We start from the raw sequence: 72,089 nt of genomic DNA, 5'->3' as shown, positions 1-72,089 counted from the left end.
TCCCATTACTCCTTCTTCAAACCCAAAGGAAGCACAGTGCTTCTATTGCCAAGATAAGGGACACTTCAAGCGAAGCTGCCCTAAATATCTGCAAGATGTAAAGGATGGGAAGGTTAAACCCACCCATGCAGGTATTTACACAATATTGTCTAAAGCGGTTGCTACTTCTACTCCTTCAACAGCCCCTGTTCTGGCTATTGGGCAGGGAAAGGGTAAGAAGAAGAAAAACCCTTCAAAGGGTACCAAGGGTAAGACTCTTGATGGTTCCTCTTCAAGTGGGACAAAGAAAGGTCCCATTACTCCTTCTTCAAACCCAAAGGAAGCACAGTGCTTCTATTGCCAAGATAAGGGACACTTCAAGCGAAGCTGCCCTAAATATCTGCAAGATGTAAAGGATGGGAAGGTTAAACCCACCCATGCAGGTATTTACACAATATTGTCTAATAACTCATCTAATGCTAATTCTTGGGTGCTTGATACAGGTTGTGGTATTCACATTTGTACTGATTTGCAGGCACTAAGAAAAAGTGAGCAAGTGGAGCACGGGAAGATAAACTTAGTCATGGGCAACAGGAAAGCATCACATGTTACCAAGATAGGAGTTTATTATTTATTGCTTAATAATGGGTTAATGTTAGATTTGAATAAGTGTTGTTACTCGCCCGAAATGGCGAGAAATATTATTTCTTTTCATGGCTTGTACAAACAAGGTTTTTCATTTTCATTTGATAATAAAAATGGTGCTATTAATGTTTATTACAATGATGTATTTTACTTTAAAGCATTACCTTGTGATGGTGTATATGAAGCCGTGAATGTTGTAGACAATCTAGGAAATAATGTGTTGTATATTGATTCTTCAGATAGCTTGGATAAAGCATCATTGTGGCATTGTCGTCTTGGACATGTTAACAAGAAGCGCATAGGCCAACTCCAAAAGGCTGGAGTCTTGGAATCATTTGACCTCAAGTCAGGTGATAGTTGCGAGTCTTGTTTACTTGGAAAAATGACGAAGTCACCCTTCACATGTACTTGCGATAGGGGTGAAGGTTTGTTGGACCTTGTACACACGGATGTGTGTGGGCCCTTCAGAGTTGCTACAAGGGATGCTAATCGCTATTATGTGACTTTCACTGATGATTTCAGTAGATATGGATATATTTACTTAATCAAGCATAAGTCAGAAACCTTTGAAAAGTTCAAAGAGTTTAAGCAGGAAGTGGAGAATCAATTGGGCAGGAACATCAAGATGCTCCGATCCGATCGGGGAGGAGAGTATCTTATCATTGAGTTCCTTGGCTATCTTAAGGAATGTGGGATTGTCTCACAATTGACACCTCCCAGAACACCACAGTTGAATGGTGTAGCTGAGAGGCGCAATCGAACCTTGTTGGATATGGTTCGTTCCATGATGAGTCGAGCTTCGTTACCAATCTCTTTCTGGGGGTATGCCTTAGAGACTGCCGCCCATATCCTTAATCTAGTCCCTACTAAAAAGGTTGCCAAAACACCTCACGAGATGTGGACTGGGAAAGTTCCCAATTTGGACCACATCAAAATTTGGGGTTGTGAAGCTTTCGTGAGGCGTGAGACTCATGATAAGCTTGAACCTCGAAGTGAGAGGTGTATTTTCATCGGCTACCCACAGAGATCCTTTGGTTACCTCTTCTACAGACCCAGTGATAATGTGGTCTTTGTAGCAAGAAGAGGAGTCTTTCGTGAGAGAGAATTCATAAGCCAAGGGGACAGTAGGAGGCAAATTGACCTTGAAGAGCTTCAAGAGTCAAGTGGTGAAGGAACCTCAAATGCTATCGACCAACCTGTGGAGGAAACTCCTGTTGATCCGATAGATGAGTCTGTACCTCCAAGACGTTCCACTAGGGTGAGGAACACACCTGATTTTTATTATGGTTATCACATCACCACTGAAGGTGATACATTTATTAGTGATAGTACACTAATAGATTTGGATGAACCTAATAATTACAGGGAAGCCATGGCAGGCCCTGAGTCTGCTAAATGGAAGGAGGCTATGGACAGCGAGATTCAGTCCATGTATGACAATCAAGTTTGGAACTTGGTTGACAATGTATCAGGTCGTAAGACAGTTGGGTGCAAATGGATCTTCAAGAAGAAGACCGACATGGATGGGAAGGTACATACTTACAAAGCGCGACTGGTTGCGAAGGGCTTTACTCAAACTCCGGGAGTTGACTATGATGAGACCTTCTCACCAGTAGCTAAGATTAAGTCTATTAGAGTATTGTTAGCCATAGCTGCATTTCATGATTATGAAATATGGCAAATGGATGTCAAAACCGCTTTCCTTAATGGAAAGTTGGCTGAGGATGTTTACATGGCTCAACCAGAGGGTTTTGTCGATACAAGATACCCTAATAGAGTGTGTAAGCTTGATAAATCCATTTATGGATTGAAACAAGCATCTCGCAGATGGAATCTTTGCTTTGATGAGAAAGTCAAAGAGTTTGGCTTTTCTAGGAGTGAGGATGAGTCTTGTATGTATGTCAGGGCTAGTGGGAGCATAGTTAGCTTCTTGGTGTTGTATGTGGATGACATACTTCTCATAGGAAACGACGTCCCAACCTTGCAGGAGGTTAAGTCCTGGCTTGGGAAGTGTTTCGCTATGAAGGACCTTGGGGAAGCTGCCTATATCCTAGGGATAAGGATATTGAGAGATAGGAGTAAGAGACTAATTGGACTTAGTCAAAGTACTTACTTGGATAAGGTGCTGAAGAGGTTCAGCATGCAAGAATCCAAGAAAGGAGAATTACCAATCCAGAGTAATGCCAAGCTGAGTAAGACTCAGAGTCCGAGTACAGAGGCTGAGATAGCTGAAATGAGTCATATACCATATGCTTCCGCTGTGGGCTCGATCATGTATGCTATGACTTGTACTCGCCCTGATGTGGCCTTTGCTTTGAGCATGGTCAGTAGATATCAAGGGAACACTGGCAAGGCACACTGGACAGCGGTAAAGAACATTCTCAAGTATCTGCGGAGGACTAAGGATTGGGTCCTTACCCTCGGAGGCAGTGATGACTTGAGAGTGGAAGGATATAGTGATGCTAGCTTCCAGACTGATATGGATAATTTCCGCTCTCAGTCAGGCTGGGTCTTTATCCTAAATGGAGGGGCAATTACTTGGAAAAGTTCCAAGCAGGAGACAGTAGCTGATTCTACTTGTGAATCAGAGTACATAGCAACAAGTGAAGCAGCTAAGGAGGCGATATGGCTAAAGAACTTCATCGGAGACCTTGGAGTTGTACCAGCTATAAAAGAGCCAATGGAAATTTTCTGTGACAGCGAAAGTGCGGTTGCTTTGGCTAAGGAACCGAGAGATCAAGGGAGATCTAGGCACATTGACAGAAAATAACATTTCATCAGACATCGAATAGAAGAAGGACTCCTCGTGGCTAAGAGGGTATCATCAGATGAGAACCCGGCAGATCCCCTCACGAAGGGACTGAGCAGGGTTAAGCATTTACAGCATGCGAGGCGCATTGGGCTGAAGGATGATATTAGTTTCAATAATTAGATTCCTGAAACTTGTAAAATGTAATTGACATTTGATGATAAATAAAAGTTGTTATTTATTTATGAGTAAGGTGTTACTATCTTGTGTTGATTGTTTACTATGTTTCAATTTTGCATGTTTTTACTTCCAGAATAATTATGTTATTATTCAAACCATCCACAGTCAGTCAAACTTTGGAAGTAAGTATTGATTTAAGACTGTCATGAATTTGGCTTGTATGATTTGTCTAAAAGTGCTTTGGACAATGCAATGGTTGCTACAACATTCATGAGTACTCATAAGGGCTGAGTATTGGATCCAACCCATGCTCACTTGCATCACTTCATGGAATTTATCTCGAGTGATCGTGAGACGGTAATATCATATAAATCTTCAAACCTAGAGATATGAGTTGTTGACTATGAGTTGGTTATTCATTGATTGTACGAAAACGCATTGGTAACTCGATGTTATAAAACGTGCCTTTGTGAATAATTCAACAAGTAGTTAGTACAAGCATATCAGTCGAAGTTTATCTGTTCCTTCTAGAAATAGAAGCGATATCTGGGCCCCTCGATGATTTGGTTTTGACCTATGTACCGGGCCCGGTCAGAACCTAATTGATGTGTTCAATTTAGTTCTATGTCGAAACAAATCATAGATCGAGAAACAAATGTTGGACAATAAGTAAGACCATGATCCATGTTTTTGTCCGGCTGATATCATGAGAACAGAGGATTATATGATCACTTATCTTAAATGGCGTATCATCATCATCTCAGTTCCGAGAGACTTTGAAAGAGCTACGATTGCTAGTCGGATTTTGAAGTCATATTTGCAAATATAGTTATTAGACTTATCCAAGTGGGAGACTGTTGGATATAGTGTCTAAGTCCATAACTTTATTTGGTATGTACTTGACCCGACCCGGCATGGTCCATTTGGGTTGCATGGCATTGCAATACTTGGATAGACTAAATGAGAGAATAAGGCACTTATGATTATTAATATATTATAAGTTCTAATATATTGATAATAGTATTATTTAATTAGTATTAATCTAGTATTAATCTAGTGATCAAAGTGAGACTAATTAAATATATAGGGTTGATTATGACAATCATCAATTCTTTTATGGTGGATTAATGATCCATGGTTTATGGGTTTGGTTATAACCATATGGAGCTCCATGGATAGTCCATGGGAGTTACAAACCCATGGGTCATGGGAAATCAAGAGTCATGACAATTAAGGGCATTCATGTGTAAACCCTAATTGTGACAACACTATAAAAGAAACCCTATGGCTAGCAAAATCATGACCTAGTGTTACTAGAGAGGGCATAACCGATTTTGAGTGCTAGAAGTATTCTCTCAAGTTATTCCAAGTCTTGTGGTGTTGTGTGAAGCAGTTGAGGCACAACATTTGGGGTGCTAGGCTCACAAAGTCTTGAAGGAATCCAAGCAACAACAAGGTATGTATTTCTACTAGTTTTTACGTTTATGTAATCCCCATGCCATGCTAGTTAGGAAATAACCTTGAAAAAGAAATTTGCATGTATATAGAGAAAACATAGATTCAAGGTTATTAGGGTTGCATGTACACTTAGGAAGTGTTAGAATGCTCAAAACCCATCAAGTTATTCTATGTAATCTTTTACAGATATGTATAGTATAGATAGCAGATCTGATATCTTTTTGATAAGGATCGATTCTTAGTATAGATTAGATACAATCCCTTCAATCAAGGGATATACGTGCAAAGATTAGTATATAATCAACATTAGGGTAAACCCTAATGCTAAGCTCCTCTTGGTGGCCGTCTTTGTGACAACTCGTTTTCTTGTTGAAAACAACCCCTTTCTTGGTGAAAGACAATTTGGTGAATCCTCTGTGTTATTTACTTTTCTGTTCTTTAATTGCTTAGTAATTTTGTTCTTGTTTGTTATACTTGAAGTGTATCCGATCGACACAAACCTTCAAGTAATTTTCCAATCAATATGTAAGGGTTAAAAGGTTGTAATTAGTCGAAGTGTATTTTGCCTCTTCGAATGTTTTGTAATGTATTTTACTAAGGCGCTTTTATTCGAAACTTAAGTGTCTATGCCTTAGTATATTTTTTGTATGCTTTTTGTTCCCTATAAATAGGGATATTTACTAGAGTTAGATAAGAGTTTTTATAGACCTGTCTTTGTACTCTGTAAACATTCGAAAGCGTAATAGAGCTGAAACAAGATCATATTTACATCCGGTGTTCAATTTCGCATTCTTACTTGATTCAATACTCTGATTCATTTTATACTCGATTCTTTGATTCATCACAATACCGCCATGATCCGAGTCAGTGTATCCTACCAGCTTGAACTCATAGTCACGAGGATACCATAACCCAATATTGGGTGAATGCTTCAAGTAACTAAAGATCCTTTTTACACTGAGAATACGAGATTCATTAGGATAGGCTTGATATCGAGCACACTATATTGTGGCAAAAATAATGTCATGGCGCCTGTCAGTAAGATAAAGCAGTGAACCTATCATTCCTCGGTACAGGGTTGCATTCACATCAGCGTCGGGTTAATCAGTGGAGATAGACATTGATGAAGACATTGGAGTCTTTGCAATATATGCAATATATTTAGCTTGACAAACAAAGATTCCATCAGTTATTTGATTAACCAACAAACCTAAAAAGAATGCTCATCTCAAATTTCTTGTCCATAACCTCAGCTGAACTCAGAACTTAGTTTATCACCAGTGGATCCGAAAATGATGTCATCAGCATACACTTGAGCAAGAATGATGTGAGATCATGAGTGCTTGATAAACAAAGTATTGTTAATTTTTCCTTGTTTGTATCCACTCTCCAAAAGATAACTCACCAATGTTTCATACCATTCCTTGGGTGTCTGATTCAAACCATAGACAACTTTATCAAGACGATATACATGATTGGGAAATTCTTCACTTTCAAACCCTGGAGGTTTCTTTAGAAAGACTTCTTCTTGAAGATCCCCATGTAAGAAGGTAGTCTTTACGTCCATTTAATAAACTTTGAAGTTCCTGAATGAAACAAAAACAAGAAACATAAGAATTGCTTCAAGTCGACCAACAAGGGCAAAGGTTTCGTCATAGTCTAATCCTTCCAGTTGACAAAATCCTTGGGCCACAAGTCGTGATTTGTTTCTAATGACGATTCCAATTTCATCCATCTTGTTTCTGAACACCCAGCGAGTACCAATGATGTTTTGTCTTTGATGTCTGGGAACTAGAGTCCACACACGATGACGTTCAAGCTCATTCACCTCATCTTGCATAGCTTTGATCCAGCCAACTTCCTTGAGAGCATCAGCAACATTCTTTGGTTCGATCATTGAGACAAAATGCACAAACATGTAAAAGTTGATGCTGACTCAGCTACAAGTGAGAATCCCAGAATTTACATCTCTAATGATTTGAGATTCAGGATGACATCTAAGAATTCTAGGATTAGTACCCTCATTCATTTTATTTGGAACTGAATCTTCTTGATTTAAGAAGTTAGATGGCTCAGCTTCTCCAGAGACGACAGGCTGATCTTCAGAGTTAGAATAGGAGCTGACAATTCAATCAACATAACACATTGTGTTGAAAGCTTCAGCCCAAAATGACAGAGGAAGACCAGCTTCAACAACCATAGTTCTTCCAGCATCAATGAGAGTTCTATTTCATCTTTCAGCAATGCCATTTTGGTGAGTAGTTCTAACAGTAGAGAAGTTTTGAGAGATTCCTAAATTTGAGCAAAAGTCTTCTAGAAAGGAGTTTCGGAATTCAGTGTTATGATCACTACGTAATTGTACAACTTTATGATCATAAAGAACTTCCTATTGCTCAATGAGTGATATGATTTCATCAGCAACATGACTTTTCTTCTTTAAAAAGATTACCCAAGTAAATCTTGAAAATTCATCTACAATAATGAGAGTAAACTTTTTCCCAACTCTTGACTTAATTGGGACCGGTCCAAAAAGGTCCATATGGAGAAGGTGAAAGGGTTTGTTGATGGAAGAATAGGACTTTGTCTTGAAGGAGGGCTTGGTTTTCTTTCATTTTTCACATGTTGAACATAATTTATCTTTAACAAACTACATCTTAGGAATTCCTCTTATAAGCTGATTCCCATAAATATGTGATATGTTCTTGAAGTTCAAGTGAGATAGTCTCTTGTGCCACAACTAATTTAGATGAGACTGAGAATGAGAGAAGAAGCAGCAACGAAGAGAGTTGTCAGTAGAGAACATATCCAAAACATAAATTTCATTATGTCAATTTGCAGTCAGTACAGAGACATTATTTTACAACCTTTCCTTCTTTTTTTAAAGTGAACTTCATAGTCAGCGTCACACAGTTGGCTGATTGAGATGAGATTGTGCTGAAGACCTTTTACGTTTGAAAAATTCTTGAATACAACATACTTGTAGTTGATGGTTCCATATCCTTTTGCAGTTCCCTTTCTATTGTCTCCATATGTAACAGTTGGACCAACATTCCTTACAAAGTCATCTAGAAGTGACTTGAAACCTGTCATGTTTCTTGAACAACCACTATCTAAATACAAAATATGTTTTTTTTCCCTAAAAACAAAAAAAAAGTAAAATGTACAATTAGTATACACTGACCCATCTTGCAATGGGTCACTTAAGAGAAAATATGATAACAAGCATCAGGGAGACAATTCAAGGAGTTTCCCTTTTGATCCATTTATCATTTCGAGTTATGATATTGTCAGCATTAACGGAGCTCTTTTCAAATATACACTCGCTGATTTTGTGAGAGGCATCACCACACCGATAACAAACTCTGGTTCTAGGATTCTTTCTTTTAACATTTGAACTTTGTTTTTTTTATCAATGGAACCTGAAGAATCTTGATCATTTTACTTAAAGACTCTTGCTTTAGTTATGGACCAAGTAATGACATCGATGGTATGCTCAGATGATTCTTCGTCATGAGATACAAAAGAGATTATAGAATCATCTGAAATATAAGTCTTTTATTGATCTCCAAATTCAGTGTTATTAACAGAGCTAAGGAAACATGTTGAGAATTTCGTTTACAGAATGAACTTCATAATTGGAGATAGGAAATTTTAGCAGGATCGTAGTGGAGGGCATGACATACTCACGATGAGGAGGTTGACGTGAAGGATCAAGAGCAGATAAATGAGATACACATTTGGTATTACCATTAGAGTCAGTAGTACAATGTGTATTAATAAGAGTTTTATTTATGAAATAGGTACTTATAAATCTGTTTTTAAAATCTTTCTCAAGACTGTCAGCATTATAAAAGGTTTGTTTAGTCTCAATTTTTTTATTAAAGAAACAACGCTTTCAATATCACCCCAAGGATTTTCTCACACTGATCAGGAATTTAATCATTAATAACTCTCATGATATTACAGTGTGAAGAAGCCTAGTTATTCAAAATAAGTTGAATACTTCTTGCATTATCAACAACTTTTTCTTTTTCAGTGTGAAGAAAATGGTTAGTCAGTGAGATACAAATATTTTCCTTTTTTAAACAAGAAAGTGAGTCTTCAAAAGAGGTGAGTTTTTCTTGAAGATTTTTTAACTCAATTTTGAGAGAAGATTTTTCTTTGTTTGAAATAGATAAATTGAAACGTAAATGATCAAACATGTCAGCTTTTTCAATGGAAGAATAATTAACAAAGTTCTTCACCTGATACGTTGAGGCTGAGTCCCAGCCCTGAGACTTAGAGTCTATAGCGGCTTGAGAGAGGTCAGCGTCATATGTACTAATGTCGTCCCTTGGTACATCAGTGTGAGACTCAACGGTCTGGGCCATGAGACACTTACCTTTTGAAACTTTGTCATGTGAGAGATCTTCTCTATCAAAGGTGGATGATACGGTGATCATCATCTCTTGTGCATTTGAACAATCTTGAACCAAACGATAGACAAAAAACGGAAGAGAATTTTCAATAGCTTTTCTCTCCTTTACATCAAGATTTAGGACCATTTTTTCTTCCTTGTTGTATCCCCGCATAGATTTATGTTTTAGCTTACCATCGCATGCATTGCCATTGGATAACTGGTGTACAGAGACGAACGGACCCTTGTTGATGATATCAAACATATCATAGTCCATGATCTCGAGAACATCCATGGCCTTTAATTTCCAAGCAGTAAAATTGTGTTCATCAAAAGGATGGATCTTGTTGGGAACTGATGACTTGGGATTATAGGAGGTCGACATGACAGCTTGAGTGTATCAAAAACTTGGTCTGATACCAATTGAAGGTATGTATAGATCGGATATACTCAAGTTTGAATAACAATGAATAAAACAACTTAGCAAAAGACTAAACGAAAAACGAAAGAACACAAGTAATCACAAAGATGTTTTCACTAAGAAATATTGTTCTCACAAAGAGAACGAAGGTCACAAAGACTTACATTAGGGTTTCACCCTAATGTTGGTTATATAGAATTAAAATAACTAAAATCCCACTAATTAAGGGATGTATACCTATCTAAGTAAAGGTCTGGTCCTAATCATAAAGATTACGGATCATATATATATATTATATATATATATATATATATATATATATATATATATATTTATATATATATATATATATATATATAAATATAACTACCTAATATACAAAAGATCACCAAGATCATTGGTTAACGCTAATGCTGATAAGACTGTGGGTTGGCGCTGGCACTGGTGGTCAGCGTGTAATGTGTTTGACTCATCAGATCATAAGGTGTGACCTTACATTTTCATGTAGAAGTTGAACTTAGTGCTTAGAATCACTTTTCATATCATAAGTTTTGGAATGCTTCGGCTTAAATATTCACTATTACAATATTCTGAAATCTGAAGTTATAGCTTGAAGTCAAAGATTAAAAGTCAATATTTCGGATTTACTGTACATATCCTAAGATTTAAAGTTCTTCATATTTTCTATTCGCACATGAAGATTTGGTGTTCTTCAAATCGAAGATCCAAAGTGAAGTTATTTATTGGGTATGAAGTTGACATGGGATATCGTTATTGGGACAATCAAAGTAGAGGATTTTATGAGGGAAGGATGTAAATGTGACATTCATTGAATGTGCTCTTTATAAAGACAACCTTACGAATATCGAAGAGAACATAAAATATGATGTCCAAAAACAGAATTCAGAAGACCAGCGTAAAATGGTGTTCGATGGGATCTCAGATGAAGACCTTGTGAAGACTTCCAGTAATGTCAAAACAAATGAAGGTCATGAAAGCATTGAGAGAAAAGATACATTTAGAAGTACCATATTGGATGGGAACGAATCTGAAGGTTACGAATCCTCATATAGTTATTCCGAAGATGGCAGTATCAAATCCGGTAATAACGAAGCACCGCTTTCTATTCTTCGAAGATCCACTAGAGTTAGTTACCCTCCACTGTGATAAGTTCCTTTAAAAATAATTACCATTTGTTGACTGAGAATGGTGAACTATTGATATGTCATAAATTATACATATATTAGGGGATATATTTTATACTTTGTTGTAGATTTTTATAGATATTTGGTACTTAATTCTTATAAAAATATGTTTTGCAGATTAAAAGGACAATATGTTTAAATAAAATATTTAAGGGAGAGATATTTTGGAACAATCTTCGTAGCTTAAAGATTAAGCAAGATTTTTGAAGAGTTAATGAAGGATAATTCCAGAAACATAGAAGATTTCAAAGATAATTGTTGATATTCACAATTTGCACCGCGGCAATTAAACTGCACTGCAAATTAATCGGTTCCAAAATCCTATAAATAGAGCCTTATTTTCGTCCAAGAAAAAGAGATTGGAGATAGAAGGAAGAGGAGCAGCAAAATCGAACCCAAAGGCTTTTTGGTTTGCATTATTTTTAATTTTCTAGTTCTTATTAGTTATTTAGTTTTGATTATGGGTTACATCTCAATACTTTTGATTAGATGTAGATGATCTATTATGCTTATGGTTTAATTCATTGAAAGGATTTTTTTGAAGTTGTTTAATTTATTTTGTTACTGTTCAATTAAAGATCCATATGTATTCATATTGATTTTGTTAGAGTAAATTACACAAATCATCCCTCGTGCAGGTGTCAAATGGCACGTTGAGTCCATATTTTCAAAAATTAACTCAGACCATCCCTCGTTTAATTTAACCTTACACACTTCATCCCTTCAGGCATAAAAAGACTATTTTGCCCTTTATAATTTCTTTTTATACTTTTCTTTTATTTCTTTATCAATTTTAAATTAAAAAATAAATAAATAAATAAATATCTCCACTTCATCCCTTGGACCTCCCCCTCCCTTTTTCCCTTGTGATAGAGCTGATAACAAGGAAGTTGCCATCAACGATTACCTTGTCGTCTGAATCTACTGATCTCTCCTCTAAACTCAACCTTAAAGCCATTGATCTGCACCTCAAGCCCTCGTTGGATTCTTCACAATCGCCGAAAAACTGCAACTCTAAACCTCCGATATTAGTTGATTTTACGAAAGATACGAGGGGTTATGTTTTGATTTACGGTATGGGATTCGTTTTCTCTTTTCTCCGTTAGAAATAAGCCACCATAGTAAACCTAGATTCAAACTTTGATTGAGGGGTTGTGTTTTTTCTTATTAGATTTGAGCAAACTAATTTTGGGTTTGGGATTTAACCAAACTTATTTTACCCTAATTATAAGATTTAGGTTTGTGGTTTTTCCAAGATTGTTTGAAGCGAGGGTGGGGTGAGGTGTGGGTAGATTTCCCTATGCGTGCGTTTTCAGCAGATGTCGTTTTAGTGGCAGTGGTAAGTGGTCGGAGATGGTGGCCAGTGATTAATTGAAGTTGTGTGTGTATGTATGTATGTATGTATGTATGTATGTATATATATATATATATATATATATATATATATATATATATATATATATATTAGCTTTGTAGTTAGATGGACCCACAATTTTAATTAAAATATTTTTAATAATTAAAAATAATCACAAATGCTAAAAATAAATGAAAAATAAAATTAATAAGGGCATTGTAGTCATTTCATGTATTGCAAGGGATTAAGCGTGTAAATTTAAACTAATGAGCGATGTAACGTGCAACTTTTAACCAAACGAGGAACGGTCCGAGTTAAATTTTGAAAATAGGGACTAAACGTGTATTTTGGCACCTGCATGAGGGACGAATCGTGTAATTTACTCATTTTGTTATGTTTATATAATTGAATGCATGATTTATGATTAGGTTCAGATTATGTATCTTGAATTAACTATTTAGTTAACAACTGGGAGATTAGAACTTGACCAGTTGAGACACGTAGACATATCTGACTAGTAGAGACGTCCCTAGGTTAAACATAATAAAGTTAAGTTAATTTATGTGATTGATCTAATAACTTGGATAATTTGAGAAGTTGTCGCTAACCTTGAGACTGATCATACTTATTGAGTTATTACATAATAGGAAGGAATAAACTGAGTCTAGGAAAGCTATCATTGCTAGTAGATAACTTAAAACATAAGATTAATGAAATTAGTCTGGAGTTAATTAACTTATGAATCAGTGAACATCTATCAAACTTCAATTCCACTTCATATGAATTAACCATATTTATATAGTGATTCGAAAATCTAATCAAATGTATATTTAATTAAGAGTATATGACTTTATTTCATAATTAATTTTCTTTATTTTACTTTATTTTATTTAGTACACCTCAACTCCCCTTGAGTTAGACACCCTTACTTATCCCAACTAATATTATTGTTGATCAAGTAAATTTTATTGTGCTAGTAATCAATTCATTTTATTAGGTTCATAAATTTTAAACTAGATGTGACGTTTAAATTAGGCTTATTTTGTTAGACTATCTAGAATACATCAACCATATTCCTATATATAAGCCTTAAAATTAAAAGAATTTGTACAGCGGAAGAACACGATAGAGGATGAGATACACTAACTTGACTAGAACGAGACATGGACTCTTGTCAACCTACCAACAAAGAAAAAGGCATTACAGAACAAGTGGGTGTTTAGGATCAAAGAAAAAGTTGTTATAAGCAAGAGCATAGTCATAAATCTTCTCCCTAATTGTAAAGATGACCTCAATGAGAATGGTTCTTAGTATTATGGCTTCGTAAGATTTGCATCTTCAAAAACTTGATGTAAGAACTACATTTTTGCATGGCGACCTTGAAAAAGACATCTACATGACACAACTTGAAGGTCATCAGATTGCTGCAACATTCAGGAAATCAACAAGTTAAAGAAGTGGTTACCCAGAGATTTCAAAATGAAGGACTTAGGAGTTGCAAAATAGATTTTAGGCATGAGTATGACAGGTGAAACTTTGGCAATAAAAGTACATTTAGAAAATTTTGGAGAATGACAGGTGAAAAGCCATAAGTATGCCTCTTACGAGTCACTTGAAACTCTCTAAGAGTCAGTCCCCAAAACTGAAAGGGACAAAGCAGAAATGAACAAGGTTCCTTATACATAAGTAGTTGGTAAGTTAATGTACGAATGGTGTGCACTAGACCAGACACTGCTCATGCAGTGGAAGTTATCAACAAGTTTATATCCAATCCTGGAAAAGAGCATCGGGAATGAGTCAAATGGTTGCATCCCTACTTGAAACGAACTTCGAATGTTGCCTTATGTTATCAAAGGTAGAAGGTGATTCTAAAAGGTTTTATTAATGTTGATCTGAGGGTTGTGTGGATTCGGGTAAAATAATCACATGCCATTTTTTCGCAATCGAAGGAACCACAATTACTTGGATGTGAAAACTGTAGAAGATTGTTTCTCTTTTAACCAATGGATCATAATATATGGCAATATTAAAAGCTAGGAAGGACCTTATTTGGTTGAGGAACTTCCTTTCAAAGTTAGGCTTGTATCAAGGAGATTGTGTGTTACATTGTGATAACCATAGTGCAATTTACCTTGCGAAGAATTCAATGTTTCATTCAAGAACGAAACACATCAAGATGATATACCATTTTATTATAAAACTGATTTGGTAATGTATTCTCAATTTGAAAAATATCGTTGGTCGGAGAATCCAATATATTTGTTCACTAAGGTAGTAACAATGGAGAAGTTGAAGCTTTGTATGGCTTTAACTGGTCTTCCTCGGAACTAGTATCGAAGATGCAACGTAGAGATGATTAGGTTAAATCTTGGATGACAAAAGAAGTTGTTTCGCCAAAATTAACTTCAAAGTGGAATATTGTTGAGATGTGGGGTCTAATAAAGAAGAAGGTTAGATTGACGAAGACTAAATTTTATTGTAGCATATCAAAGTGTAACAAATTTTGACACGCTTCGGTACAGACAATAGACAATGCGAGTTTTAGAAGGAGTTCTTAGTATAGATAGAAGTCATGAATTCAATATCAAGGCAAAAGCGAAGTTTGGATTTACCGGAGCATATAGAAACTTTGATAAGCTTCGGAATTATCTATTTCCATATTGGGGAACAAGTTGACTTTGTGTCTTGCCTTTTGTAGGAGGGTTCATGGGCTCATGTTGATTCTTAAGTCAACTCATCTATAAATACATTTCATTTATTGTAAACCTAGATGGATGAGAAAAAGAGAGGTGTGTGTGCAATCATACATAAAAACGAGAGTTCTAAGTTTTTCACGTGAGTCGTCATCAAGTGTGCAGAGATACGAGTTTTCTATAAGCATTTATTCATCAATAAATAATCTCTTGTTTGTCTATGGACATAACTTGATAAAATTGATCAATAGACAACATTAAATATCCTTGTGTTTTTGTTTTCTTATTTTGCATAATCGTCCATTTCATTGTATTTTAAGTTTTTCAAATTTGCACTTAATCGTTGCTGAACCCTAACAGTACGATGCTAAATTTTTTGAGAGAAACCAAAAAAACGATGACACTATGTTTAATGTTTTATATATATGACACTGTCAACCAACTTAATCATTTCAACGTCAATTCCATATAAGAGAATGATCATGTTATACACAAAATAAATGGTTAAAATAATGATATCAAATTTAAATAAAAGGACTAGTTTATAATGTTTACACCACTAATTAGATTTTATAGATTTCCGCAGATAAGATATAACGTGACTCCTTACTTTGAATCTTTCACAACCTCAGTTAGCCATTTGGCAGTTGGCATCCATATCCCTAATTGGTTGTACTCCACTATTATGGTCGAAAAGTTGAAAGTTGAAAGTATATATATATATATATATATATATATATATATATATATATATATATATATATATATATATATATATATATATATATATATATATATATATATAGGAGGGTTCAATTGAGAAAAAAAAAAAAGGTTAATCATTCTCAGCCACTCATTTATTTTTGCCGCAAAAGCCTCCGTCGTACCAGCGGAAATGAATAGACATGTGTTTTCCAACAAAACATATTTCCTTAAACTATACTAATCATTACCTTAATATATACAAAAAACATAGTTTTTTTCGTTTTTTTAATTTTTAAGAAGCTATTTTTATCGAAAAATGATTTTAAATATACCAAAATTCATTATTTTTTATTCTCTACAAATAGACATCCATATTGATATAGTTTTAAGATAAAATAAAAAATTTATTTTCTTTATATTTTCAGCTATCGTTATTCATAAGTGAATAAAAATGCATCAGGTTTTATTACAGTACATTCGTTATTCACTTATGAATAAAAAGTATGATTAATTTTTTTTACAATTTAAGTATCATTCATATATGAATATAGCATATAATAAACATAGTATATTCATATTTAAATATTAGACGATGCATTCATTTGTGAATATTAACATAGTATATTTCACTTGTGAATATTAGATGGTATATTCACTTATGAATATTAAATGATATTTTCATATATGAATATTACATAGTATTACATGGTATATCACATATGAATATTACATAGTATATTCACTTGTGAATATTAGATGATATATTCACTTATGAATATTACACAGTATATTCACATATGAATATTACAATGTATATTCACTTGTGAATATATTCACTTATGAATATTAGAAGGTATTTTCACAAATATATATAATTTTTATATGTTATTCACATATGAATAACATACATACTTTCATATTTGTTTTGTGTTTTTAATAATCATAGACTGATTCAGGTGAGAAAACATATTCATATGTGAATATAACGTGGTAATTTAGTTTATGCATTTCATCAAACAGTTGGAGTGCATACAAGTTAACTATTTTAAAAATGTTAAAAACATGATACTTCCAATTCAAGTTATCAATTCCAAATCATCATATACTTCCGATTTCGACTTGAGATGCGACATCCGATGTCTGATCGATTTCTCATTTTGATTTTGATTTCCGAAAATCCGATTGGGAACCTGTGAGTACCGATTCCGAGTCCTTCAATGTCGACTGTGACTGCGAGTCTAGAACTCCGATTCCAATTTCATGAACAGCGAAGAAATTTCGATTCCAACTGAGTTCGTTTGCGAATCTGGGAAATTCCAGTTCCAAATCCGTTATGAACTTTAACAAATGCTTACAAGCTACGAACATTCGGAGTATTCAACAAAAAAAATCGATGAAATTGATGAATTTGGTTTGCGAATCTGTCTTGAACGACGAACCTCCCAGCCACGAATATCGATGATTGATTAATACTGGATGACATTGATGATGGTTTAGTTGAAGAAATTTGGATGATTGTTGAAGGTTGGAGGAGAATTTTGATGATGAACGAACTGTTATCGAATTCTATATAGTTACGTATTTGAGATTGAAGGTTATTAACATATTTACAAGTTTGCCACCGTGTCTTTTTATGCTTAGATTAAATGAGTAGCTGAGAATGATTCCCCCATTCTCAACCTTTTTTATTTTCTCAATTGAACTTACCTCTCTCTCTCTCTCTCTCTCTCTATATATATATATATATATATATATATATATATATATATATATATATATATATATATATATATATATATATATAGGAGCGTTCAATCGATAACATTTCTTATCGCGAGAACATTTGAGAACAAATTTGGACCACACAATTTTTTAATTAAAATTATAAAACAATATTCATATAAATCAAAAATAGTTATAAACAATTAAAAAAACTCACTAACTAACACCACTCACCACCCAACCAACACCACCCACCACCACCACCCGTCACCACCACCCATCACTAACAACCACCACCACCAACCACCCGTCACTACCCACCACCCACCACCACCCACCACCACCTACCACCAACCACCACCCGCCACCACCATCACCACCCAACCACCACCACCTGCCACCACCACCCACCTCCACCACCCATCACCACCGCCTGCCACCACCACCCACAACCACTACCTACCACCCACCACCACCACCCATCACCACCACCACCCATGACCACCACCCATCACTACCCACCACCACCAACCACCACCCACCACCACCACCCGTCACTATCACCATTCACTAACCACCACCATCAACCACCACCCACCACCCACCACCACCCACCACCACCCGCCACTACCATCACCACCCACCTCCACCACCAATAACCACCGCCTGCCACCACCACCAACAACCACTACCTATCACCCATCACCACCACCCGCCACCACCACCTACCATCACTACCCACCACCCATCACTACCCACCACCCACCACCACCACCACCATCCACCTACCACAATCACTACCCACCACCACCAACCACCACCCGCCACCACCACCCAGCACCACCAACCACCACCCGCCACCCATCACTACCCACCACCTGCCACCACCACCACCCATCACTACCCACCACCCGCCACCACCACCACCCACCCACCACAACCACCAACCACCACCCGCCACCCGCCACCACCATCACCACCCACCATCATCACCACCCAACCAGCACCACCCGCCACCACCACCCACCTCCACCACCCACACCCACCCACCACCCACGAAAACCACCACCCATCACTATCACCACCACTTGCAACCACCCACCCACCCACCACCACCCATCACCACACACCACCACCACCCCGCCTCCACCACCCGCCGCCACCACCCCCACCCCCACCTACAAAGATTTGTTATTATGTTTTTGATTCATTAGTTTTTCTCGTGTATATAATCACATGTGATTATATGTATCGAGTCACATGTGATTATATGTATCAAATCATATATGATTTATATGTTATTAAATATATATAATCACATGTGATTAAATACACGTGAAAAACTAGTGAATCGAGAATGTAAAAATGAATATTGTCCACGTAAAACATATGTTATTAGATAAATATAATTACACGTGATTATATGTATTTAATAAAATATTATTTACGTGGGCAATATTTATTTTCGTGTTTTTTAATTAATAATTGGCACCGTGTATTAAATCACATGTGATTATATGTATTTAATCACATATGATTTACATGGACAATATTTGTTTTCACGTGTTGATTCAATAGTTGTTCTTGTGTATTTAATCACATGTGATTATATTTATTTAATCACATATGATTCGTATGGAAAATATTTATTCTTGCGTCGATTCAATAATTGTTCTAATATATTTAATCACATGTGATTATATGTATTTAATCACATATGATTTATGTGGACAATATTCATTATTTCTTTCTCAATTCAATAGTCGTACTCGTGTACTTAATCATATGTGATTATATGTATCAAATCACATATGATTTATATTGATAATATTCATGATTCAATATTTTTTATTATGTATTTAATCACATGTGATTGTATGTATTAATCACATATGATTAATGTGGAAAAAGAAAAACTATTTAATCAAAAACGCGAAAATGAATCTTGTATACAGAAATCATATGTGACTAAATGTACAAGAACAACTATTGAACAAGAATGTGAAAATGAATATTGTCCATATAAATCATATCTAATTAGATACATATAATCTCATGTAATTAAGCACATAATAACAACAATTGAATCAAGAACGCAAAAATAAATATTTTCCACATAAATTCTATGTGATTAGATACATATAATCACATGTGATTATATGCATTTAATCACATATGATATATATGGACAATATTTATCTTTGTGTTCTCGATTCAATAGTTGTTCTTGTGTATATAATCATATGTGATTATATGTATCTAATTACATATGATTTATATAGACATCATTATTTTTTGTCCGTATAAATCATATGTGATTAGATACATATAATCACATATGATTATATGTATTTAATCGCATATGATTACAGTGGACAAAGAAAAATAATTGAATCGAGAATGTGACAATAAATATCATCCACATAAATCATATATGACTGGATACGTATAATCACATGTGATTATATGTATTTAATCAGATATGATTTATGTAGACAATATTTATTTTTTCGGTTTCGACTGAATAATTGCTTTTGTGTAATTAATCACATGTGATTATATGTATATAATCACTTATGATTTGAGGTGAACAAGATTCATTTTTTCTTCTCGATTCAATAGTTGTGCTCATGTACTTAATTACATACGATTATACATATAATCACATGTGAGAAAATACATGAGAACAACTATTGTCCACGATTATACATATAATCATATGTATCCAATCACATATGATTTATATAAACAATATTCATTTTTTGAGTTTTCGTTTCAATAATTTTTCTCATATATTTAATCACATGTGATTATAAGTATTTAATCACATATGAATAATGTGGACATAATTTTTTTTAATGTTCTTGATTCAATAGTTGTTCTCGTTTATATAATTACATGTGATTATATATATTTCATCACATATGAAAACAATTATTTTTCACATAAATCGTATGTGATTAAATACACGAGACCAACTATTGAATTAAAACCGCAAAAATGAATAATGTCTAGATAAATCATATGTGATTAAATACATATAATCACATGTGATTATATGTACCTAATCACATATGCTTTATGTGGATAAGATTCATTTATTTCTTTCTCAATTCAATAGTTGTACTCATGTACTTAATCACATGTGATTATATGTATCAAATCACATATGATTTATATTGATAATATTCGTTTTCTCATTTTTTATTCAATATTTTTTCTTATGTATTTAATCATATGTGATTGTATGTATTTTAATCAAATATGATTAATGTGGAAAAAGAAAAACTATTGAATTGAAAATGCGAAAATGAATCTTATGTACAGAAATCATATGTGACTAAATGTACAAAAACAACTATTGAACGAGAATGCGAAAACAAATATTGTCCATATAAATCATATTTGATTAGATACATATAATCTCATGTAGTTAAATACACAAGAACAACAACTGAATCGAGAACGCAAAAATGAATATTTCCCACATAAATTCTATATGATTATATATATATATATATATATATATATATATATATATATATATATATATATATATATATATATATATATATATAATCACATATGATTATATGAATTTAATCACATATGATATATGTGGACAATATTTATCTTTGTGTTTTCGATTTAATAATTGTTCTCGTGTATATAATCATATGTGATTATATAAATCTAATCACATATGATTTATATAGACATCATTATTTTTTGTCCATATAAATCATATGTGATTAGATACATATAGTCATATGTGATTATATGTATTTAATCACATATGATTACAGTTGACAAAGAACAATTACTGAATCGAGAATGTGACAATGAATCTTATCCACATAAATCATATATGATTGGATACATATAATCACATGTGATTATATGTATTTAATCCTATATGTTTATGTAGACAATATTTATTTTTGCGGTTTCGATTGAATAATTGCTTTTATGTATTTAATCACATATGATTTATATAGACAAGATTCGTTTTTTCCAAATAAAACCATATGTGATTAGAAACAATAATCACATCTGATTAAATGTATTTAATCACATATGATTAAAGTGGAAAGAAATAATTATCGAATTGAGAACGCGAAAATGTATCTTAGCCACATAAATCATATGTGATTAGATACACATAATCACATGTCATTATATGTATCTAATCGCATATGATTTATGTGGTCAATATTCTTAAAACAAGTAATGCCTACATAATAGGAGAGTTAGTGTAACTCACCTCCTTGAACTTGAAAATTAGCTAGAATGAGAAACATGGATCCTTTCCTTTTCGAAAACCTACACACCAATTTATAACATTATTTAGCTTATTCTTTGTTGTATTACCCTTATAATACTTATGTATATATTTTCTTAGTTTCTCTTTGATTGTAGTGCTCTTTTTGGGATCTGTTTTCTTACCGTTAAACCCATTCTTAAATTCTGATAAAATAATATTGGTAAAGTTCCCCATTTTATCTTTTCATAAATATAAAGATCTTGTTCTAATGATTTTTGGTTGCTTTTATATTAAATTTACAAGTTAGTAACTTTAAGTTGTCACTTTATGGACCACTCAAAACTCTTGGAATAAAGTGTACCAATCTACTAAGAATTACATCATTCCCTTTATATGTGGGAAACTATACATCCATATATAACTATAGGATTTGTAATTTTGGCATTTGGAGTTCTAATGAATTTATTATGATTTTTTGAAGACAATGCATGAAATCTGTGACAGCATGGACCAGCCTGAGAAGATTGCTAATTTTACCCCTCAAGGAGTTGGAATTTAGAAATGTGATTCGAAGTTTGAAGAAACTAGGTACACTAAGATTTCCAGAAAAATAAGTCTCATGATTTTTAGGTGTTCTTATTGACTTGCACGAATTTTAGAAGTTGGAGGACAGATTTGGGAAAATTGATCATAATAGCTTTTAAATCACTTTTGGTGTTCTATTAAGGACTTAATAGTTAAGCCTTAAGTTTATCACTTTTTATATGATTGTTGGTTAACTATTAGGCTATTGAGATGTGAAATTCAACTTAACCTAAGGGCCTTAATGTTTGGCTTAATGATCACTGTAGGATTTCATGCACACAAGGTGTTTGTCATATTGCCTGAAAGAACCTAAAAGTGTAAAAGTGGCATTTTATGTGAAAATCCTTAACTTTGAACCCTCATAATAGCTTTTAAATCACTTTGGGAAAATTGATCATAATAGCTTTTAAATCACTTTTGGTGTTCTATTAAGGACTTAATAGTTAAGCCTTAAGTTTATCACTTTTTATATGATTGTTGGTTAACTATTAGGCTATTGAGATGTGAAATTCAACTTAACCTAAGTGCCTTAATGTTTGGCTTAATGAGGGTTCAAAGTTAAGGATTTTCACATAAAATGCCACTTTTACACTTTTAGGTTCTTTCAGGCAATATGACAAACACCTTGTGTGCATGAAATCCTACAGTGATCATCAACTCTCTAATAGAATCCAATCCAACCCCTAAAACTTACTATTTTCATTTATCATAAGAAACAAATTAATCAAGAAGCAACCTAAGAGATTCCACCAACATGAACAAATAGAAGATAATAGTTTCCAAAATATAAACTTACATAGCTATAGAAAACAACTAAGTTACCATGGCAGATGGAAAGGGCAACGAAATTGGTTATTGGCCTCCAGAAAATTCCTATCTACAAATACAAATTCAAATAGATGTACCAAATTGGTCAAACTAAATTATAAAATAAAATGTTTCTTAACGAATTTAGTATAAAATTGTGTTTCAAAACCATTAATCTGATAACAAATATAAAAAATTGTAAATGGAATTACATAGGATAAGGATAAGGAAGCATACCAATCAATCATGGCAAAATGCCTCTATTGGCTCCTTTCATCAGCGTTTTCCAGGTGAACGAAAAAACGAAGCAACGAATCCGACTCCATCTCCAACAAGCTCGATACAAAGAGATTTTGGGCAGTATGTTCACAAAATCGGAGACTTGAATGGTAGCGGATGAATATATGTACCGGAGTTTCGTGAAATCCAAGTAGCATCGGAAATCGTAGAGAGGTCGGCGATCGGAGAAGTGGTGAAGATCGACATCTTCAAGTTGATGCATAGTTGCTTCAGTGTGTTATCTTCTTATCTCCTTTGTGTGGCTTGTTACGGGAATGTAATAACTTTAAGAAAATTACATATACACCCTTGCTTCATTAAAATTAATGTGTTTGTTGTCCTATTGCTGATTTTTGTTCTCAAATGTTCTCAAACCCATAAATGTTCTCATTTGAACATATATCTCTCTCTCGCTCTTTCTCTCTCTCTCACTCTCTCTCTCTCTGTCTCTCTCTCTCTCTCTCTCTCTCTCTATATATATATATATATATATATATATATATATATATATATATATATAGATATATATATATATATATATATATATATATATATATATATATATAGAGAGAGAGAGAGGAAGGATCATTTGAGAACTCATAGTTTTCCGAGAACCCGAGAACTAAAAGTGGAACGTTAGATCAAAAGTGATTAAATTTTTAATGGCCCAGATTAAAGATGGCACATGTGTAATTTTCAACAAATTAAATGGTAATCTATACTTTTTAAAATAAATGAGAAGGGTAGTTTTGGTATAAGAAATTAAAATACCAATTAATTAATTAAATTAATTTAGCAACATAATTTTCTCTCTCTCTCTCTTTTTTCCTCAACGTCAATCTCTCTCACATATTCATCACACACATTGTCTCTCTCGTGTTCATCCAGATCTGGAAGAACAACCATCAAATCAAGAAAATCAGTCAACGGATCTGTAATCAACACTCCTCTGCCGATGGCGCCGATCTCCTCGACGATCACACCTACTTGATCTGCATCGCTTTCCTCCAGCCTTCAAGCTTCATCCAAGCAATCGTTCAATTGATGTCGATGATTAAATGCAACCACTTATTAAATCATGGATGACGATTGAGAAGGAGATTGTCGATATTCATTACTTTGTGATCCTTTATTGATCGTCGCGACACCTTCTCCGATCGATTTAATGAAGGCTCCAACCGATCGTTTTTTTATGCATCCTGACAATTTTCTAATTTTCAATCGACGCCTTCTGAGATACGTCTCCTTCTGATATACGTCTCCTTCTTCAATAAATTTTATGATTTGTAGATTTAACTTGAAAATCTTTTGAAGATGACGTTGATTTTCCGTGGGAATTGTGAGACTTGTCAATCTGATTTGGAGAGGTTGTTCGGAAAATATGGAAGGCTCGATTGCATTTATATGAAATCTGGTATGCTCTTAACTTTATATAATCCTTTCCTCATTGATTAAGGATTACTTCATGTAAATGGAGAATTACAAATTAATTCGGTAAAATCAATATCACCATTTGATTACATCAAACAGATTGTTGATATATACTATAGAAGAACTCGAATTAATCATCATAAGGCATCGATCTATTGATGATATACTGCTATTCATGCTATTTTTTATATGATTAAATATTGCAGCTCAATCTGCATAACATGCTCTTGTTATGCCATAACTAATCATAAAAGTGACATAGATTGGATCGATTGAAGATATTTCTCTTTACAGGTAAACAATATTCTATAGTCAAATCACTCTATGCTCTGTATCGGACGCTTGGATTCCAGCTCCAATTTGGATGAGGAAGAGTACGGCTTCAATTTCTCGCTCTCACTCTCTTTGTCTCTCTTCATAAACTCTCGAACGGTTCCCCCAAAAAGTGACTGTTAGATCATCAAAATATTTTCGTAAGTGTCTATTGGATTCAAATTCCACTAGTAAAAAAATTAACCACCTAATTCATATGGAAAATATTTGATTATATGTAGTCTTGACAACTGATCTGGTGCAACATTATAGAAGCTTGAATTGTAATATTATGATGATGGCAATAGCTAAACATTTCTCATGCAAACTCAGCGTATTGGCAAAATATAAAGGTTAGTTGATAATACTTCCATTTATTAATTAGATCTAGACCTTTTTCGATGCTTACTTCCTCAAATAAATAAAATCCTTACAATGATGCTTAAAGAAAGTGTTTGGTAGGAAATATTGCTTTATGTGTATGAAAATCAATCAGATTGCTTCTATTTCAACACCTATATTGGTTTAATGCATTAATTTTCTCTTTGATTATCATATTTAATCCCTTAGGTGCTGATTTTGAAGCAAATCTAACTCATTATTAAAATGCATTAGACACTTGTATTGTACAATCGATGGGTGATGCATTGTTATAGTTTTGGTTGTTTCTTTGTAAAAAAATAAAAAATCACATAATTCAGCAATGGCCAGAATATCCAAAAAATCATTTTGTAATCCAAAGGCTGCATACATAGAACAGGACAAAGCTTTATGGAAGTGTATATTTACAATAAAGTTTTTCATATTTTATCCAAAGAAAGAGAGAGGCATATCAAAAATGGCCATTCAGTTTAACTTTTCTAAATAGTACATGTAAATCACATGTAATTCACACATGAATCACATGTAATTCATATGTGAATCACATATAATTCACATATAAATCACATGTAAATCATATGTAATTCATATATGAATTACATGTGATTTACATATAAATCACATGTGATACACATGTAATTCACATATGAATCACATGTAATTCATATATGAATGACATGTAATTCATATATGAATAACATGTGATTCACATGTAATTCACATATGAATTAAATGTGATTCACATGTAATTCACATATGAATTACATGTAATTCACATATGAATTACATGTAATTCACATGTAATTCACATATGAATTACATGTCATTCACATGTAAATCACATGTGATTCACATGTAATTCACATATGAATTACATGTGATTCACACGTAAATCACATGCAATTCACATATGAATTACATGTGATTCACATGTAAATCACATGTCACATGTAAATCACATGTTTTCACATATGAATTACATGTGATTCACATGTAAATCACATATGCATTACATCTGATTCACATGTAAATCGCATGTAATTCACATATAAATTAAATGTGATTCACATATGAATTACATGTGATTCACATTTAAATCACATATGTATTTTTGTGAGTGTTTTTGCATTAATCAATTTCTTTTTAATTTTCTTGTAGATTTGGAAGAAATTGTGGTGAATATTGAAGAAGTGAAAATGATAAATTAAAGAAAATATGAAAATACTGACATGGAGACACGAAAACGCTTTGAAATTTTGTAGTATTTTTTGTTTTTTTACATTTTATTTTGTATCGAATAAAATGTTTATTGTATTGTATTTATAGATTAGTAAATAAAATGAGTTTTCTTATGATATCTTTACAAATATTATAGTATATGAAATATGCATATATGTATTTGTAAAAATGTGCATAAATGTACGTAAAATGTTGATTTTTTTTTTGTTAAAAAATTATAGTATTTTTTAAATATTCCAGTTTTTTTTAATTTTCTTGATTTTTAAATGTTTTTAAAAAAATTGCAGTTTTAAAAAAAAATTTCAATTTTTTTTCAAAAATTAATGTTTTCTATAAAAAATAAAAAATCTGCACTTCTTTAAAAAAATTGAAAAATACCATTTTTAAAAAAATCCGAAAATTTGATTTATTATGTAATTTTTTAGACAATTCTCTTAATATTTATAATAACACACAAAATTAAACATTAAATGAGATTGATAAGATTACGATCATGTCCTTAATAAATTAGTTTTGATCTAACGTTCCACTTTTAGTTCTCAGGTTCTCAGAAAACTATGAGTTCTCAACCGATCTCACCCCTATATATATATATATATATATATATATATATATATATATATATATATATATATATATATATATATATATATATATATATATGGGAAAACCTTATAAAAACCCAACATATTTTCATCAAAGTCTTAAAAAAACCACTATATTATTTTTTTGTATGTTAAAACCCTTATATTTTTTAAAATGTATTATTTAAGGCATTGAGCTCGGTAAATCCAAGATAGCTGAAAATGCTAGGTAATCGATTCTCAACATTTTTTATTGTTACAATTCATTAGATTAAAAAATTTCAAAAATATATGAGGGTTTAAATGTACTAAAAAAATAATATAATTGTTTTTTTAATCCTTTCATGAAAATAGATTAGGTTTTCCTAAGGTTAGAAAACCTTAAATAAGAACTTCAGAAAATATAAGGGTTTTAAGGTACTAAAAAATTATTATAGTGGTTTTTTTAAGCATTTGATGAAAATACGTTGGGTTTTTCCGAGGTTTTCCATATATATATATATATATATGGAAAACCTCGGAAAAACCCAACGTATTATATATATATATATATATATATATATATATATATATATATATATATATATATATATATATATATATATATATATATATCTTATACTATATTATAAAGCATATTAGTCATATCTTGAATTTTAAGAGGTATAAGTTACAAAGCTTTTTGTACAAATCAATTTTGCATAAATATTACTAATACTTACCAAAAATTTGAAGACTTCAATTAAGGAAGGTTACTAAGAAAACTAATTTGGAGCAAAATGATGATTTTAAAGTATTAAATTCATGTATATATAAATTAATTTAAATTTGTTAAACTGGAAACCGATACTAATTTTGTGTTGTTTACAAAAAAGACACTGATATTAAATATAAGGTCTAAACACAATCATTTTATTTAAAAGTTGTAATTATTTTTACATAATAATGAATAATAAAATCTAATAAATATTTACCCGTTTGAAAACTATTCTCCAAATGAGCTATTTATCATCGTCGCTTTGCGCGGGTACACATCTACTATATATATATATATATATATATATATATATATATATATATATATATATATATATATATATATATATATATATATATATATATATATATATATATATATATATATATATATATATATATATATATATGGAGTGCTTCAAATGAAAAATCAAAAAGGTTAAGAACCTAAGAACCCGTTTTTTAAATGTTTTTATTAAGTGTATTTTGGACAAATCAAACATTAATATTATATTAAGCAGATTTTTTCATTCGCTAGTTTTCAACTAGTTGCAACTTGTCATTAGACCACCGTCGGACCTCCGCCATATTTATACAAAAACTAATACATTCTTACATATTTATACAACACAAAAAATAAATATATTCACAAGAAAATCAATATAAACATACCTACATAAATCATTCATATTTTAACATAAAATTTATAAAAAAATTCACAGCCAAATACAGTGAATTTACATTTCAATACACAAGATTCACAGCTTAATATACTAAATTTATCATTTAATGTACAAAAATTATACATTCAAAACCATATTTTCAACTTAAAAGTTACATGTATACATTTAGATCTATAGGCAAGTGCTTCTTTCAAAGTTTATTTACACAAATATTCACAATTTAAATTTTACATACTTTATTCAAAGTTAGATACAATCATATGTGTATAATGCTTCTTTCATCTTATATTACGGAAGCAACTAAAAATTTATAAAAAAAAATCATAGCTTAATACTAGTCAATTCACAATTTAATACACAAAATTCACAATTTAATATAGTAAATTCACATTTTAAACATTAAATTCACGGCTTAATACAGTCAATTTACAGTTTAAAACACAAAAATCACAGATTAATGCAATAAATTCACGGTTTAATACATAAAAAGTATGCATTCACTGCCATATTATCAATTTATATTCTAGAAGCAAAAAAATTATTAAAAAAAATCACAGCTTAATCCTAGTCAATTTACAATTTAATACAGTCTATTCACAATTTAATACATAAAATTCACAACTTAATATAGTCAATTCATATTTTTAAATAGAAAATTTATAGCTTAATACAGTCAATTCACAGTTTAAAACACCAAAATCACAGCTTAATGCAATAAATTCAGAGTTTAGTACATAAAAAGGATGCATTCACTGCTATATTATCAATTTAAAATTCTTAATACAGTAAATTCACAACTTAAAACAGAAAAATGCACAGTTTAATACACAAAATTCACAACTTAATATGATCAATTCACAATTTAAATAGAAAAGTCACAGCTTAATATAATCAATTCACAGTTTAAAACACAAATATCACAACTTAATACATCATTTTAATATAATGATTTGTTTATAATTCACAATTTAATATACCAGTTTTAGACTCTCATTCACACTTAATACACCAGCTTAGACATGTATTCACATCTTAAAGACTCACTAATTCCTTGAGGCATTTCATCAAACACCTTGTATGCCATATTTTAAGGCTAGATAATATTTATTATTTAAGTTCCATATAATCAATCTCATAATAAAAGTTTACTATATTATATGTATTTTATCATTAAATTAAAGGTTATATAATTTAAGAACTAATGCCTATATAATTATTAATTAGTGATCATCTTTATATGATTCTTAATAACTAATCACCTAGATGCGTCAAACGAAAAGTAAAAAGTGGAAAACAATACATACCATTTTTTATTATGCTCAGCTCCATGGGAATGATAAATTCTCGATCCAATCAAAGTAAAAAATTAATATTATTGCACATTGTTAGAGCATCTGCAAAACATCATGAAAGAACAATAACTTCAAATTCACCTCTTCAAAATCTCAAATTTTATTTCTATACGTAATCTCTTGAAAAATACTCACCAAAACAAATCTCAAGCATTTCATGTCGATCTTTCGATAGAGCACTTCCTTCTGCCGGAAATCATGACCAAATAAAACACATGTTCGTGTTGAACTCACCGGTAAGTCTAAATCATCGTCAGAGCATCTCGTCGTAACACATCATCGTAAGACGTCACCGGAAAAGCATCGTATACTCCTACTCAAATCTGATTTGAAATCTATTGTGATTATTGATAGTTTAAACGAAAATGTGATCGAAAAAATCTTAGGGATCTTGATCTATGTTAGCTGACACAGAAGTCACCAACGAAGAGGAAGAGATCTAATGTAAAAAATGGTGTATTTGTGACATCTCCAAATTCACGGTCATTTTAAAAATTTTATTTATGCTTATTTGAAAACCAGAGTATCCTTTTTGAAAAGTAGTATTACGGAATTTGTTCCCAGAAAAACATGATAATAGTATTATCAAAGCATTTCTGAAGAAATGTATTTTATTTATATTAAAACATTGGGATGTCATCGTCAATACAGAAACATAAGCATAAACAGACCATACATTCATTTACACTAATGATTTACATCTCCATTAATCTCTCAGTATAATGTGTCTTCGTATCGATACATGTGATACAAATAAAATGAGTGGGTTAGGTTGGGAAACCTGGTGAGTGCATAGGGTTTTCAACCCACAATAATAAAGTTATTATGTTTCATCATCAAACAATTAACCCAATTACCCATCCCCATTATCTTCTTTATTTCTTAAAGATTTATCCTAAGAATCATCTATCATTCACTCATTCATTCCTAAGGAATAGGCACGAAGTGCATCGCTGCCAGAGTTTATTTAACAGGCACTAAGTCCATAGCTGTCAATGTTATTTGTTAGACACTAAGTCCATAGTTGCTAGGGTTTATCTCTCTTATTGATAGTATTATTTTAGGGAGTCCACCCACAATACATGTCAATGGGTTTTTTAGAGTACATCTGATGAAAAAATCGTTCACAACACCTACAGGTTGCGAGCCTGATAGTCTTCCACTGGACCGTCTAGAATAGTCCGTGGTTGTCATCTATACTCTGCTAGATGACTGGGTCGTCGCTTGGATCATCGCTTGGGTCATCGCTTCTCATCATCTTTCACCTCTCATCATCTATATCATATTTAATCTCTCATCATTCATCTCATCTTTCATCTCTCATCTCATATCATCTTTCATCTACACATCTTTACCCATCATAATTATAGGTATAAAATATGTATACAGTTTAAATCGAATAAAACATGTATATTTTGTTCATTCAGCATAGATATCAAGAACACAGATAATATGCACACATAATACATAATTTATATTAAATACTTCATATCTATGTGTAAGATGAAAGTAACTATGCACTCACTTGTTAAAGAGATGATTCCAAACTCGGTGCGCGTTTCGCTTCTAACAATTTTGTTTTCCTTCGGCGGAACCTAGTATCATTACTGCTAGATTTTAGTCTTGTTTACTCATATCATTGTCCAGTTTGACAACTTGGTGTGAATTTTTTTTCCTTCACAATCATCTTTAGGGTATTGTTTCCTTGTATCAACCATTGGGCTTTCGAGATTCGTTGGCCTTTGATCATGTATGTCTCATCCGATGTTCTATATATGACCTCATACAGGCACCTCGAGCATGGTTGCATCAGTTTTCTTAATTTCGATCTATCCTTGGATTTACTAACAACATATGTGATTATTCTCTTTGTATTTAAAAATGGTGTATGTATATCGTATATTTTCCTTTGTACTTTGACGATATTGTATTGAGTGTTTCATTAGTTAGCTTAATGATATAGATCTACTACTCTCAAATTTGAGTTTTCCATTACTGTAATGCTCGCAGATCCCGCTAGACATTTACATATAATACTTAAATATGTAATAGTCGTAATGACTATATCGTGGATATAAGGAGCGATTAAATCCGACTTCATATGAAGAAATTATACTTCTTCCAAGTTTCGCGATTTAAACAGCATAGACTATACGTGTCATAAAAAAGTTGAACCGGAAATAGGTTGCTTATTTGCCTAACCAATCTAAACGAAATTCGAAGTAATCATAAAAGTGAACTCGTGCATATAGAGAACGTCCAAATCGGACTGCGTACGAAGAAGTTATGCTTTTTCTAATATTTTAACGTAATTGTATTAGCACAAAAATCGAATTTTAGATTGATTGATTGTTAGTCAAAACAATCTAAATGAGAGTTGAAGATCTCGTGAATAGGAATCCGTTAATATAAAGACACTCGAGAATGGATGTCGTATGAGAGAGTTAAGATATTTATACGGACTTTAACAATGTAAGCGTGTTAAAAATATAACTTTAAAAATAAAGTGAGAATTAGTCAACGGAGTCTAAATGAAAGTTGTAGACCTTGTCGATAGCTATGCTTGGATTTAAACAATGTAGAAAATGGAGTATGTATGCAGAAGATACGATTTTTTTTAAAGTTTTTAAAATTCAAGTGTGTTTGAGCACGCGTGGCGCGCACTAACAATGTAACACCCCATTTTTGCCTTATAGTATAAACGACAAGTTACGTAAATAGAAAATTTTAATAGAGGACTATTTAGTATAAATAGTCTTGATCAAAGTCGTGATAATCGCGAAACCGAGAGCGTGCATATTAAGAACGTCCAAATCTGACTTCATAAGCGGAAGTTATGATTTTTAGAAGTTTTAAGCGCAACAATGTACGACACGGAAACCGAAATAGGAATTAGTCGGTTGTTAGAAAAAACAATCTAAAAAAGATTTGAAAATCTTGTCCGTATGATTTCTTCGATAGAAAGTCAGTCGAAACAGAATTCATATGAGAGAGATATGATTTATATACGAGCTTTAACAGTCTAAACCTGTTAAAAATATAACTTTAAAAATAAAATGAGAATTAGTCGATGGAGTCTAAACAAAATTTGTAGATCTCGTCGATAGCTACGTGTAGAGATAAAGAACGCCGAAAACGGAGCTCGTACGAAGAGGATATGGGCTTTACAAAATCCACGTTTTCACGGCACGCACAAAGCACGCGGTGCGCAACTTCTAGAAGGTGCAACGTGGACCACAAAGGTTTTGACACGTGGCAGGCAGCGAATGGATCGACCTTACCCTGTGCATGACACACACCTATAGTGCACAACGTGCATCCTTACTATAAATAGAGTGCTCTGGCTTCATTTTTTTCTCACTCCTCTCTTCTCATCAACTCTCTCTAGAAACCCTCACCCCTCGAGGTCGATCTTTTTGGATTTTTGGAGTACTTTAGCGAGGCCCTGTGACATTAGAGAGGTGGCCATAAAGAAGTGATTGGGTTGAAGTTCTTCCAGTACAAATTCCAATTTTCGCTAGGATCCTTGTAAGTTAAGCTACACTTTTAGTGTAACTTATATCTATATTCATAATCATTGTTATGAATATATTGTTGGGTTTTATGTACTCAAACATTCCTATGGTGCACATACAACCCTAATGCTTTGGATATAAGTTTTCTCTAATTATACATGCAATATTGGTTTCCAAAGCATGAAGCCTAAACTAGCATACAAAATTTCATATATGAGTCATAAAACTAGTTAGAAGATTACCTTTTGGTGTAGCTAGTAGAACTTTGGCCTTAATAGAGCTTAGCACCCCAAGTGTTGTGCCTCAAACAAGTCACAAACACCAATAAACAACTAGATGAATATGAGAGAGGTTATGGAGACTCAAAATCGGTTTCTTCTTCTTGGAATGCAAGTGGTAACCAATTTTAGGCTTAGAGTTACATATATATAGTGTAGAATTCCAAGAGTCATGTGTAACCTTAATTCTTACACTTAAGCTTATGATCCAACAATTGATTTGGACTAACCCATAAGCTTAGCCCATCACAAATCAATCATGGATCATTAGCCCAATCCATATGTACCAATTTAATTAGTCTCTTTTGATCACTAAATTAATTCAAAATTAATTTTTGATCAATACGAATTAAATAATATGATTTCTCAATTAATATATTATACTTATAATATATCAATAAATCACAAATAACCTCTTTCTCAAATATTCATTTATCAAATTGTTCTGGTGAAGGCAACCCGAAACGGACCATGCTACTATCGGGTCAAGTACATACCAATTATAGTTATGGGCTTAGACATCTAATCCAACAGTCACCCACTTGGATAAGTCTAATAACTATAATTTCCAATGCAACTTAAAATCCGATTAGCAATCATAGCTCTCAAAAAGCCACTGTCGAACTCTGACGCGTCCATTAGAGAAGTGATCATATAATCCTCTGTTCTTCAAGATATCGTGTGGACAAAGCCATGGAATAAATTCATACTCTTTGTCCAACAGTTTGTTTCCCGATTTCTGATTTGTTTGACATAGAACTTAATTGAACACATCAATTAAGTCCTGACCGGGCCCGACACATAAGTCAAAACAAAATCGTCGAGGGGCCCAAGATATCGCTTTTAATTCTCTTAGGATAAAAGGAACATATAAACTTCGACTTATATGCTTGTACTAACTACTCGTTTAAATCATACACAACAGCGCGTTTTATAACATCAAGTTACTGATGCGTTTTCGCACTGTAAGTGCACAACCAACTCATAATCAATAACTCATATATCTTGGTTGAAAACTATATGATATTATCATCTCACAATCACTCGTGATAAATTCCATAAAGTGATTCACGTGAGTGTGGGTTTAGTCCATGTTTGGCTGTCAAACCAACAAATAATGGGATAAAATAATAACAATAAAACTCAAATCACTGCTACTTCTTACACTAAAGATAGTATAGAATAAGCAGGGTCGATCAACAGGAATACGGGACTTCTTATTTAGCCATATTCTCACACATCATACAAATAATATTAAAGTGGGGGTGGGGTTATGTTTGAACTAGAATTAAACGTCATAAGTAAACAAGATTAATACTAAAAATCAATAAAAGAAATACATTTCCGATTCGGATTCCTATACATGCATTATGTTGTAGGATGTAATATGACGGTGATTCATGTTCAATCTAGGTTGGTAATTTAGATATTAACAAGCTCTAATACCCAAGTTGACAAAAATGTTTTATTCAAAACATGTTCTTTAAATAAAACTTCATTTAATTGATTCAATTCAAACAAGCTCTTGCATCAAATCATTAAATGACATTAAGATCTTGCAACAATTACCAACAATATCCAACATTCCTCATAAGTTCGGGAATATGAACATCTAATCTTTGATTACACTAATTTTTGATCTAATTACAACCAATTAAGTGCATGTTACTAACATCAAATCATAAAACATATACGAATTTCATAATTTGATTAACTAGATTGATAAGAACCCTAATTCATTGATCAAGTGAAAAGAGAACCAATCAAACATATAATTAAGATCAAATCAAAGATTACTAGATGATAAACATAAAATCAAATGCAAATTACAACTTAACAACAAACACTTAGGAATCCAGAATCAGAAATGATAAAGAAATCAGCCACACATGTCTAAGTGAAACTACAAATTCAACTAGTTTGATCTTCAAATTAACTTACAAAATGTAAAATAATGTGTTTCCAAGATGCTAGATGATGATATGATACACCAAAATCGCCCCCCTACAGTTCCAAGTCGAAGTTCTGTTTTAACATGCCAGAAGAACATGATAAATCGGAAGTTAAGAATTCAAATTTTGATCAGATCACGTTACACGGCCCGTGTAACGTATGCCTTGCCATTACACGGCCGTGTAATGACTCTGATATGCTGAAATACTTCCAAAGCGCGGCCGCGTAACGTATGCCTTGCCAAAGCGCGGGCCGTGTAATGCAGTTCATAAAAGTCAATTCCTGATTTTCTTCATTTCTTCAATTTAGCTCCGAAAGTTCCGAAATTTCACCGAGAGCTTCCCTTGACCATCCTAAGCATGCTCCAATCTTCAAATCACCCTGAAACATCCACAAAAAATGGTGAAATATCGATAGATCCTCGATAATGTCCTTTAATGCAAAATGAATGAATATTACACTAAAAATGCAATGCAATGCTATAAATAAACATGAAATTAGCTTATGAAAAGATGCAATTTATGCACCTAACAAATCTCCCCAAGCTTGAACCTTTTCTTGTCCTCAAGAAAACAAAATAAAAATTAACCTTGGAAGAGATGAATGCAAATGCAAATGAAGAAATGCAAACATAGAAATAAAAAGAAAGAATGCCTCAAGTTATTTATCCCGACAACATAATCATGATTAAAGAGTTGTCAACCTATACCCCAAACACATACGAATGTACTGCATTCCAAATCAAGACAGTAGAAGACTTGGAACACAAAGATTTGCCAAGCACTTGGTTTAATTGCATAGAACCATAGTATAAGGCATCTCCTAGTATCTTTTACTGTCAAGGCAGGTGCATCTCAATCTATAGGGCGTGCCCACTGAAGCACTCAACTCGTGTATGCATTCATTTCACAAGATGTGTGAACTCACTCCTATCAAAGAATCTACACTCGTTATTTAAGGTGGAGGGCACTCGGTGTCGGTAAGGCATATCTCATTCTTCTTAGTTTTCTCTCCATGCTCTTAAATAGCTTGCGGTTGCACAATCTTCATATTTTCTTCCAAAATCCGTGTCAACTCTCGGTAATCCATAATAGGAAATAAATCCATAACCATATCAGGAGCACAAAAGAAATATACAACAACAAATATACAAAATAGAACCATATAATCATAATTGTTGGCTTCAAAATAAACTTCTAATGTTAAACAAGCCAACAAAATCAAACACAAACGAATTTCCTGTGAAAATATCATCATGAAAAATCTGGAAAGGCTTGGTTCGGTTCTCTTTTTTTTTTTATAACTAGAAAGCAGCATGGATATGTACAAAGACTCAACTTAAATATTACAAAAGAAATGAAAAACAAACATAAACTAAAACTCCCTTCTCTCTCTCTTTTTTTTTTAGTAACTTGATAAATTGACTTTTGAAGAACTCTTTTATAAATGAAAAATACTTGTAGAGATTTGACTTTGAAATCCGTCATTTTGATGATCTCGCAGGTTTTGACTTTGGAAAACAAATTGGTTTAAATTAACGATAAACTTCTAATATTTACAACTAGAAAACTAGAATGAAAATAATAACAACTTTAACAACTATTCTTTGGACACATTGATTTGACTTTAAAATGCATAAAGACTAATGTTGAAAAAGCTGCATAAATCTTTTTTTTTTTTTTTTTTGAACCAATCTTTTTGAACCAAGCGAAGATCATGTATAATCCAACAAAAAGTCAATTTGTCTAAACTAAATATTACAAAACAAAATAAAACAAGCATATATACAAACGATTAACAAAAAAAACTAAAAACGAAACTAGACAACCAAATGAACTTTTACGCCTCCTTATGCCTTACCGATTCACACAATAACGTACTCACGGGTATTTAAAAAAAAACGCCCTACATTTGATTATCACCTGCTGTGACCCGAATTATTTAAGAAGAGCTGCTTGTCATAATATACCTCAATGCACCGCCACTAAGTGAATAGCAAATAAGTGTGTTCTCAATAGTTCTAAAGTTTCACATATTTTTTAAGCAGACAAAACTTTGAACTTGACTATGTATTGTGACAAAAACTTAAAGGCATTCTAAAGATGAGAAGAAAGATGAGAGAAAAATTCATGAAATGATCCTAAAAACCTAAATGAAAAAGAAAAATATTTTTGTATTATTATTATTATTATTATTATTATTATTATTATTATTATTATTATTATTTATTTATTTATTTATTTATTTTTTACTCATGCAATGAATGAATATGCAGTTTTATATATATATATATATATATATATATATATATATATATATATATATATATATATATATATATTATTTATGATACACCCCTCCCCAAGCTTAAGAAATATGCATCGTCCTCGATGCTTGGGAAGAGAGCGGGACAAATTATTGAGGAGGATCTTGAGGTGGAAATGGAGGAGGATATTGATGTGGAAATTGTGGATTGTACGGTGGGGGGTAATGTGGATATTGAGGGTAATAAGGTGGTCGTGTAGGTTGACCACCTAAACAAAGTACCCTATGCATGTCGGTCACAAGGGAATCCACATGTTGGTTGCATGCTTGTTGATTGTCTCTAAAGGTATAAAACTCTTCTCTAAACTCCACCATCTCAGTATTTATCTCACAAACACTATCATAAAGTTCAGAATAGTCACGATGCAAACGCCGATTGTCTTCATGCAACCTACGAAATTCTTGCATATACATGTCATGATGGGGATGCATGACAAGTTCTTGCTGCACTGGAGGAGCAGCATCAAGAATGGGCTCATCCTCATCAGAATCAGGATCAGGCTCGGGCATCGGAACACCTAAATTGGACCTAAGGCGCCACACAGTGTTGTGGATGGGATTGGACAATCGAAGAAGCTGAGAATTATGATGATCGATGCTAAGGTAATCACGACTATCAAGAGCCCAATAAATGGCTTCTGTTTCATAATCGGTATGGAACAAATGCATGTTTTGAAAGATGTTTGTCGTGAGGCGAGTTTCTCCTTCAATAACATCGAGACCGGGTGGAAAGAGAATGGAAAGAGCTGGGTGTTTGAGGATAATTGTGATTATACCCCCACAAAGTAATTTACCACTGGTGCTGCGGGATATTTTCAACAATTTGAAAATGATCCATAATCCAAAATCAGGAAGTTGATTTGGGTTATGAATCATACACCACATAAGCTCTAATTCTTTTTGGCAAGCCTTGCTTATCTCATTTTGTGGAAATACAATAGAAGCAAGGATACGATGAGCGGCCTTAAGAACAGGATGAATGATACTTGATGCTTTGGCAGCACTTGGAAAGTATGTCAATCTTGAAATTCTCTCCCAAAAAGCTTTAGCATCCTCTTGAAATGGAAAATTCAATATGTGAAATGAACCGTAAGTGTTAACAATTGGAGCACCAATGAGTTCACATAATTGATTTTTATGCAACTGATAATTACGGCTAAAAGCACGGAATGAGAGATACTCGGTTCTTTGATTGAAAGAAACAGATGACAGAAATTCAAGAGTTGGTTGGACATACCCAACATCATGCAATGACAACAAACCTTCCCATCCAATATTTCTGAACAAAACACGGACTTGGTCATGAATATGGAGGGATTCAAGAGTGGGCATGTCCGCGAATTTCTGTGATGCACGCCTACGACCAAGAAAGTTGTGATACCTAGCTTCTTGTTGAGAGTCTAAGAATTTCAATGCACCCGAATTTTGGCGTGGAGGGTTTGGGTCACGTTGACTAACACTAGAGTCAACGACTCTAGAACGCTTGGAATTACCCTTTTTACCACCCCCACGAGATGATGAAGCCATGAGAAAAACAAATTAAGCACAAAAATTTGACTCTTAAGCACAATGCACAACCACTTAATATGACCAACACACAATTAACACTCAATATGACAGTTTAAGCACAAAAATTAAAGCTTTTTGACTAATAATGCAAAGTCAAAGAATTGGAAAGAGAATACCCGATTTAGAGCTTGAAACACGAAATTGGTGCTTGAAATCACTTGTAATCTCTTCCACAATGCTTCCCCAAGCTTATCCTACAAACAATTTGAAGAAATAAAAACAAAATTTTCGGACCCCAATTTCTAGGGTTCTTCCAAAAATCCGAAAATCACCATGAAAATGGTGTTTTGAAGCATCTTGAGTGTAAGGAAGAAGAAAGGAGAATGCAAAAAATCATACCTTGCATGCTTAATTCCATAGAAAAATCGAAGATTTGTGGTGCATGTGTGTGTTCGGTGTAAGGGAACGAGAGGGACAAGAGTGTCGACTGAATGAAGAAAAGAAAAGAGCTGGAAGTCTTAAAAAAAACCCGTGTTTTTTTTTACAGGTCTCGTTACACGGCCCGTGTAATGGAAAGAGTAGTGTTACACGGCCGTGTAACTCCAAAGTTCCGGATACGTATCTTCATTACACGGCCGTGTTTTGCGAAGGCATGCATTACACGGCCCGTGTAACGTTCTGAGAAACGCACCGAGAGTTTTCTTATTTTCGCATCCGCTCACTTCCGATCTTCATAAAAATTATTTTTAGACTTCCCTAATTATTCTAAGAACCTTGGAACACAAAAACTTGAAAGAAAATGTCTATACGAGGATTTTACAAAAATGACCAAAATACCCCTGAGTTGCCTCTCGGGTAGCTGCCCTTGTTTAAAGTCGGTGGCTCGACATTGACCCCAATTATTTGTCAATCTTGATACTTTGGATCCGCTACTTCCTCCACTTCCTCGTTTTTAACCTCAAATCCTTCATAATAAGGCTTTAAACGATGACCATTCACTTTAAATATCTTTCCGGTTTTCTCACTTGTGATCTCTATTGCACCATGCTCAAAAACATTAGTGACAACAAATGGTCCCATCCAACGGGACCTTAATTTACCAGGAATTAATTTAAAACGAGAATGGTAAAGTAATACCTTTGACCTTTTTGAAATACCTTGCGTGAAATCATCTTGTCAGGGTATGCTTTCGTCTTTTCCTTGTAAAGAACTTCATTCTCGTATGCTTCATTGCGAATTTCCTCAAGCTCTTGTATGTCAAGCTTCCTCTTTTTTCCTGATTCATTTAAATCCATATTGAATTGTTTGACTGCCCAATAATCTCTGTGCTCCAACTCAACGGGTAATCGACATGGCTTCCCAAAAACAATGCGATATGGAGACATCCCAATTGGAGTTTTATATACAGTGCGGTACGCCCACAAAGCATCATCAAGACGTGTACTCCAATCTTTCCTTGTTGTATTCACAGTTTTCTCCAAGATGCCCTTGATTTGTCGATTGCTCACTTCAGCTTGACCGTTTGTCTGTGGATGGTATGTTGTTGAAACTTTATGAGTAACACCATATTTCTTCAAAACACCCCCGAGCATACGATTGCAAAAATATGTACCACGATCACTGATTAAGGCCTTTGGAACACCAAATCTGGAAAAGATGTTAGCTTTCAAAAAATCTATCACAACTTTTGAATCGTTAGTACGGGTAGCTTTTGCTTCCACCCATTTGGAAACATAATCCACAGCCAAAAGGATATAAGTAAAACCCGAAGATGATGGAAAAGGTCCCATGAAATCAATACCCCAAACATCAAAATTTTCACAAACTAAAATGGGATTTAGGGGCATTTGATTCTTTGAATTTAAAGAACCCATCTTTTGACACTTATCACAACTTGCACAAAAAACATAAGAGTCATGGAAAATACTTGGCCAGTAAAATCCACTCTCTAATACTTTTCTTGCAGTTCTTTGAGGACCAAAATGCCCTCCACAAGCATAAGAGTGACAAAATGCTAAGATAGAAGATACCTCATGTTGTTGCACACATCGTCTAATCATTTGATCAGCACAATATTTCCACAGATATGGCTCATCCCATACATACCTCTTGGCTTCTTTCTTGATTTTATCTCTTTGCCATCGAGTCAAATCTGGTGGAAATTAATTTGTGACAATATAGTTCACAATATCTGCATACCATGGGGTAACTTTTGCTGAAAATAGGTTCTCATCGGGAAATGCATCATGAATGGGAGTTGAGTCATCAGGAGAAACGGTCCTGCTAAGATGATCAGCTACAAGGTTTGACTTTCTGCTCTTGTCCTTGATTTCAATATCAAACTCTTGTAAGAGTAATACCCATCGAATGAGTCTAGGCTTCAAATCCTTCTTTGCAATTAGGTATCTAATAGCTGCATGATCAGAATAAACAACTACTTTAGAACCTAGCATATATTGACGAAATTTATCTAAATCAAAGACAATAGATAGCAATTCTTTCTCAGTTGTTGAGTAGTTGGCCTGTGCACTATCAAGTGTTTTTGAGGCATAATAAATGACATGAGGAACTCGGTCTTTTCTTTGCCCTAACACTGCACCAATTGCATGATTACTAGCATCACACATGATTTCGAAGGGTAAACTCCAATCCGGTGATTGAAGTATTGGTGCTGAGATTAACAACTCCTTCAACTGATCAAAACCTTGCTTGCACTCTTTGGAAAATTCGAACTCTGCATCCTTTTGTAGAAGCTCACACATAGGACGGGATATCTTGGAAAAATCTTTGATGAATCGTCTATAAAAACCTGCATGACCAAGAAACGAATGTACCTCACGAACACAAGTGGGATAAGGTAAAGACTTAATGACATCAATTTTTGCTTTGTCTACCTCTAGACCCTTAGAAGACACAATATGACCAAGTATGAGACCTTTATCAGCCATAAAATGACACTTTTCATAATTCAAAACAAGGTTGGTCTCAATACATCTTTGCAAAATCTTTTTCAAATTACCCAAACACTCATGAAAAGAATTACCATATACAGTAAAATCGTCCATAAATACTTCAATGATTTCCTCAACATACTCCGAAAAAATACTTACCATGCACCTTTGAAAAGTGGCGGGAGCATTGCAAAGTCCAAAAGGCATCCGCCTATATGCAAATGTTCCGAAAGGACATGTAAAAGTGGTTTTTTCTTGATCTTCGGGTGCAACGGGTATTTGATGAAAACCGGAATACCCATCCAAGCAACAATAGTGTGTTTTTCCCGCTAATCTTTCCAACATTTGATCAATGAAGGGAAGTGGGAAATGGTCTTTCCGAGTTGAGGAATTGAGTCTTCTATAATCTATGCAAACTCTCCACCCGTTTTGCACACGAGTGGGGACGAATTCACCTTGGTCATTCTTTATAACAGTAATACCTGTCTTCTTGGGTACAACTTGGACTGGACTTACCCACTTGCTATCTGATATAGGATAGATCATCCCCGCATTCAACAACTTTACAATCTCCTTTTTCACAACCTCCATCATTGGAGGATTCAAACGCCTTTGAGCTTCTCGGGAAGGCTTGTAATCTTCTTCCATAAGGATCTTGTGCATGCAAAGCGAAGGACTTAGCCCTTTGATGTCGGCTATAGTCCACCCAATAGCTTCCTTATACTCCTTCAAGGTGGTGACAAGCTTTTCTTCTTCTTTTGTTGACAACTTTGTGGAGATGATCACTGGTAAAGTCTCTTTCTCTCCAAGATACGCATACTTGAGGTGCTCGGGTAAAGTCTTGAGCTCCAACTCCGGTGCCTGCACAATAGAAGGAACAAGTTTCTCATTAGGCATTGATAACTTCAGTTTCGGAACATCAAACCTCATTTTCTTCTTCTCATCCATGCAAGATACAACTTCCATAATCTCTTCATCAATTTTAAATTGTTTGGCAAGTTTTTCCACTTTTTCCTTTTGAAGATTCCTGTCTAAAATGAGAGCTAACACATCAAGATTAGACAAATCAAAACACTCCTCTGTCAATGGTTCTATGATATCCACAAAATTCAAAGATGAAATATCACTTGGATATCTCATAGCATCATAGATGTTGAAATTTATCACCTCTCCATCAAATTCCATGGACAATGTACCATCATACACATCAATTTTTGTCCGGGCTGTTTTCAAAAAGGGTCTTCCTAGAAGAATTGAACTCAAATTCGGTGAGCCATCATCATCCATATCAAGGACATAAAAATCTGCTGGAAATACTAATTCATTCACTTGGACTAACACGTCTTCTAACACACCTTTTGGATGTACTAAAGACCTATCAGCCAATTGAATGATCACCCCGGTTTTCTTCAATATGCCAATATTTAAAGTTTTGAAAATAGAGTATGGCAAAACATTGATAGAAGCTCCAAGGTCTAGCATAGCTCGTGGAACATGAAGATTACCTAGCTTGCAAGGAACCGTGAAAACACCCGGATCCTTACATTTTTGAGGTAGTCTTTTCTGTAACACTGCAGATACATTTTCACCCACTTTGACAGTTTCATTCCCTTTTAACTTTTTTTTAGATGTGCATAATTCCTTAAGGAATTTAGCATATCTTTGGACTTTCTTGATGGCATCAATAAGAGGAATATTTACCTCAACCTTCCTGAACATCTCCATGATCTCATTGTCTTCCCTTTCACGCTTTGACTTGCTTAACCTTGTGGGAAATGGAGGAGGAATGACTTTTGCTTCAATGGAAACTTGCTTTGAGGGTGTTTTTGACTTCTCTTCTTCTTTCTTTAGCTCTATCTCTTCTTCTTCAATCATCTTTGGACCTTCATATTCTTTTCCATTTCTCAATGTGATAGCACATGCACTATGCTTTGGATTCTTTTCGGTTTGTGCGGGTAGTTTGCCTTGTGACTCCAATTTACTCACAGAAGTGGCGAGTTGAGTCATTTGTTGCTCCAGAGTCTTAATACTCGCCTTGGTTTCATTTCGAAATGTTTGAGTACTTGTGGCTAAACTCTTGACAATGTCTTCCAAAGATATTCTTGACCCGCTTGAACTGCTTCCTAGCTGCATGTTTTGAGGTTGGAATTGAGATTGATGATGAGGTTGATTTGGCTGGAAATGTGATTGATAATTTTGTTGATGATGCATTTGATTTTGAAATGGAGGTCTTGGTGGATAAGGTGGCTTTGGCTGAAAATTGGCATTGGGTTGGTGCCAATTTGGATTGCTTCTTGGCTGAAAGTTCCCTTGCTGTTGGCTTGAGAATCCCATAGCTTGAACCGGCTCTACATCTTCTTGTAACATTGGGCACATATCAATAGGGTGTCCAACTTGGGTACAAATACCACAAGGTCTAACTACTGGTGGTTGCACACCCTTATCCTTAGCAAGCATCATCACTACTTTAGTCAACTCAGAAAGTTGACTCTTAATTTTTGGGGTAGAAATTTCTTTCACTCCTCTTGGTGCATCACTGTACCATTCTTCTTCTTGTGTTGTATGCTTGGACTCTTCTGCCATGTTTTTGATAAGAGCTCTAATTTCTGTTGGAGTTTTATCAGCTATGGATCCACCACTTGATGCATTGAGCAATCTTCTATCCCAAGATGACATTCCTTCATAAAAATATTGTAATAACTGATACAATGAAATCCCATGTTTTGACATCTTGAACACAATTTCTTGAACCGTTCCCAATAAGAATGCAAAGCTTCTCTCTTTTGTTGCTTGATACCAATGATTTCCCTGCGTAAGGCCGAAGCTCTCATCTCTGGAAAATATTTGTCCAAAAACATCCTTGCAAGTTCATTCCATGTTGTGACTGACCCCGGTGGTAAGTCATATAACCACTCCTTGGCTGAATCTTGTAAAGCAAAGGGGAATGCCCTTAATTTGATTTGATCTTCTGTGACTTCATGTGGCTTCATACCCACACAGACAACATGAAATTCCTTAAGGAATTTATGTGGGTCTTCATTCTCAAGACCACGGAATGAGGGTAACAAATGGATAAGTCCAGACTTGAGTTCAAAGTTGATTGCTGCAGGGTAATTTATGCACAAATGTTGTTGGGTGACATCTTGAGTGGCCCACTGTCTAAAGGTTTGTTCAGGTGGTGGATTTGGAGGATTTTGGCCATGGTTGTCCCCCATGGTAGGAGTAAGGATAAAGGTTTCAGATTCGGTTAAAGGTGAAGATGGTGGGGTGGTACTTTTAGGTGTTGGTGAAGATGTGTTTGATGGATTTGATGAAGAAGCTCCGGATTGTTGTTGTTTCTTTAAAAGTCTGGCTTGCCTCCTTCTTTGTTTTGCAGATTTCTCTATCTCCAAATCAAGTGGTAAAGGTGTACCTGTGCGAAAAGATCTTGGCATAAACAATTAGTACTACCGTATCCCCGGCAACGGCGCCAATTTGTTTGGCTGTCAAACCAACAAATAATGGGATAAAATAATAACAATAAAACTCAAATCACTGCTACTTCTTACACTAAAGATAGTATAGAATAAGCAGGGTCGATCCACAGGATTACGGGACTTCTTATTTAGCCATATTCTCACACATCATACAAATAATATTAAAGTGGGGGTGGGGTTATGTTTGAACTAGAATTAAACGTCATAAGTAAACAAGATTAATACTAAAAATCAATAAAAGAAATACATTTCCGATTCGGATTCCTATACATGCATTATGTTGTAGGATGTAATATGACGGTGATTCATGTTCAATCTAGGTTGGTAATTTAGATATTAACAAGCTCTAATACCCAAGTTGACAAAAATGTTTTATTCAAAACATGTTCTTTAAATAAAACTTCATTTAATTGATTCAATTCAAACAAGCTCTTGCATCAAATCATTAAATGACATTAAGATCTTGCAACAATTACCAACAATATCCAACATTCCTCATAAGTTCGGGAATATGAACATCTAATCTTTGATTACACTAATTTTTGATCTAATTACAACCAATTAAGTGCATGTTACTAACATCAAATCATAAAACATATACGAATTTCATAATTTGATTAACTAGATTGATAAGAACCCTAATTCATTGATCAAGTGAAAAGAGAACCAATCAAACATATAATTAAGATCAAATCAAAGATTACTAGATGATAAACATAAAATCAAATGCAAATTACAACTTAACAACAAACACTTAGGAATCCAGAATCAGAAATGATAAAGAAATCAGCCACACATGTCTAAGTGAAACTACAAATTCAACTAGTTTGATCTTCAAATTAACTTACAAAATGTAAAATAATGTGTTTCCAAGATGCTAGATGATGATATGATACACCAAAATCGCCCCCCTACAGCTCCAAGTCGAAGTTCTGTTTTAACATGCCAGAAGAACATGATAAATCGGAAGTTAAGAATTCAAATTTTGATCAGATCACGTTACACGGCCCGTGTAACGTATGCCTTGCCATTACACGGCCGTGTAATGACTCTGATATGCTGAAATACTTCCAAAGCGCGGCCGCGTAACGTATGCCTTGCCAAAGCGCGGGCCGTGTAATGCAGTTCATAAAAGTCAATTCCTGATTTTCTTCATTTCTTCAATTTAGCTCCGAAAGTTCCGAAATTTCACCGAGAGCTTCCCTTGACCATCCTAAGCATGCTCCAATCTTCAAAGCACCCTGAAACATCCACAAAAAATGGTGAAATATCGATAGATCCTCGATAATGTCCTTTAATGCAAAATGAATGAATATTACACTAAAAATGTAATGCAATGGTATAAATAAACATGAAATTAGCTTATGAAAAGGTGCAATTTATGCACCTAACAATCAAATACTCAATTCTTATTTCAAGAGCACTCATGAATGTTTGTAGCAAACCATGCTATGTCTAACACCTTAGACAATCTTACAAAAACCCATTCATGAAAGTCTACTTTCATAACCTACTTCCAAAGTATGATCGACTGTGGATGGTTTGAATAATCTTATTATTCTGGAAGTCAGAACATGCAAAAATTGAAACAATAGTAAACAATTGACACAAGATAGTAACTTTACTTATAAATAAAACTCATTTTTATTCAATCATCAAATGTCAATTACACTTTAGCTATTACAAGTTTCTAAATGTCTATCTAATCACTAAAAACTAATATCGTCCTTCAACTTGATACTTCTAGCGTGCCGCAAGTTCTTAACCCTACTCAGTCCCTTCGTAAAGGGATCTGCTAGGTTCTCCTCTGACGATACCCCCTTCATTACAAGGAGTCCTTCTTCTACTCGATGTCTTATGAAGTGATATTTTCTGTCGATGTGTCTGGATCTACCATGATCCCTTGGTTCCTTAGCTAAGGATAACGCACCTTCGTTGTCACAGAAAATCTCCATAGGCTCCTTTACAACTGGTACAACTCCAAGGTATCTGATGAAGTTCTTTAGCCATATCGCCTCCTTCGACGCTTCACTTGCTGCTATGTACTCTGATTCGCACGTAGAATCAGCTATAGTTTCCTGTTTGGAACTTTTCCAAGTTACTGCTCCTCCATTTAAGGTAAATATCCAGCCCGACTGTGAGTGGAAATTATCTCTGTCGGCCTGAAAGTTGGCGTCACTGTACCCTGTCACTCTCAAGTCATCACTCCCACCAAGGGTAAGGACTCAGTCCTTAGTCCTCCGCAGGTACTTAAGAATGTTCTTTACCGCAGTCCAGTGAGCTTTACCAGGATTCCCTTGATATCTACTAACCATGCTCAAAGCAAAGGCTACATCAGGGCGAGTACAAGTCATAGCATACATGATCGAGCCAACTGCAGAAGCATATGGTATTCGACTCATTTCTGTTATCTCAACATCTGTACGCGGACTCTGAGTCTTACTCAGTTTGGTATTACTCTGGATAGGTAATTCTCCTTTCTTGGATTCCTCCATGCTGAAACGCTTCAACACCTTGTCCAAGTAGGTACTTTGACTAAGTACTATTAGTCTTTTACTCCTGTTTCTCAATATCCATATCCCTAGAATGTAAGCAGCTTCCCTAAGGTCCTTCATAGCAAAACACTTCCCAAGCCAGGACTTAACCTCCTGCAAAGTTGGGATGTCGTTTCCTATTAGCAGTATGTCATCCGCATACAATACCAGAAAGCTAACTATACTCCCACTAGCTTTGACATACACACAAGACTCATCCTCGCTTCTCGAAAAACCAAACTCTTTGACTTTCTCATCGAAACAAAGATTCCATCTGCGAGATGCTTGCTTTAATCCATAAATGGATTTCTCAAGCTTACACACTCTATTAGGATACTTTGCATTGACAAAACCCTCTAGTTGATTCATGTAAACATCTTCAGCCAACTTCCCATTAAGGAAAGTGGTTTTTACATCCATTTGCCATATTTCATAATCATGAAATGCAGCTATGACTAGCATAACCCTTACTGATTTAATCTTTGCTACTGGTGAGAAGGTATCATCATAGTCGACTCCAAGAGTTTGAGTAAAGCCCTTCGCAACCAATCGTGCCCTATAAGTGTGTACTTTCCCATCCATGTCGGTCTTCTTCTTGAAGATCCATTTGCACCCGACCGTCTTACGACCTGGTACATTGTCAACCAAGTTCCAAACTTGATTGTCATACATGGACTGAATCTCGCTGTACATTGCCTCTTTCCATTTTGCAGACTCGGGGCCTGCCATGGCTTCCTTGTAGTTGTTAGGTTCATCCAAATTTACCACTGTACTATCACTGATAAATGTATCACCTTCTGTAGTAATATGGAAACCATAAAACTCAGGCGTCATTCTAACTCTACCGGAACACCTCAGAGGTAAGGACTCGTCAACTGGTTCAACTGGAGTTTCCTCCTCGGGTTGAGCGCTAGTGTTTGAGGTTCCTTCATCACTTAACTCTTGAAGCTCTTCAAGGTCAATTTTCATCCCACTATTCTCTTGGCATATGAGTTCTCTCTCGTGGAAAACCCCTCTCCTCTCAACGAAGACAACATTGTCACTCGGTCTATAGAAGAGATATCCAAAGGATTTATGTAGGTAGCCGATGAAAATACATCGCTCACTACGAGGTTCGAGCTTGTCGTGAGTCTCTCGTCTTACGAAAGCCTCGCAACCCCAAACCTTGATATGTGCTAACGAGGGAACCTTCCCTGTCCACATTTTGTGAGGTGTTTTGGCAACCTTTTTAGTTGGGAGTAGATTAAGGATATGGGCGGCAGTCTCTAAGGCATACCCCCAGAATGAGATAGGTAATGAAGCTCGACTCATCATGGAACGAACCATGTCCAACAAGGTTCAATTGCGCCTCTCAGGCATACCATTAAGTTGTGGTGTCCTAGGTGACGTCAATTGTGAAACAATTCCACATTCCTTAAGATAGTCGTGGAACAGGATACTAAGATACTCTCCTCCTCGATCGGATCAGAGCATCTTTATCTTCCTGCCCAACTGATTCTCCACTTCTTGTTTAAACTCTTTGAACTTTTCAAAGGTTTCTGACTTATGCTTGATTAAGTAAATATACCCATATCTACTATAATCATCAGTAAAAGTCACATAGAAGCGGTTAGCATCCCTTGTGGCGGATCTGAAGGGTCCACACACATCGGTGTGTATGAGATCCAACAAACCCTCACCCCTTTCACAAGCACCGGTGAAGGTTGACTTGGTCATCTTTCCAAGCAAACAACATTCACATGTGTCATCTGACTTTAAGTCAAATGACTCCAAAACTCCATCCTTTTGGAGTTGGGCTATGCGCTTCTTGTTGACATGTCCAAGACGACAATGCCATAAGGATGCTTTATCCAAACCATTAGACGAATCGATATGCAACATATTATTTCCTAAATTATCTACAAACATCACAGTTTCATATATACCATTACAAGGCAATGCTTCAAAATAAAAAATTCAATTATAATAAGCATGTGATGAGTTATTAGACAGAATAGTGTAAATACCTGCAAAGGAGGGCTTGATCCTCTTGTCCTTTATGTCCTGCAAGTATTTGGGGTAGCTTCGTTTCCATTGCCCTTTTTCATGACAATGGAAGCACTCTGTTTCCTTTGGATTTGAGGAGGGGGTAGCAGAACCACCTTTGGACCCTCTAAAAGACGATCCAAAATGGGACTTTCCCTTATGGCTCTTAGAAGGAGTCTTCCTATTCTTTCCCTTCCCATGTCAAATTGCCAAGACAGGGGCAGCAGCAGTAGGAGTAGGTACAACATATTTTCCTTTCAAACTACTTTCAGCAGTTCTTAAAAGACCTTGAAGCTTGCTAAGAGTGACCTCCTCCTTGTTCATATGATAAGTCATATGAAACTGATCATAACAAGAAGGCAGAGAGTGTAGGATAATGTCAATGGCCAACTCTTCATCGAAGTTGACATTCAGCTTCAGTAAGTGGTCCACAAACCTTTGCATCTTTTGCAAGTGGGCCGTGATAGACTCTCCATCCTTCATTTTGGTAGTAATCATGGAAGCAATGATTTCATACATTTCCTGCCGAGCACTTTGATGGTACCTTTCCATAAAATCTTGGTGCATTTCATAAGGCCAAAAGTCCTCATAGGACTTCTGAAGCTTAGCAGTCATGGTAGCAATCATAATACACGACACCTTTGTCGCGTCCCTCTCATGAGTCTTATACTCAGCAATCTGTTCGGGAGTAGCAGTGTTTTCATCAATCTCATTTAACTCTTTATCGAGGACATATTCTTTGTCCTCATAGCGAATAGCCATGCGGATGTTTCGAATCCAATCATTGAAGTTCAATCCATCAAAGATGACTCTCCCACATAGGTTCATAAGAGAGAAAGAGCCGGAAGGGATTGGGTTTGAAGCATTGTTTGAAGTAGACATCTGAAAAGAAAGACAAAGTTTAGATTAGATAAGGATCCTTAATATAACACCCAAATGAAATATTAAGGCTAGGACCCAACACAATACTCTACAATTCGGAAGAGGGATGTCGTAATCCAATTGTAAAATATTTGAAGGTAGGTAAATGACGATTTACTAATTTCCACCATGAAAAACGAAAATATAGATTATGTTTTAAATGAATTAAAATTCCTAGATTCTTTGAGATTCATTGAATCTTATCAATGGCATGCTTAAATCTTGATTATGCCCTTCAAGTTTGTGACTGGGATACCGAGGATCACAAACAAGGTGTGAATAACCATGCAAATGTGCTTGGTACTCTTGATGTTACATTTCACTTGATCAATGTGTTGGTTAACCACACACGCTTCATTGATCCATGTTTAACATCAAGCTACCCTTTGCCACCCTTGTTAGTCCCAAATTAGTGTGTCGGTTAACCACACACGCTCCACTAACGAATTTGCAAGGTGCAAAGTGCAATTTCCATGGGATAGCACCATTTTCACATTTTTCCTAAAGTAACTAAGATTGGGAATTTATAAAAGTTTAGTTACTTTATAATATCACTATACTTATTAATGAGGATTAATGTCCTATCCTACCCGTTTGGCTAACGACCCTCCACCAATCAAGGAAGCGGTGGGTGAGAGTGGACACCCATTAAACCACCATTTTATAAGAAGTGAACTTATACCCCCCTTATAGACCGGCTTCGAGAATGAGGCCTACTAACGTTAAGACTGGCTTGTCTTATACATATATAGGTATTAAACTTTAATATTATAATAGTATAGGGTTGAATTTTAAACTTTTAAAATTCTAGGGTTTGGAATTAAAGTTTCATAAATGAGACTTTTCAAATTCCAAAACTTGAGGGCAAGTTTTGAAACTCTTCAAAAACTCTTTAGTGTTAGAATTTATGTCACGAAAAAGAGACTTTCCAAGTTCCATAACTTGAGCACAAGTTATGTAACTCTTCAGGACCTTTGGAATTCTATAACTTAAAATTAATGTTTCATGAATGATGACTTTTCATATTTCATAACTTGAGGACAGGTTATGAAACTCTTCAATAAACATTTAGATTAATTTAACTAATAATAACATTATCATATAATTTATCATTTACCAATTGACCTAATATTATTCATATAATTTCAAATTTTTACAAATAATTAGTTTTTCACAAAATCAAGTAATTATCTTAAAATTTGACAATGATTATGTTATTGGATGGGGATAAACATTACCATATCAGTAAAATTGAATTTTATGAACCAAAACAGTTTGTGGTAATGATCCTAATCCAAAACAGGCTAAAAACTCGAAAATTCTGCCATCTGCTAATCCAACTCGTCGAGTTCATCATCATATGATCCAACTCGTCGACTTCCATGATGGACTCGTCGAGTTGGTCCTGTCAGAATCCATAAATTCAGTTTTTTCAGCTTTGAAAATTACACAATTGCATCAATATAACAAAAAACACCCATGGCTCTGATACCACTGTTGGGTTTTATGTACTCAAACATTCCTATGGTGCACATACAACCCTAATGCTTTGGATCTAAGTTTTCTTTAATTATACATGCAATATTAGTTTCCAAAGCATGAAGCCTAAACTAGCATACAAAATTTCATATATGAGTCATAAAACTAGTTAGAAGATTACCTTTTGGTGTAACTTATATCTATATTCATAATCATTGTTATGAATATATTGTTGGGTTTTATGTACTCAAACATTCCTATGGTGCACATACAACCCTAATGCTTTGGATATAAGTTTTCTCTAATTATACATTCAATATTGGTTTCCAAAGCATGAAGCCTAAACTAGCATACAAAATTTCATATATGAGTCATAAAACTAGTTAGAAGATTACCTTTTGGTGTAGCTAGTAGAACTTTGGCCTTAATAGAGCTTAGCACCCCAAGTGTTGTGCCTCAAACAAGTCACAAACACCAATAAACAACTAGATGAATATGAGAGAGGTTATGGAGACTCAAAATCGGTTTCTTCTTCTTGGAATGCAAGTGGTAACCAATTTTAGGCTTAGAGTTACATATATATAGTGTAGAATTCCAAGAGTCATGTGTAACCCTAATTCTTACACTTAAGCTTATGATCCAACAATTGATTTGGACTAACCCATAAGCTTAGCCCATCACAAATCAATCATGGATCATTAGCCCAATCCATATGTACCAATTTAATTAGTCTCTTTTGATCACTAAATTAATTCAAAATTAATTTTTGATCAATACTAATTAAATAATATGATTTCTCAATTAATATATTATACTTATAATATATCAATAAATCACAAATAACCTCTTTCTCAAATATTCATTTATCAAATTGTTCTGGTGAAGGCAACCCGAAACGGACCATGCTACTATCGGGTCAAGTACATACCAATTATAGTTATGGGCTTAGACACCTAATCCAACATATATAAATGAGATTTATCAGTAATTCTAGTTATATTACTGATTGATCTACTTACGGGAGAGGTCTCTAGAATGGTCATGTTGGCTTGGTTGTTGGATGTCGTAAATGCTATATGCCGAAATGATCTTGCCTCTCAACTGTCTGGCCTGGTTAATCCTTATTTGATAGAACTCTCAGTATTCATTGGGATTAGTGAAAGATCTAACTTTCATTACCAGATCATCATCGAGATTTATAGGTTAAGATTTATAGGTTAATACTTGTTCGGCGTATTACCCACCAATTAGATCACCAATAGGATTACCCAGATAGCTGTCAATCATCGAAGAAATTGACCATGTGAGTTATCTCATTATACAATGTACTAAAATATGTATCCATATATATTAGACTAGGGAACGATTAGATTAGAGCTAGTAGCATAATCTCTATGTGCTTAAGTGTGAACTGGTAGAGTAGAAAGTATAAATGTGCTAGTAATAGTAGAATCTAAAGTAAAGTCTCTATATGCATAATTATTGTGATATTAGAACTAGGTAAGGGTTGATGGTGGAATGGTTAAAGTGACCAGGAACCTATAGAACCACGTAGATTTAATTATGGGATGATGGTGGAACGGTTAAAGAGGTCGGGAGCCTACATGCCCGCCTATTCCAAGATACATATCTTATTAGCATATCGTGAGCCATTTCAAGATACTAAGCTTAGTGCTTACCCAGTTGATGTTAAATGTTTTCAGGTAATCCATCATGTAATAAGAAGGGCGAAGCTCGACTGTACGCACACATTGGCAACATGTTTCTGCGTATATTCTGAAGTAAGATAAATGAGTTTTGAATATAAAACATTGGTATTTGTCACAAATAAACGAAATGTTGTTTTATAAAAAAAATGAAATAATTTGTTGTGAAAATCGGGACGTTACAAGTTGCTATCAAATCCCTAGTGTGAGCGAACTAGATGGACACTCATGTAATTCCATACTCAAACCGAGGATCTAAATATCTTAATAAATCTTTTTAATCAAAAGAACTTTATTCAAAATAAAAAGAATGTGATGTATACCATCAGCTAAAGCTCGGAAAGGAAAGTGATTCCCAAAATATCCATATTTGTTATGATTACTGATATGTGTGAAATGCTAGAAATGCATACTAGTAAGTAGGCTAAGGATCTTTTCGGAAATTGCTGGTTAGGATTGCCTAATAATTAAGATGCCTCAGAACACTACAAGAAAACAGCCCTTTAATGAAACGCAAGCAATGACACGCACTTATTTACTATACACATTTTTTTGTATGTCCTAAAAATAATGTCAGTTTTCCAAAATTCAAAGGATAGAAGACACGCATTTATGCGTGCCCTAAAATTAGTGTCCAACAAAAAAAAACGCAGAGGGCACTTGTCTTTAGGTGCTAGATTTCCTACAAATTCTCCTCTAAAAATGGAACTAACTCACTTGGTTCAGGTAACTATCTCCATTTTTTATATTTTACATAAATAAAATTTTGTTCTATAATTTATATTGTGACATCTTTTTTTTTAAATGTTACAGACACATATATTAGAGATTCGTACCATACCCGAAGCTTTACCTTACTTTGTGACCCCAAAAGTTGTGGATGAAGATTCACCACTTTTGCAACAGTTAACACATTGGGCTGCTTGTTTAATCACACAAGCTTTAGAGTATTTCACACCAACATACAAAGGCCACCCACGTGTGATGGCTTATATTATGAGGGTATTAAAGGCATATCCTCCTTCCCGTGTAACCTTTTTCATGCTACATCTTATTCAAGCTCTAAGATATGACGATGAGGTGCTGTATTTTATATAACTACATTTACTTCAATTGTCTGATTTAAATAATAATAATAATAATAATAATAATAATAATAATAATAATAACATTCGCTTAATCTACAGAAATTGGTTGAGGGATACCTGATTAGAGTTGCTCAAAGAAGTGATGTGTTCTCTCATATTCTCATTTGGCATTTACAGGTTGGCACATTTTGTCTTTGGTTTTAAATAAATTACAACTTTGGTCCTTGAGTAGTGAGTGTAGTTGAAGCTTCATAAAGATTTTGGTCCATGTGACCTGTAAGTAAACAGCCTAGCTGTTAGATTTTTTAAAATGGTCGTTTTACCCTTGGACCAAAACTAAAAAAACAGTATTTCATAGGGTCCAAATTTGTAAATTTCTCTTATTTGGTCCCTACGGTGTATATATATATATATATATATATATATATATATATATATATATATATATATATAACTTTGGTCATAATGAAAATTTCAACAGCCAGGCTGTTAACTTAGATGACATGTGGACCAAAATCATAAGGAAACTTCAAAATAAGTTTTTGGAACAAAGATTGCAAAAATCAAGTATATACCCAGACACCAAAAAATGTATATTAGTGAACATTTTATAAGAAAATGTGTGAGTTTGTAGTAACTGAAGTGAAGTATATATTGATGATATGGGTGAGACATGTACACCAGATCAAGTGGGGAAAGAAGGTGTGTCAGCGAAGGTACTGACTGAATTTTATCCATTTCTATGTGATTAAGAGAAACCAATCAACATATCTTTTTTTTATTAGTCATTGTTAAATTATGTGTATTGATTGATTGATTCAGAATACAACCTTTTTGGGTCTACTGCCTCTTGTTAGACAACACATCATCGATGGTTTCAGTCCAAAAGCTTGTGACATATATCAAAGAGAGTGACGTCTATATCAGGTGTACTTTATCCTCTTCCAAAAGAAGAAAGAAGAGTGGGCATAAAGAGGTAGGTATATCCGTTTGTTCATCTGTTTTGGTATTTTTATTAATTTAAAAAAAATGGTTTTGGGTGCAAAGAGTTGGAAAAGATTCAATTGGATGGGGATGATCTTTATCTACCTACAGCTCCTTGTAAGATTGTGAAGGGTATTAAGGTGAATAGTGGAATACCATTACAGTCGGCTGCAAAGGTCCCAATTATGATCACGTTTGATGTGGCTGATCGAAATGGCGTCCCTAATGATCTAAAACCGCAAGCTTGTATTTTAAAGGTATATGAATGATAAGTAGAATGTTGTAATAGGAAGAAATGAAAATAAACACATACATATTTATTATGCAGGTTGGAGATGACTGCAGACAAGATGTACTTGCTTTACGAGTGATTTCGCTTCTGAAAGACATATTTGAAGCAGTTGGACTTGATCTTTATCTGTTTCCTTATGGAGTACTTCCAACTGACCCTGAAAGAAGAATAATTGAGGTCACTCATCTCTTACATTATTACATATCTACTTCAACTTCCATACTTTTTCTTCTAATTTTTAAGCAAAAAAATAAAAACATAAATGGTGTTGAATTGAAATTTAATTTTATATATATATATATATATATATATATATATATATATATATATATATATATATATATATATATATATATATGTTTATTTTTGTGCAGGTTGTTCAAAAGACATGGAGTAGAAGCCAAATGGGTGAAACGACAGATGGTGATTTATATAAAATATTTCAACAAGATTTTGGGGCAGTGGGTTCTCCAAGTTTTGAAGCTGCCCGACATAATTTCATCATCAGTGGTGCTGGTTACGCTGTTGCAAGTCTCTTACTCCAACCAAAAGACACACACAATGGAAATCTTTCATCATCATGGTAATTAATTTTGTATTTTGTATTTCTTTATTATAAAAAAAAAATTAGAGCATATAAACATGAACTATAATTAGTACCTGAAATATACCTATTCATCAATAAATGAATCATAATATTTTTGGGTGTGGTCCTTGTGTTTTAGAACTCTAACAATTGAAATGGATTTGGTACCTGACTTGTTTTGAACATTTGAGAAACGCTTTAACATTCTAATCAACTTTTTGAATATTGAAGACATGGTTTTGGTCATGTGTATTATTGTTTAGTTGAAGAATTTGTTCATTTCATTTACAACATAATTTACTTTTTTTAACTATATAACTCATTTTATGTCCCCAAGTGCAGGAAACATGTAGAAAAAAGAGTCGACATTGGTTGATGCATCTTCAAGTGGTGAGGTTGCAAGGCTTAAAGCTGCCATGGAGATTGTCCAAGGAGAAATTACTCACGGGTTCCTTTTAATGTTGTACATGTTTTGTTTTTCTATAATAAATATTATGCAATATTAACAATGTATTAAATTTACTTATTATTGGAATAATTATTTGTATTTGACATATTAGTGCAATGAATTATCTTTCTTATTTATTATATTTTATTTTGTATTATGAGACTTTCATTGTGTTATTTAATTTGAAAATTACTAAATCTATCAAAATATATAATTTTTAAAACATTTAAAATTATGACACACAAAAATGTGTGTCTTCTTTCTTTATGACATGGGCTTTAACGATATCCAATGCGAGTCGTAAATGCGCGTCGTAAGGTTGTGACACGCAGATGCGTATCGTATTCTTTATGACAGGGCCTTCCTTGACACGCATTGGTTGTCGTAAGAGGGTTTCGTAAATGCGCGTCGTAAGGTAACGACACGCAAATGCGTGTCGTCTTCCTTTATGACAGGGTCTTCCTTGGCATGCATTTATGTGTCATCTGTGGCTTTTATGACACGCAATGCGTGTCATTAAAGGGTATTTTTGTAGTAGTGGAACTTAGAGATTTTTTTGTTATTTGTTGCTTAGAACCTATATTAATATTAATTAGTTATTTGAAAAATATGTTAGGTTGCATGCTCCTAAAATTAGATAGTTTTAGATTGCTTGATTTGGCGTTATTTCGCAACTCTCGTATGAGTCTAACCGTTGTAGTGTGGGATCTTTCAGTCGACAGACTGTTTGATTTTAGCGACATGCAATTGTATTCATCCAATAATTAGTTAATATTAGTATAAGTTCTTCCTCAGCCAATAGTATGGTGAAGTGGAAAGAAATCTTAGTAACAAAATATGGGAAGTTTAATATATGCTTGATAGGGCATATATTCATAAGGTAGAGCATCAGTAAAGATGCAAATTCCTAGTGGAGTCTAGGAAAAACTTGTTGTATGTACTCATGGGACGCATACATACATATGTTTATCGGTCATCGTGTGTAGTATTGCAAGTGACTTAGAAACTGCAAGACAATTTTTGGGACAAGTATGAGTATGTGTCAAAGGTAGTAGAGACCTATACTACCCGAAGCATAGGACTCACACTTGAATCAGGAAGAGTCACACCACGAGTAGACGGAGATAGTTAGTTTTGTTTTCGTTGAGCGGGTAATAGAAGAAGGGAGTCTTCTATTAAATTACCCATAGGCTATGACTTTCTTGCTCCTCAAGGAAAGGTTGGCCTTTCCTCCTAAGCGACTAATAGAATTTAGGAAGTAGCCGAATTTCCAGGTGCGACCCAGAAAGCCAAGAGAACCATTTAGGTTCGCTCCTTCGCAAATAGGGAATTCATCCTCGCAGCAGAGGATCAAGAATTCAATAGGTAATATAGTTTTCCATAGAGAGCGTCAAGTACTCAAGATATACAGACTTAAGCATTCGATTTCAACCATAGTAAAAGATTTAGTTAACCCTTGCCAAAGGATTTTTAATAGTAGGAACAACGTCAAGAAAAGTGTATTTTCGAAAGTACGATTAGAAACCCATAGGAGGAAACCACTCGAAAAGGACTATACCCATTAGTACTTCGGTGTTATTTTAGGTTTCTGGGTAGACTACGTGTTTATTTTAATTATTCCTTTAGTCGATAAGCGAAAGAATTAATTGAAAACTAGGATCGAATTTCAACATTCATAGGTTGACATATGGCAAAAGTTAGACTTTAGCACCCGTACAGTGTAGATTAAGGACCTCTAATTAGTTATAGCCTCAAACGTTTAAAAAGCAAGGATCTGTTGTGATAAGTAGATATCGAGGAAGGATAAAGATTGAGTTCCTTTAAGGACAGTCAGATAATGGTTGTGAGTCTTCAAGACGACCAAAGAGTCGATCGTGAGTCTTTAGGACCGAGAGGATATGATGACAAGTGCGATCCAACATCAAAATCCCAATAGTTGGATAATGTCACGACGTATCATCAGCGGGTATAAGGACAAATTACGCGAACAATAGTCATACCTTAATGTAGGAAAAGTAGTTAGAGACCTGCAAGAAGACTATTAGGAGACCTAGTGTTCATTATAATCAAGTAGGTTGGAAGATAAGTAGGCCTTATTATAAGTCTGACACCAATATTAGAGTATTGCTTTCAGTGTTTTTCAAGCCAATAAACACATTATGGTAATTGTGGTTAAAATTTAGGATGTTGGAATACCTGAACTAGGTAGAGAAACCACTTGCAATCTAGACTGTGGACATTCCATGGGCCCTTTTAGAGGCATGCATGTTATAAAAAGTGGATCTCGTTAGGATATCATAAAGAAATTTCTGTAGTTAAGCACTTTATATCAAGTCGACTATGTCGACATTTTACGTCTAAAGGCGATCGTCAATTATAGCGTGTAATTTCTGGAAGTGCAAACCGACGAATTCCCAATTTTGGAAGATTTCGCGAGGATTTCGGGAGTACGTCTAAGGTAGAAAACGAAGTTCTACGGCCGATTAAGTACGGAGGGACGAATTCGATGCAACAACGTTGGCTAGATATTAGGTTGATCTCATGAAACCCCAGAAGAATAGTGTCTAGGCATTATCTTAAAGTACGTTAGGAGTAGCATTTCGGGGACAAAATCTCTATAATTGGGGGAGAGTTGTAACAACCCATTTTCGCCTTATAATATAAAAGACCAGTTACGTAAATAGACATTTTTATAGATGACTATTTTGGATAAATAGTCTTGACAAAAGTCGTAGTAATCGCAAAACCGAGAGTGTGCATATAGAGAACGTCCAAATCTGACTTCATAAGTGGAAGTTATAATTTTTAGAAGTTTAAGCACAACAGTGTACGACACAGAAACCGAAATAGGAATCAGTCGATTGTTAGGAAAAACAATCTAAACAAGAGTTGAAGATCTCGTCCATATGATTCTGTGGATATAAAGACAATCTAGAACAGAATTCATATGAGAGAGTTATGATTTTTATATGGGTTTTAACAATCTAAGTCTGCTAAAAATATAGCTTTAAAAATAAAATGAGAATTAGCCGACAGAGTCTAAATGAAAGTTATAGATCTCGTTGATAGTTATGTGTGGATATAAAGAACGTCAAAAACGAAGGTCGTATGTAGAAGATATGGAATTTACAAAATCCACGTTTTGTACGGCATGCACAAAGTGCGCGACGCGCAGATTCTAGAAGGTACACTGTGGATCACACGGGTTTTCACACGTGGCAGGCGGCGAATGGATTAACGTTACCCTAGTGCATGACGTGCACCTATAGTGCACGACGCACATCCTTACTATAAACAAAGTGCTCCGACTTCATTTGTTTCTCACTCCTCTCTTCATTCCAACCTTCTCTAAAAAACCTCACCCCTCGAGTCTGATCTTTTTGGGTTTTTGGAGTACTTTAGTGTAACGCCCGCAGATTCGGGCAAGTCAATTAAGATATAATAATCGTTACAAAAATGATTTTTATATAGAATATTATCTAGGATAAATAATCGTAATCAAAGTAATAGTTAGGGTTAACAATTGTAACCTATTTGACGTAATAAAGAAAAATTATTTGAATATTATATGTTTCATGATTATTATAATATAATAAAATAAGAAAAATCAGTCGAATCGTCCGTAAATCGTAAAAATAAGTGCGCCAAAACATATATATATATATATATATATATATATATATATATATTATATATTTAGGAAGTATACGTTGTCCCGATCCCGAAAATATAAATTTCGTCGAAATCTGAATCTGTATGAATTAGATATGATTTTTATAAGATATAAAAGTCACCCGCGCACAACGAATGTATGACGTAAAAAGCTACGAAGAGAATGATAGACTTTTAGCTAATGCGACCAAAATGAAAATCGTAGTACTCCTTAAAATAGGAATTTTGAGAAAAAGAATGCCAAAAACGGAGTCCGTACGAGAGAGTTATGATTTTAGCAAAATCATTTAATTTTATAAAAAAAATGGACAAAAATATAAATTCAAAATTAGCCGACGGAGTCTAAACGAAAGTTGTAGATCTCGTCGATAGCTACGTGTGGATATAAAGAACGTCAAAAACGGAGTTCGTATGAACGAGTTCTAATTTTTAATAGCACATTTACGTATTAAAATAAAGTGTAAATCATATATACGTATACATATATATACATATGTATATATCGTTAGAAAGGTATTGACGACGCGGTTGTTATAAGACTAGTGTTGAGTACTTTCGACATTAGTTTAATACAAATATCATTAAATCTATTTAAAATAGTATTATAAAGGGGTGTTTAGTTATTCATATAACTATAAGGTCATTAAGTAACTATGGAGGGTAGTTTTTGAAAATTCAATCACTATAAATAAGAGCCTCTAGCTTTCATATTTCTTGCACCATTCTCTTGATTCAAGAGTCTTTCTCTTCTTATCCCCCGAGCATTTCGGTCCCTCGTGATTCGACTTCTCTTTCTGTAGTTTTAGTATAGTAAGGTGAGCGCTGAAGCGCTGCACGAATCTTTCTTAGAAAGATTCAACGACGAAGTTCTGCCCCTGCAGAGCCCGACTCCTAGCTAAAACCCCCTTGTAAGTAAGTTATGCTTACCTATTTTAATATAGCTTATATTTAAAATTAGTATTGTTATTATGAACTTATAATAAATATTTGAGCTATTATTATGACTTATATAAGTGTCGTTATAATATCTTTTTAACTACTCGCGGTACGGGGAATCTGGTTTAAAGGGTCGCATTGGGTTGTTGGGTTTCAGAAGTGCTATATGCCAAAATGGTCCTGCCCTCCGGTGTTTTATGTCTGGCCCCTGTCTGTACATAGTGGTTGGAAAGTATTGTTTAAACGCTTATATAATAATAATAATAATAAGACTAATAATTAGTCACGGTAAATATTATACTAAAATCTAGTGGTAATAATACTAGGTTTCGTCGAAGGAAATTATTTTAAAGTAAACGAAGCGCTGTCCGAGTACCGAGTCACCACCTTATCAAGTGAGTGCATAGTTACTTTCATCTTACACATAGATATGAAGTATTTTATATAAATTACATGCTATGTGTGCATACTATCTGAATACTTGTTGTCTATGCTGGATGAAAGATTTTTATACATGTTTTAAATGATTTAAACTGTATATGTATTTTATATCTACAAAATGTGTTGGGTATGACATGGATAGATGAAATAGTTGGTGTGTAATGAAATAAAATGATGAGAGATAGGTGATGATAGGAAGGTGATGATAATTAGGTGAGGATAGATAGGTGATGATGAATTGGTGATGTAGGATGAAATATATCATAACCTTGTCTGGCAATGTGGAGATGTAGTCATCTACCAGAGTATAGATGGCGACCACGGACTATTCTAGACAACCCCGTGGAAACACCAGCAGGCTCATAACCTGTAGGTGATGAATTACGAGTTCAGGCGATGTTGTAACTACGTATTCATTTGATGATACTCTAACCATTACTATGATTTACGAGTTCAGGCGATGTTGTAACAACGTATCCATGCGATGATACTCCAATCCTTACTAAGAGCATATTGAGGGAGTAATCCCCGAACCATTATTGCCTGTGTGATGTAGGCGATGATCCTTAGGAAAAGTCCTTAGGAACGAACATATAAAGAAATACGATGTAAAGAGATGAGAGGTAAATACGATATAGGAGATGAACCTTAAGGTAATACTTTAGGGAATATCAAATGAAGATAATGGGGATGCGTAATCGGGTTAATTGTTTGACATGTATTATGTGAAGAAACAAGTTAACTATATTATTGTGGGTTGAAAACCCTATGTACTCACCAGGTTTCCCAACCTGACCCACTCAGTTTATTTATATCCCAGGTGTTGATATGAAGTCACATTGCACAGAGAGATTAAGGAGATATAAATCACTAGTGATAATAAATGTAAGTTCTGTTTATGCTTATGTTTCTGTATTGACAATGACATCCCAAATGTTTTAAAATGAATAAAAATTACATTTCTTCGGAAATGCTTTGATAACGTATTTATCATGTTTTTCTGGGAACAAATTCCGCAACATTTTTATTAAAAGAAGTACTCTGATTTTATAAAGCATAAACAAAATCGGTCTTTTCTGGACGTGAAAATGGGGATGTCACATTTAGTGGGGCTCTGCGGCATCAGAGAGGTGGACAGAAAGAAGTACTTGGGTTGAAGTTCTGCCCGCACAAATTTCGATTTTCGCTAGGATCCTTGTAAGTTAAGCTACACGTTTAGTGTAACTTATATCTATATTCATAGTCATTGTTATGAATATATAAATAAGATTTATCAGTAATTCCAGTTATATTACTCATTGATCAACTTATGAGATATGTGTCTAGAATGGTCATGTTGGCTTGGTTGTTGGATTTTAGAAAGGCTATACGCCGAAATGATTGTACATCCCAACTGTCTGGTATGGTTGATACTTATTTGATAGAACTATCGGTATTTATTGGGATTAGTGAAAGATCTAGCCTTCGTTACCAGATCTTTATAGAGATTAATAGGTTAAAGTATTATAGGTTAATACTTGTTCAGCGTATTACCCACCAGTTGGATCGCCAGTAGGATCACCCAGATAGCTTTCAATTGTCGGAGAAATTGCCCATGTGATTTATCTCAATTATACCATGTACTACAACATATATCCAAGCATGTTAGGATATGGAATGAGTAGAGTAGATCTAGTACATTAATCTTTATGTGATTAAGTGTGAACTGGTAGAGTAGAAAGTATAAATGTGCATGTATTAGTAGAATCTAAAGTGCAGTCTCTATATGCGTAATTGTTGTGATATTAGACTTAGGTAGGGGTTCATCATGGAATAGTTAAAGAGGCTAGGAACCTATAGTCCCACGTAGATTTAGTTAGAGGGTGATGGTGGAATGGTTAAAGAGGTCGGCAGCCTACATGCCCGCCTATTCCAAGATACATATCTTATTAGCAGATCGTGAGCCATTGTTTGTATGCATGTATATGTATTATGATATATGGTATTTTGGGGAACTCACTAAGCCTAACGCTTACCGAGTTGATATCAAATGTTTTCAGGTACTCCATTAATTAATAAGAAGGGCGAAGCTCGACTGTACACACGCATTGGTAACATGTTTCCGCATATACTCTGAAATAAGATAAATGACTTTTGAATATAAAACATTGGTATTTGTCACAAAAATAAACGAAATGTTATTTTATAAAAAATGAATTTTTTTTAAGAAATTGGGACGTTACAGGAAAGTGGGCGTGGATCGGCAGAAAGATGACATGTGTCACTAGGCGAGACGAATGATGTGGTTGGAATACGCGGCATGCACATCTAAATTCGCGGCGCGCAAACTCAATTTTTTTTCCCTATAAATAGAGCATCACCCCTCATTCATTCTTCACTCCACTACAGGTTCTCTTTGGCTATATCTCTTTGAAAGCTCCGAAAATCTTTTAGGTTTTAGGGTAGTTAGCTAGGCTCTTGAGGATCGGACTATCCGACAAATAGAAGCTATCAGGTCGGAGTTCTGCCAATATAATTTTTGGACTTTTGTCAAGAAAATCTCTATAAGTTAAGTTACACTCATATTGTTTTTAGTGTAACTTATATTTGTATTCATAGTCGCTGTTACGAATTTATAAATAAGATATATCAGTGATTACAAGTCAAAATATTGATTGATCTACTTACGGGGGTGATGTCTAGGCTAGATTTAGTGAGGTGTTTAAAGTGGGATTTCCAAACAGTATATACTTTGTATACCAAACGGACCCTACCTCCGATATGATCTTACCTGGTTGCTCATTACCTGATAGACCTTAATGTAGACATTGGGATTGTTGAGGAATCTAGACTATCATTAGTCACGGGTGATATTAGACTAATGTGATAATTGTATTTATGTAACATCAAACGAAAAGCTAAGTGCAAGGGCGAAGCTTTGCTTAAATTTTGAGTCATGCACTTTTAACAAGTGAGTGCATAGTTACTTTCATCTTACACATAGATATGAAGTATCTAGATAATTACATGATATATATGTTGGATAAGGTGTCTAAGTCCATAACTATTTCTGGTATGTACTTGACCCGACCCGGCATGGTCCATTTGGGTTGCATGGCATCATGCATTTGGATAGACTAAATGAGAGAAATAACACTTGTGGTTTATTAATATATTATAAGTTCTAATATATTAATAGTATTATTTAATTAGTATTGATTTAGAATGAATCTAGAATTAATTAAGTGATCAAAAGGTAACTAATTAAATATATGGGTTGATTATGTAAATCATCCATAACTTGTATAGTGGGCTAAAAGGCTCCATGGATTATCAAGTTGGGTTAAACCCATTGGATGCTCCATGGAGGCTCCATGGGAGTTACAAACCCATGGGTCATGGAAATGAAGAGTCACGTCACATTAGGGTTTACATGGTGTAACCCTAGATGTGACACACTATATAAGCAACATGTTCTCTACCAAAATGGGCTACACATAGTTACAAGAGGGCTAGGCCGATTTTTACAAGTGTTTGCATTCTCTCAAAGTCATTCCAAAGCATTTGGTGTTGTGTGAAGCATTTGAGGCATCACACTTGGGGTGCTAGGCTCTCAAGGTTTCAAGGAATCATAACAACTACAAGGTATGTAATTCTAGCTATCTTTTATATTATAAAGTTCCCCATGTATGCTAGATAGGTTTATGAACATTGGAAAAAGTATTTTGCACGTATTTTAGACAAACATAGATCCAAGGTTTTTCTAGGGTTGCATATACACTTAGGAGTGTTAGAATGCTCATAACCCATCAGTGGTATCAGAGACTAGGCTTGTTTGTTTCATACTTGATGCAAAATAGTGAAAAAAGTCGATTTTCTTGTTGTCTGCATGATGAACTCGCCGAGTCCATGACTAAACTCATCCTACTCGACGAGTAGGTTCGTGCACTCGACGAGTAGGAGCCTCAGAATGCAGATTTTCGACTTTTGCTGCTGGAAATGGACTAGAAACATTACCCTAAACTGTTTTGGTGTTATTAAACTTGTTTTAGATGGTGTAATGTTTGTTCTAATCCATTTACAATGGCTAATATCAAAATTACATGATTATATGTGTTCATATTTTCTTGAAATTTTGATATGATTAATTCATGTTCTTATGAGTTCTTGATAGATCATAGGAATTACATGTTAAATTTGTTGAATGTTGAATTCATGATCTTTATGTGTTTTAATGGAGTCCATAACTTGTCCTCAAGTTATGGATAACCAAAAGTCTCTTTGTTTTAATATCATTAAAAGAACACACAAGTTACAAAAATGAAGAGTCTTCATTTAATAACTCATAAGTTATGAATTGAAAGGTTTTGTAAAGTTATAAAACTTGCCCTCAAGTTTTGGAACATGTAAAGTCATCTCAATAAACTTTAGTTCCAACCCTTAGAATTTTAAAAAGTTAAAATTCAACCCTTATACTTTATAATATTATAAGTTTAATAATATATATATATATATATATATATATATATATATATGTATAAGATCAAGTCGTTTTACCATTAGTAGGCCTCATTCACGAAGTCAGTCTATAAGGGGGTATAAGGTTGTTGCCTATAAAATGGCAGCTTAATGGGTGTCCACTCTCACCCATCGCTTCTTTGACTGGTGGAGGGTCGTTAGCCGAACGGGTAGGACAATGACTTAAAATTCTCATTAAAAGTATAATGATTATTATAAAGTAACTAAATGTTTTATAAATTCTCAATCTTAGTTACTTTAGGAAAATGTGAATAAGGTGCTAACCCATGAAATTACACTTTGCACTTTGATTAAGTCGTTGGTGGAGCGTGTGTGGTTAACCGGCACACTAACTTGGACTTAACAAGGTAGGCAAAGGGTGACTTAAGGTTTTTCATAGGTCGGTGGAGCGTGTGTGGTTTACCGGCACATCGATTGAGTGAAAAACATTAAGGGTACCAAGTAATTTGCATGGTTACTTCACACCTTGTTTTGTGATCCTCGGTATCCCAGTCACAAAACATGAAGGGCACACTCGAGATTGAAACATGTCATTGAAAAGTTCAATGAATCTCAAAGAATCTAGGAGTTTCTAAGACCAAATAAAAACCTAATACTTATATATTTCGTTTTTCATGGTGGAAATTGGTGAATCGTCATTCACCTACCTTTCAAATATGTTATAGCTTGGATTACGGCATCCCTCTTCTAAGTTATAATATATTGTGATTGGATCCTAGCCTTAATATTACATTTGGGTGTTTTATTAAGGACAATCTTGATATCTAAACTAAACTTGTCTTTTCTTCTTTTCAGATGTCTTCCAACAATGCTGCTACTGGCTCAAATCCTACTGGCTCCTTCTCTCTCATGAACCTTTTGTTGGATTAGTGTCTAAGTCCATAACTATAATTGGTATGTACTTGACCCGACTCTGCATGGTCCATTTGGGTTGCATGGCATCAGAACATTTGGATAGACCGTTTATGAGGAAAAGACATTTTGTGACATATTAATATATTATAAGTTCTAATATATTAATATGAAATCATGTTATTTAATTAGTATTGATCAAGAATTAATTTGGACTTAATTAGTGATCAAAAAGAGACTAATTAAATATATGGGGATTGATTGTGTAAATCATTCATTCTTATATATGTGGGCTTATGATCCAAGATTCCTTTATGTTGGGTTTAACCAATGTGGTGATCCATGGATACTCCATGGAGGTTAAAACCCATGGAGCATAAGGAATGGGTAAAGTCATGAGTTACATGGTGTAACCCTAATAGCCACACTATATAAGAACCCCTTTAGTTCAAGAAATTGGCACTAGTGATACATATTTTGAGGGCTAGCCGATTTGAACATGTATGTCTTCTTCTCATGGTTATTCCAAGAGTTCATGATGTTGTGTGAACCATTTTGAGGTGTCACACTTGGGGCACTAGGCTCTCAAGCTTCATGGAGTCAAGCAACAACAACAAGGTATGTATTCTATCTATTTTATTATCCTAGTATCAATGTTTTGGTATGCTAGTTAGGATAATACCTTGGATAATCATATTTGCATGTATAATAGAGAAAACATAGATCCAAGGTATTTAGGGTTGCATGTACACTTAGGAGTGTTAGAATGCTCAAAACCCAACAGTGGTATCAGAGCCTAGGCTTGTTTTCAATTATACTTGATGCAAATTGCTGAAAAATGCTGAAAAAGTCGAATTTCGGGCATTCTGGGCACTGTACTCGCCGAGTCCACTGATGAACTCGCCGAGTACATGAAGAAAATCATCCTACTCGGCGAGTAGGTTGATACACTCGACGAGTAGGAGCCCCAGACAGCATATTTTCGAGTTTTTTGGCTAGAAATGGACTAGAAACATTACCCTAAGATGTTTTTGAACTTATAAACTTGTTTTTGATGTGGTAATGTTCATACTAATCCAATTTCAAAGATAATTGTCAATAGATTCATGTTTTGTATTAGTTTAGTGATTAGGCTAATTACATGAAAAAATTTGATTTGAATTATCTTGTTCTTATGAGTTGCTTAGATTAATAGAAAAGTTAATTGATTATGTGTTTTCAATCCATTTTAATCTAAGAGTTGATTCTAAAATGTGTTTTTGTAACTTGTCCTCAAGTTATATGAAAAGTCACATTTAAGTTTCATAAAAGTTGGTAATGGTTACAAAAATGAAGAGTCTTGTCCTCAAGTTATGGAGGTTCAAGAGTCACTTCATTAAGTGATAAAATGTGTAACCTTAATTAATTTCATAAGTTATAAAATAAAGAAAAGTTACATTCTTTTATTAGTTTAAAGTCTTCCATAACTTGTCCTCAAGTTATGGAACTTGAAGAGTTTTTTAATTAAAACTAATTTAAACACATAAGTTATGGAATTAATTAGTTTTGAATAGTTTCAAAACTTGCCCTCAAGTTTTGGAATTTGAAAAGTTTCACTTATGAATACTTTAATTCCAAGTTAGCCCTTAGAATTTTAAAAGTTAAAATTCAACCCTTATACTATTATTATAATTTTAATTATATAGATATGTATAAGAAAAGTCAATCTTACCGTTAGTAGGCCTCATTCACGAAGCCGGTCTATAAGGGGGGTATAAGGTTACTGCCTATAAAATGGCAGTTTAATGGGTGTCCACTCTCACCCACCGCTTCCTTGACTGGTGGAGGGTCGTTAGCCGAACGGGTAGGAAAGGACTATAATTCTCCCTTCATTAAAAGTATTAATGATAAATACTAAGTAACTAAACACTTATACATTCCCAATCTTAGTTACTTAGGAAAATGTGAATTTGGTGCTAGCCCATAAAATTACACTTTGTACCTTACCAAGTCGTTAGTGGAGCGTGTGTGGTTAACCGGCACACTAACATGGACTAGTAAGAGTGGCAAAGGGTAACTTAACTTTATTATAGATCGGTGGAGCGTGTGTGGTTAACCGGCACATCGATTAGGTAATATTGTTGAGGGTACCAAGTCAATTTGTATGGTTATTCACATCTTGTTTGTGATCCTCGGCATCCCAGTCACAAACTTGAGAGGGCACAATCGAGATTCAAACATGCCATTGAAATTTCAATGTATCTCAAAAGATCTAGGAGTTTCAAATCCAATTAAAACTTAATTATATTTCGTTTTTCATGGTGGAAATTGGTGAATCGTCATTTACCTACCTTCAACTATTTTATAACTTGGATTACGGCATCCCTCTTCCAGTTATAAATAGGTTGTTGGGTCCTAGCCTTAATATTTCATATTGGGTGTTATATTAAGGACTTTAAATCAACTATCTTGAATATCTCCCAAAAGATGATCTTCCCAAATCTCTTGAAACAAGCTTTCCTAAATGAAGATGATGTCCCATGGAAATCATACTTCTTTCACCTCCTCCAATTATTCTCCCTAACCCACAAGTTCCTGAAAAGTTTAAGGTCACTCAAGCCCTATTGGCAAGCAAAGGTCTATGTGTGATCACATCTTGGAGATGTAGTCACATATTGACAAGCCGGGAGAGTTGGGTGTCAAAGTCTAGAGGAAGCTGATGATCAATCACTTTCTAAGTCACATAGTGAGTTCCTTTGGGACTCCTATGAAACAGACTATGAAAAGACCCTTAATGATCTTATCTATTTGCTAAGATCAACTTCCTAAAACTTTATGGACATTGACAATGATGACATTGGATATCCAGTAAAGCTCTCTCTTCCCAATGGAAAGGGATCGGCCATAGTCAACTCGGTTGACCAAATGGTAAAGAGAATGGCTAAGTCTGAGATAGTCCCATTACCAAAGGGTCCATATGTTTATATTGCCAAAGAAAGGGGCATTGGTTGCGAAGCTGCCAAATTTACCTAAGGATATTAAAGTCAATAAGTTTGACTCTACTTCAGGTAAAGTCCACTATCTAACTCTGCTAAGTTTCTATTCTGAGATTCTTGATACATGATGTGACTGGGTCACATGTTGATATTTTAAGAATCAAAGAAAAGTGAAGAAACTTAAAGAAAGAATATGCTGAATCTGATCGCGTAGATGGATTTCTATCGCATGGTTTGAAGATCAGATTCTTGAGCTACTTCTTAGGAGTTATGATATTTTGCTTAGGAATAGATAACAACAAGTTTTCATATGGATTGTAAGGATAAGTTTTTCCGTAAAGTTTTAAAATAAAAGGTAAAGCTTTTGATTTTATTTATTTTAAAATATCCTTACAATGGCATTTGTGAAAATCTGTGTTGCTTATAAGATTCTATTAAGAGCAAG

The 72,089-nt window shown here is 34.2% G+C and overlaps 1 protein-coding gene and 2 long non-coding RNA genes across 4 annotated transcripts; 2 read left to right on the top strand and 1 right to left on the bottom strand.

Annotated features, from left to right (window-relative positions):
• The first annotated feature begins 24,749 nt into the window (after nucleotides 1-24,749).
• On the top strand, nucleotides 24,750-25,527 carry LOC145129774 (uncharacterized). The gene is made up of 3 exons (XR_013717659.1): nucleotides 24,750-24,856; nucleotides 25,168-25,346; nucleotides 25,428-25,527. It is a non-coding gene; the product is annotated as an uncharacterized LOC145129774 (long non-coding RNA).
• A 21,453-nt stretch (nucleotides 25,528-46,980) lies between these two features.
• On the bottom strand, nucleotides 46,981-57,292 carry LOC145133971 (uncharacterized). The gene is made up of 3 exons (XR_013718850.1): nucleotides 57,238-57,292; nucleotides 56,058-56,214; nucleotides 46,981-47,428 (listed from the first exon to the last, which is right to left on the bottom strand). It is a non-coding gene; the product is annotated as an uncharacterized LOC145133971 (long non-coding RNA).
• Nucleotides 56,504-58,358, top strand: LOC145133970 (phosphatidylinositol 4-kinase alpha 2-like). 2 transcript variants are annotated; one of them, XM_079068911.1, is made up of 6 exons: nucleotides 56,504-56,656; nucleotides 56,763-56,916; nucleotides 57,036-57,181; nucleotides 57,253-57,393; nucleotides 57,591-57,799; nucleotides 58,145-58,358. In XM_079068911.1, exons 3-6 carry the CDS (start codon nucleotides 57,110-57,112, stop codon nucleotides 58,176-58,178), a joined length of 456 nt encoding a protein of 151 aa, XP_078925037.1. In that variant the 5' UTR covers nucleotides 56,504-56,656; nucleotides 56,763-56,916; nucleotides 57,036-57,109; the 3' UTR covers nucleotides 58,179-58,358. The 2 variants fall into 2 exon arrangements, with proteins under 2 accessions (XP_078925037.1, XP_078925036.1); XM_079068910.1 differs by having other exon boundaries at nucleotides 56,988-57,181.
• Nucleotides 58,359-72,089: the final 13,731 nt, after the last annotated feature.

This window comes from Lactuca virosa, chromosome 8, assembly GCF_052849685.1.
Source record: "Lactuca virosa cultivar CGN04683 chromosome 8, Lactuca_virosa_CGN04683_v6, whole genome shotgun sequence".
Taxonomy (NCBI): domain Eukaryota; kingdom Viridiplantae; phylum Streptophyta; class Magnoliopsida; order Asterales; family Asteraceae; genus Lactuca; species Lactuca virosa.
Note: the sequence above shows the minus strand (reverse complement) of the source record. Positions and strands in the feature narration are given on the sequence as shown.

Bases quoted from the DNA above. Each gene is read 5' to 3' on its own strand.
- LOC145133970 (XM_079068911.1), top strand. From the start codon at position 57,110: ATGATCACGTTTGATGTGGCTGATCGAAATGGCGTCCCTAATGATCTA. The intron at 57,394-57,590 runs GTCACTCATCTC...ATTTTTGTGCAG, and splicing joins CTGAAAGAAGAATAATTGAG to GTTGTTCAAAAGACATGGAG. The intron at 57,800-58,144 runs GTAATTAATTTT...CCCCAAGTGCAG, and splicing joins GGAAATCTTTCATCATCATG to GAAACATGTAGAAAAAAGAG.